We start from the raw sequence: 71,460 nt of genomic DNA, 5'->3' as shown, positions 1-71,460 counted from the left end.
TCCTGTGCCAAAGCTGTCATTACAAGAAAGAAGCAATGGAGGGGAAACGGCGACCAAGAGGTATGGCTATTTAGTTTGAGTATTTGGAATACATTCTTTTTTAAAATTAAAAAATAATCTGGACTACATTCTGTGAACTGCTATAGAGGCGGCTAGCCACCCTTCAGATTGCTAATTTGTTCTTTGGTGCCTGTTTGTATTTCCAGGTCCTTCAGCTACAACAAGTGTCTTTGGTCACATGCGCTAGGCCTAATTGTCGGAACCATTATTCCATACGACTAAATATTCTTTTATTCATTGCTGGAAACAGTAGTCAGTCCATCACGATTCTTTTGCTAGATTGACCATTTCAGTCAAGTAATACAAAGTATTCTTGACAAACAGCTTGGAGATTTATTCATCAGCTGGACTAGCATAGGAAAATGCGTCTTGTTCAAAAGAGATCGTATTCTAAATAGAGGTTGTCTTTAGCCTCCCAAAGCTTTCTGTACAACATTTCTATTCCCTGTGCATATGCATCTTCCACAAAAGAGTATCATAGCCATACATTCATTACATTGTTCATATCGAATCTTAGCTAGGGTCTTACATAAGTTTTACACCACATAGTTTAATACATAAATGGTTGACAGAGTGGAACACAAGATAACAACATAGCGAACGTTAGCTAGATAGGCCTAACACCTACAGACAACTTGGATGTGAACGTAACTCTAGTCTTTTTTATTCTTCATCTTCATTGTTGGGGAAGTTGTACTTAGGTTCCTCATCTAAAAATAAGCAAGAGTGGGTAATTAAGGTACTCAGTAAGTTCTAATATTATTTTAAAGGATTAATAGATGCATAAGTGGTATAACCAAAGATAAAACCATAGGACTTACTTTTAGCAAAAAGCCTTTTTTTATACAAGGGTTGGCTTTGCAAGTGAGTTTGACATTATTTGGTAAGACAATGTTTAAGTCAAATTTATGGTCGTTCGTCCTGAGGGAGATACATCAATCACATTAGTTCCTAACTTTTTACTATTAGCGGACATAGTTATATCCATCCCACGACACATAGCATGCACTTCCAAAAGTATAGACACACAACCCACTCACACACATTAAGGGGTACACACAACATTGGGCTAATCATTGTGTGGCCATAGCTTCATGCATCCGTGACCGCCAACAGTGTTATCTATATAGGTTTACGCTCTATAGAGGTTATACATTTTTACCCATAAGATATGTGCAACTTTCACCACCGTTGTGGCTAGAGTAGGCATAACGAGATCCTATACCCACCGAGTCACCATGATATCCACCTACGGAACACGTCACCAGGGGTTCATGATAAAATATGGCTCACCTAGTGTCCAACTAGATCACAGGACTTCACTTAGATTGCTCGGGTTTTCTCTTGGCTCCTGTTGCTACTACCAGCCTCCAAGTGAATATCAAGGTCAACTAGTGGGATGTGAAAGGCTACCCATACAACTATGTAGTCGTACGAGGGTTGCTTAGTATGACGGCGTATGAATCAGTCCTTATGCAACCAAGGCAAATATCTCCTAGCAGAAACACCCCAAAGGCGAACCTGCTCTAAGGTAATCTTGTCTCGATAGGTACCTTACTCACCCTCGCCAAAATAGGTTTTTGATTCCATTAACACACTCCACACATTTTCACACAATTCACAAAAGCATGATTAAAACATTATCTACTCATTATTCATCTCAATGGTAATAAGTCCTAAGCATGCTAATAAACAAAGCATCCATCCAAACAATCATTCTAGTTGATGTTGCGGATCTTCTAGGGTTTCAATGTGTGCAAGTAAGGCAATAGAAATATGTAGCATACTATTCAAGGATTTTAAATTAATTAAATTAAGTATGCAAAATTATAGCATTTTTAATACATGCTTAAATGGGTTGTGATTATAAAAGTTAGGTCAAATATGATAGGGAAGTTAGGACTTGCCTTCTTTGAAGTCTTCTTCTAGTCCTTCCTTGTAGTCTGGGTCCTCAATATCTTACTCATGCACTCCTTCGTCTAACATACGAAAATTAATGCCAAATAAGTAAACTACGACAAAAACAGCTCAACAAATTCAAACAAAACCAATTGAAAATTTAAATGAACTCCAAAAATTATGAAATTGGTATGGTTGGATAGAACTTGAATTTAGATGAGTTTAGGTGAAATAATCATGGAAATCGGAGTCAAAATGGGTCATTCGAAAGGTTAATTCTAGAAAAAAGGGAAGAATATTCCCTAGAATATTGGTCCTCAACGTGTACTGCACTGGCATGTGAGGCCCATGGTCAACGACTGTCTAGGTTGGACACTTTTTGTGAATTAGGTTTGTGGGCTTAAGGACCGAGAGGGTTTACAAAGGTGGCTCTACTATGGACCGAGACTATGCACCATGGTGTTGACTCAACAATGAGGCTATGGCTATCATGTGGACAAGGAGTGGTTTTTGGTACTGGAAAAGTTCTGCGGTGGCGTAGAGGGAGGAGCTCACCGGAATTCTCTCCGATAGTAGCTACAAGTGTTGGTCCTCAACGTGTACTGCACGCCGGGGATCTACTTGATGAGGTGAATGTGGTGGTGGGATTCTTCTCATCGAAAGATGGCCAGAGTGGCGGCGAGAGCTCGCTGGTGGTCGGGCAACGATCGGTGAGAAGTGGAAAATGTGCAGGGAGGCTTTTGTCTATGCTTCTTACTATTAGGGAGCTATTGCGCGTTTCATTGAAGGTGGCAGGAGGGTTGGCTCGGCAAATGCTGCACTACCGGTGGACAGTGGTAGAGAAGAAGGACGATAGAATGAGGCTAAAGTGCAGGGTGCCTGTGGTGCTATGTGGCCCTTGGGAGCATGCACAAAGGGGCAGGGGAGGTAGGAGATGGGCTCAGGGTGCTCACCAAGCAGCTGCAATGGCAGAAGGGTAACCAGAGCTAGAGAAGAAAGGAGGAGGAAGGCAGTGACGCTCCATTGTATTCGATCCCGAGTGGATTTCGATGGCTTCCAAGATGTGAGGATGACGCTGGAATTAGAAGGGATCAAGGTGATGTTAGTAGAATAGGGAGGAGGGGAGCCACTCACCATTGGTGACAAATTTGATGACGGTGGCCAAATTTGGGCTGAAAGGAGTGGAGAGTAGGAGGCAATAGTTGTAAGACCACAAACCAGGGATCTCCTATGTCTCCTATATTAGTCCCTAGATCAAGTAGTTGATACGCATAGTATAATAATCATGATATCATAGTCAAACTTCGTATATGAGGTATTAAGATTTAGAGTACAAAAGGTTTACAAACCATATGATATATCACAAACTTGGACTAACGGCCAATAAAAGCACATCGGAAATAACTACCCAAGACACAAGCAGCTAGGATGTGGATGTGACTTCTAACTCTACTCTTCATCCACGCCTCCATCCTCAATGTAGTCGACAGTGGCTTCCTTATTTGAATGATAGCAAGAGTGAATACGGAAGATACTTAGCAAGCCCTATACTACTTTAAATGGTTGATAGATGCATAAAGGTTATTTCAAGGATAAGACTTTACGGTTTAGTTTTAAGTGTAAAGTAATTTTATGCAGCCATTCAGTTGTATTCTCTACCGATAGCTTAAAAATAATTTGAAGTAGTTCAAAACCAAGTAACAAGTCATATCAGAGGGTTTTTGATCCTAGGAGGGGCTATATCTCACTTTGCAGTCCCTATCATCACATCTGGTGTACCTCTAATGCCACACAGATACTGGCTGATTGAACCAGCGATCTCATCACACTGACATCGAGTCCATACTCATCAAGACACACACATAGAGTCTAATCAAGTATGACCATGTCTTCGTATGTCTATGACCGTGGACATGACTATTCAAATAGGTTTACACTGTTCAAAGGTTGCACATTGTACTTATGCGATATGCTCAGCCTCCAACCGTTGAAAGCGGAGGAGCGAATCATACCGGGACACTTCAATCACCTTTCCTATCGAGCTTTTCTACGAGATTTACCCCTAAGTACTAAAGGTCTTGTACTGAATATCAGGTTCTATTTTTAAGCGCATGCCAGTCTCTGCACATTCAAGCAGAGGGCCAGATAATCACTTGACTGTTCGTGGCTCTTAGCCTCCTAGTATGATGCATAACCCAGTCCGGTGAAAGAAAAGTCAAGTCCTGCTCATACAGGACGCATGGTTGTATGGAGGTGACTCAACATGACGGCGCAAGATTTTGTACTTAAACAGCCATGGTAGGTATCTTCTAGCAATGAATACCACAAAAGTAACTCAACCCCCAAGAGCATCTTCTATCAGAGGACTACTCTACCTGCCTCGCCAAAACAGTTTTCACCCATTTTTACACATCACGCTCCATATCTCACACGACATCAAGGATTTCACAACCATCAAGGATTCATATTATATGAGTTAATTTGATAAATAGCAAAGCGATATATCCGAAGAGATGCATTTCAAGGCGACATCTCCGAGGAGACGTATTCAATACTAAGCATGCTAGATATCAAGGTGTCGTCCGACATTAATATAGATAACGACTTGTAATTTCTAGGGTTATATGTATCTGGATGATGATATTTTAGGTATGACAATTGTTTAATATGATTAACTACTACAAGCAGTTTGAAAGAAAATGCAATACATAGCATATGCGATAATAAGTCCAATTTTAGTTGATCATGTAGATTATTTAAAAACATATGTTCAATGTGACCAAGGAGATAGGACTTGCCTTCTTCGATGTTCTCTTCTAAACCTTGATCGAAATATGGATCTTTCTCGCTCCTGACGCTTCCCGCGCAACACTCACAAAACTCTGCTCGTTCTGCAGACGCGACTACGATCAATAATGAACTACACTAGAGGAGAACAAATAACACCAAATGGAAAGCCAAAAGAGTCCTAATGGATACCATAATGGGATAGATAGGTAGATCTTGAATTTAAATGAATTTCAGCAAAAGAATCTCATGAATCGAAGTAAGAATGAAGAAGTTATGACTACCGAAAGATTTAATATAAAATTAAATCGAGAAAATATGAAATTGATGGGTTTGACCGCCACGACGCAGTGGCTCAACTTAAGGAAATTGACCAACTCTCTCACACTTACTCTCTCATACACTCTCACTCTCACTCACAGCAAGAGAGAGGGAGAGATCACCTCGACCTCCACATGATCGGAGATCGATGGAGGGAACTTCCTCGAGCTCCCCGAAGGCTTTCTCGAGCTCATCCTCGTCGTCGGTGAAATTTCCATGCGAGTTCATCCAACTTAAGCCCCTACACGACCCTGGAGCCTGATCTCCAAATCAAAGGTTCCCCGGAGTGAATTCCTCCAATAGAATGCTTCCCTACACTAAGGTGAGACATTCCCTATTAATTCTCCATCATTCCTAAGCTCGATCCGATCCTCATGTCATTTAGATCCAAACTTAACCCTAGCCTAGGGCTTATCCATAGGGTATTTTGAGTTTAGCTCGGTGAATGTTGTCCAAATCACTTTAGAAGCTCTCCACCAGTCCCATAGAGCATTTTAGTATCTTTCATGGTCGAAGGTTTCACCGTAGCCTTCGCTGGTGGACTTACAAAGTGGCGCTGGCAGGGTCTCGCGATCTGACCGCCGACATACCGTCAGTTTGACCGCCAGGTGCCAAAACCTTCTGTAAGCCGATGGCCAGACTGCCACCTCCACGTCGGTCTGACCGCCAGCCCTTCAAGGCTATATGTACTTAGGTTACCTTGTCCGGGGTTTTAAACTTTGGAACTCTAATCATTTGGTGGTCTTTTGCAAATGTTTTTGAAACACGTCGCTCTATTAATTTTCAAGCATGTATCATATGCACACTTTTTTATCATTTGATTGTTTTTGCAATGAATTACTGATTTGTTTAGAGAGTGTTACGCTGACGATCCAAGCGAGTGAAGGCGCCGCCGAGCTACCTGAGTTATGTGAGTGTTGCATCGGGAGTATCAAGCAACCACCAGAGTAGTAAGGCAAGTATCTAATCATACTCAACCTACTACTTTGGATCTCATATTGTATAACTTGATAAATTACGTTTTATGTATGATTGCATGAGTAGCGAGTCCATTGTCAGGTTTTGGTGGGTAGAACCTATGTTAATGAATTGAATTACCTCTATATTGAGTTGTTGATTATCCATATCCTTGTAGCCTTGATAACATTATCGATATCTAACTTAAGAGTTATTCGAAATGTTTAGTAATGTATAGGTCCCCACTAGAAGTCGAGCGATGGTACCACCATTGTTTGCGAGCTTAGGGCCTACTTGTTGTTTACAAATACAATAACGATGATGTGGGTTGTATAAGATATGAGAATGTGGCGAGATATGGACGATGTTAGGGGTATCTTTCTCACCGAAGGAGTTCATTGATGTAGTTCGGGAGAGGAACCAGGATATCATAGACTACTTGTATCGTTTAAGCACCGTCCATTATTGCAGTTGACTTTAGTACTTTATGTACTAACTACATGTTGATCTAATGGTATGATAAGCTGAATATTTCTGTAGTTGTGATTATTTGGACTTGTACATCTACGGTGTGAGCGGACGGGCTTGTAGAGATATTTGTGGCTGCTCCAGGAGCTAACATAAGTGGGCTCCGCACTGAGCGATGCCTGATTCAAATGGTTGGGGCTAATTGAAAAAGGTTGGCACGAGTACCCCTTGGGTGGGTCTTGTGGTCACTCAAGTCGTATGATCCTTGAGTCATGTGGGTACAGTTGTACCCCTACAAGGTGTAAGAACAATTAAATTGTCATACTCTCGGTCATGAGTATGCTTCTGTCCATTTGCAGCAGTCGTAGAGTTACAAATGTGAGATGTATGGTATGGTTGGATAAGATATGTTTGAGATGGTTCGTTTTACAGTTGTGTTCATTAGATGGTTCCATTTATGTTTATATGCAAGTCAATGGTTGCATATTAGAAAGGTATATGTGGTAAGTTTAAGTGCTCACACATAGGTGTTAAGGTTGCTTACGCATGTGAATTTACTTAACCTTGTGATCTACGCTTTGCTAATGGCTCAATGCATAATCCTTGGAGTCAGGCTATTATATGTACTCATTATGAATTAAGTCTTGCGAGTACCTTCGTACTCACGCTGCTCTTTCAGGTTCTATCGGTGAGGAGGAGTTCGTGTTTGGCTACTTCACGCCTGCCGATGTAGGTGACGGGAATGAGTAGTGCATACTACTCATGGGAAGAGGCTTTTGGGTGGAGCCTAAGGGCAAATGGCTTCATCTAGCTTTTGTTAATTCATATATGTTAATCTTCCGCTGCGTAGTTTCTAGTTTTGGTTAGGAGGTGAAATATTCTTTATCATCCTAGCTTCGTTTTGTTGTAAATTGTGTAAATGGTTAAATACTTCATAACTTGTAATCTAATTTAATTACTCGCTCTTTCTTAAGCTTCGTTATGATGTTATATGTTGGAAAGGTATGTGTTCCAATCTTACGTATAAAACAACGTGTCGAGACTACCAGAATTGAATTCTGGTTAATCGTTGAGGACACGATTATGTTAATGATCATTCCTGATGATTAATTAGAATACAATTTGGATAGTTCCTCACATGGGCTTGAGCTTGGGCCAGGTCGCACTGTACTCGGCCCACTCTGTCAGGCCGACTGATTTTAACGTGCTATTAAAGCTGGGCTAGCCCACTAGGTTACAACCTTCTATGGTTAGGCTAGCCTTAATGGGCTAGCAGTCTGTGGTCCAAGCCACAACCGGTTTGGATGGCCGTGCAGGTGAGGCCGAGCCCAACCATGCTTTCGCTTGTGTGTGGGCTCACCAGTTGGGTAGAGCGGTGAAGGCAGGGAGCGGTAGCGAGCAAGGGCGATGGAACAGTGCCGAAAAACTCGCCATTGATGCAGATTAGCTGTGGCTTGGGTTGAGGTTTTGGGGCTGGTGATCTACGCGGGCGCATGGATCCATATTGGGTGTTGGTGAAGGCAAGCAACCACTGTAGTGGGTCCAGTTGTCAGTCAAAGGCACCCGTAAGGGCGGCGATTTGATCGACGGTGGAGGAGAAGAAGGAGAGAGGGATTCGGCCGGCTAAGGGTTCCTATAGGTGTGGCACATCACGGGGAGTCTATCTAGCGGGTTCAGGGGCTAATAGCTTGGCCACGGTGTGCGGCCGAGGCACGATGGTGCTTGGTCATCGCGGAGAGCCATGCCGGTTATAGGCCGAAGGGAAAGTAACACACGCATAACAAGGAGAAGGGTGAGGGGAAACTCACCATGTGTTTTCCTGGCCGGGAGGGGTGCTGCAACGACGGCTTGATGTCCACCTACTTCGGGTAGTGGTCGGAGATGGGGAAGAAAGTAGCACGAGCTCCAATCTGATGGGGAAGGCACGCCAATCTAGTCGGGGATGTCGTGCATGACTCCTCTCCTTGCTCCACGTAGCTCAAGCTCGGTCGATTCATGCTCGAGTTCGTCAGATTTTGGTGGTGGTTGTGGAAATTTGGGCAGCGGCGACAAGATAGGGGAAAACGGGAAAATGCTCTATTTATAGAAGGAGAGGGAGCAGTGAGGCGGTGCAACGCTCGCGTTGCGCTGCCCTCGGTGGTGATATTTCCCGTGGCGTGACAGCGCCCATCCTTTTTCTTGTGGCATGACATTTCTGCACCGGCCATGCGCGTGTGGGTGTGTAAGTCGCGACGTCAAAGGCTTGGATGACGGGATAGAGAGAGAGAGTTGAGAAAGGGGGGAGAGAGTGGGAGCACGGGGCAAGTTGCCAGCGCATTGAATGCGCCAATCATGGTGGCTTGGTGGGGACAGTGTAACGTCGTCGTGCTGGAGGAGGGATGCCAGTGCTTGTCCAGCTCACGTGGTGCGCGGAGAAGAACCGGGGCGGACCGTTGGATGGCTAATACATGGGCTAGCGGTGCTTGCACGCGTGTTCACGTGATGGCTTGCATGGGAGGTCTGCTGGGCTAGTTTGCTGGGCGCGCGCGGATTGGGCCAGAGAGATTGCAACCTAGGCGCGCGGTGAGATGCTGAGGGTGGGGAAGAAAATGGGAGCCAGACCGGTTTTGCGTTGGCCGAACAGAAGAGAAGGGACGGAGGTGGCCCGAGAGGAAAAAAGAAAAAAGAAAAGGAGAAAGAATTTCCAGTTAGATTCAAATGAAGTATTTGAATTTGGATTTGACTTTATTCTTGGCATAGATTCCAATAAGCATATTTGAATTATGAACAGAGAGGAAGGCTTTGAGATTTGGAAGGTGATTTGAATTCAAATTGGACTTAAGATTAATAGAATCTAAGAATAGATTTAAAATTGAGATACATTCAATTTCAAATCTCCACTCAGAGAATCATAAGAGCAATAAACCAAATGCATATAAAACAATTCAACGCATGGATTAATTTAGAATAAATATAGTGTACTTTGGAATACTTAACCAAAATAATATAATTGTGTTTGTATATATACACCTAGGTATATATATATATTCAATTGTATATCTCCTTAATTTTAGTTAGTTTAATTAATTATAAAATTTTAATTTGAAGTGAATTTTGCCATAAACTATATGCTTAAACTCTGGATGTTATAATGGTGGTGTTGTGTTGTGGAGTATGGAGCTCGCGGCTCCATTTATAGGGTGGCAAGGTCAGTTTTGGAGGAGAAGATATCTCCTCACCGGAGCCAATCCCATGGCAGGGACAAGACGAGATGGCGGAGGCATGTTGCAAAGGGGGCACTCGATGGCGGTGCAACAATGAAGCTCGACAACGCGTGACACGGTGATTATATAGGACAGACTAGCACGAGATGATGGAACAATGTAGATCTATGGCATCTATGGCACGGCGGCAATAGCGAAAGGACAGGGGCGATGTAATGCTAGGATGGTGCGCGCATGTGGTCACGACATTGTCATGATTTTGGAGCTCGGCGACGAGTTCGCTGATGTCAGTGTGACAAGACGAGCGTGTGAGAAGCGGTGGCACTGACTTCGCCAGTCAAGAAAAAGAGTACGAGGAGATGGCGATGAAGGGAAAAAGACCGAGGGAAGAGGATAACAGACAGCACACACCGCGGTGAAGTGGGCTGAAGCGATGTAGGGTCGGATCATGTTAAAGGGCTGCAGACCGATAGGAAAAAGGAAGAAAAAGGGGAAGGTTGAGCTGGGCCGAGGATAGGACACAGGTAGAAGATTTGGCCTGAGAGGATTTTGGGTTTATAGAATTGATTTGAGATTTTAAATATTTAAATTAGTTCAAATTTGAATGCATTTCAAATTTTAACTACCAAACAAAAACCAAATAAAATTCTAGAAAACCCAAAATACAATATGGTGAGCTTTCGTGCATGTTTTCAAATTTGAAAATTTTAAACTTGAAGTGATTTCAGGATAATTTGCCTAATTTAATGCATTTGCTTTAATTTGTTGTAAATTTGAAAATGTTCAACCCGCATATATATTGCGGATGAATTAATCTATCATCTATGCTGCAAATCATGTAACTATATATCATCTATCCTTACTCTGACCTTGATTCTCTACACCCTCTTGTCGCTTGCACCAAACAGCTAGCCGAAGCCAAAAATGTACTACCACAACGGTTTGCGAGTGAGGTGTTTTATTCACACCATCTAATTTTACATTAAGATCTTTACAGTGCATATTGGATAAAGAACATGTGCACTATACAAATCTCAGCGCAAAATAAGTTATGGAATAAGACACCTCACCCGCATTCCGTTTGGAGAAATTCATATTGGGCCAAAGTAACTATTGTACACCGTTTATCCGTTGCACTGTAGACCATCAGTGTTAACCTTGATACGTTTCTAAATCCGAGTGACAAAATCCGGGAAGGGAATCTTTGGCTGTTGGGGGGATCGCTCGCCACCTGCATTGTCATTTGGCACATCCGTCTTCGATTTGTCTCCTCCGGGGCAGAGGAACATGCCGATGAGATAGCCCGGATAGTGACGAGGCGAAGACTGTGAACCAGCTACATGCCACTGATCACAGCCAGATCAGCGCTCAAATACTCCACTGAAGTCCTGGATAGCTCCCGAGCGAAGGCGATCGGCGTTCGGCTGGCCCCCTCGTCGCGACGGCTTGCCGGCCTCGGTGGAGGACGGTGACTCGGTCCCTCTGGTGATTAGTACTACTATAGTTAGTAATTTGTTTGTTTTTCAATTTAGTTTTTAGTTAGTTTGTAGTTCCTTCTATAGATTTAGGGGTAGAACCACTAGTATTTTTGTCTCCTCTTATTTCTTCACGAGGAGGAATCTAGGAGGTTATTTTGTCTCTGATCTATTAGCTTGTTGTGTTGATTTTCGGTAATATTGTTGTCTCTATTTTTTTAAAAGAGAAATGTATATTCTATCTTATCTGACACGGTTGTTCGATTCGTTCAGCGTTTTAATAGTGCTTTGCACTACTGTTGGTGGCTAAAAAAAATTTATTAGTCTTTAATGATCCTATCTTGTCGGTGATGGACGTATCGATATCAACTTCTTTGATCCAATTTGACAGCGGCATTCAAAGAAGCTCCAAAATGTTGCTAATCAGGATCATTGTATATTTTACTATATAATTTTCAGATTTCTGATTGTACTACATTTATTACGGATCGAATAAAGTCACTCCGTTTCTTAAAGAAAAAGCTACATACCACTGTGGCACGGTTACTGCTCCCGCCGGACAGCAGCTCACCTACTGGGATTCGAGCGCGCAGCCAAACAGCGGCTGCAGCAGTGGACGACGAGTAGTATCACGCGTGGTTCCGCTGATTTAGAGTTTTAGACTGGCAGCTGAGACCTGTGCTGTGCGGATGTTTCGTAGCCGTAGCCGTGGCCGTAGCAGTGGCCTTGATCGCCTCTGAACTTGTGGATCGCTAGATCGTCTGCTTGTTTGGACGCCATGGAAGCTGAAGAGCTTGCCCTTGCCGTCGTCTGCGTCAGGTGTGCACTTTTTGCAACCATGGAGACGCGCCGGTTGACAGTGGCAGACTTAAGAATTTTAACTAGCAGGGGTGAGCTTTTAACATAGAAATTTGGAGGGCATGATGCACTCAACGTTTAATACAAGTAATAGTTCATATCACATTTAATTTCACACTACATAAAAAAGATAGAAAAATACATAATACAATATAGAGACAGTAAATTGTACTAACATGATCTTTCAATACTTAAACCGCTCATTAGATACCCAAAGTCCATAGAATCTAGTAGGTATCTTACAAGAATAAAAATGTATGCCCAAAAAGTCCAAAGAATATGCGGTTTGGTGCAAATGTGGCGGCGGTGCTATTGCCTATCTCAACCCTGCGACAAATCAAGCATACACATACACTACTTTAGTAATTAGTATGGCTAATCTTGATTCTTGTCCACCGTCCAACAGATTGTGATTTACAATTTTTGCATCATCTATTTGACTAGACCAGTTCCCACCGCGCTAGTCAGACTTAGAAATTAGAATAACAGCAACAGGTGCTAGCTATTTTCCTATATGAACGTTAATCAACTTCGATTGTTGATGTGCTGCTATACTTTGACGAGTGATTCTTTCGTCATTGTGTATTTGTGCTGCTCATCACTAGGAGGAAAGTTGAGAGGAGCTCAGACATCTTACATCTAGATCACTAGATCAGTACTGCACTATGGTCTGTAGCTCTGCGCACTCAATACAAAGATTGTGATTTAGATTTTGGGGAGCTTATTGAGTCCAGCGCTGACGCAGGAGGACAAGACATTGGGTGCAAGGTAATGTGCAGGGGATCGGCAGCGTAATGTTTGAGCTCCTCTCATTAGGGGCTTGGGAGTTGGGGGCATCGTTGTCGGGCATTTGGTGGCTTGACACCATGCCACCACCACATGCTCAGGGCTTAGGCAATCAAGCACTCCGTCAATCGGCGGACCACTGTGAAAGGACAATGATGTCGCCTAGAGGGTGGTGAATAGGCGTTTTTTACAAAAATTCGTCCCCTTTTACCGTTGGTCTAAACTTGCAGCGGAATATAAACTAACGGGTTTTCCACAAGCGAAAAACCTAAATATGCTAGGCTCAACTAGTGCACAATCACCCTAAATAAGTGTGAAAATTATAATCCTAAGGTGACTAAAATTATTCAATTCTAGCAAGAGATATGCAATAAAACTTAAATTGAAAAAGGCTGAAAATACTGTTCATATGCCTGAAAACACTGTTCATCCGGAGTACACCGGATACTCCGGTGTGTACAGGTCCGGAAACTCCGGTAAAGGCCGGATTCTCCGGGTTCTGTACAGAACTGAGCCCGAAACTGAATAAAATTAATGAGTAGAGAGTTCTAGCTCAAACTAAGTGATGTCGTGTATTCTCGAAGATGATTCCAAGTAGATTCACGAAGAACCTACACTCAAATACACACAAACAAGTATATCGAGCAATATGCACAAAGATTTGAGCAAGAACTTAAAAGTAAGGAAACAAGAGAGGAGACGCAAAAATTTATTTCCCGAAGTTCGGATTCACCACCGTGAATCCTACGTCTTCGTTGAGGAAGCTCCAACGAGCCGGGTCTCTTTCAACCGCTTTCCTCTCCAAGCTCGATCACACTTGAGCTCGATTTCCACTAACTTGATCTCTTTCCTTCCGGAGGCGAGATCGACCTTCACAAACTTTACGCGGCTCACCACAAGCACGGGAGCTCACCGGCGACACCTAGCCGGCTAGGAGGCTTCACCTCCAAGAGTAACAAATGCTTCGAGAACTTCTTGTCAAGAACTCAAGTGCTCAAGATTGGATTTTAGCTCACTTGCACTCAATCTTCTAATCTCTCAACCCAACTCACTTTTCTTCTCAAATCACACACTAGAATGGAGTGGGAGAGGTTCTTTTGGCTCTATAAATGTATTCTTTTCGTGCCCTTCCAGCAGCCCCAAAAGATGGGGTGAGTAGGGTATAAATAGCCCACTCCAAACAACTAGCCGTTACTGTTTTTGTCAGAACTGACCGGAGTATCCGGTGAACACCGGAGTATCCGGCCCTAAATCCAAATACGGCGTCAGAACGGTCACAGAATGTGTCAGAACTAGCTGTTATGCTCTTTTCTGGACTTCTACCGGAGTATCCGGCCTACACCGGAGTATCCGGTCGGCACTTAACACAGAAAACAGCCCCGGAGACTTCCCGGAGTCTCCGGCCACTTCAGGTACCGGAGTATCCGGACTTCACCGGAGTCTCCGGCCTTTCCAGGTACCGGAGTATCCGGCCTACACCGGAGTCTCCAGCCACAGCACAGCTGATCTCCGAAAAACGGCGATAACTTTTGATCCCAGAGTCCGATTTCAACGATTTTAGACTCTATGGAAAGCTTATTCAGAGGGCTAAACATCCCAACTGAATTCATGACCTAAAACACATAGGATCAAATTAGGAACACTCTAAAACCTATTTTGGACACTTCCGCACTTTCCGCTCCGAACTCTTAACAACAAACTCTCACTTTGGGTTTGGTTGGGAACTCTTGAGCATTGAGACACGACAATTAGCTCGCGTTGCATCCCTCTTAATAGTACGGCATACCTATACTCAAATTCAAAGATAAAACTCGTTTGAACCACTTTGAGCATTTGAAAATTTTCAAGTACCGCTTCTTTTTCTTTCAAACCTTGAGGGTTGCCAACTTCCATATATTTTTTACTCCATCTCTTCTTGATTCTTCATATGATTGATGTGAATCATCCATAGCTTCCCATGGCCTCGCACGGTCCATCGGCGCAAAGCCTTCACTCGCTCTTCACTACCGTCTTGGTCCTTCGGCGCCAAGCCATTTGCTTGCCCTTCACCACGGATAGTCCATTGCAGCCGAGTCCTGCTTGTCCTTCACCGTCTTACCATAGAAAACCATTTTGTATTCGACATCTTCAAAGAATTCACTTTTTCATATATGGAGTCCACTCTTGTTCTTCACTCTTGGCATATATGATTTCAATTCAACTTATGCCTTCTTATGAATCCTAACCCCAACTCACTCTCAGGCACAAAGCACATGGGTTAGTCCATAAAATCTAAATGACAACACTTATACCTTAAGTTACTTGATCTCCACAAATAACTTATTAGCCTTTATGCATATTATCAATCTTCATATAGAACCTAACCCCACTCATTCTTAAAAACATAGTACACGGGTTAGTCCATAAAACTCTATTGACAAGCATATCTTTTAGTTACTTGATCTCCATAAGTAACTTAGCCTTCAAACTTATTGCTAATCTTATTGAGCTTCTTCTTATTCTTATGAGCATCACTAAAATCTTAATGACTTTTGATGCAATTCTTTGAACTCATGAAATTTCTCAAAGAATCCATGCTTCATCATTTATGCATCTCCTATGGAATAACCTAATAGCAATTCTCAATATGATTGTTAGTTCATAGGCATTGTCATCACTTACCCGAGCATCACCTAGAGCTCATTCATCTTGATGCATTTTCAATCTCCCAATTTACCTAGAGCTCATGCATATCTCTCATCCATGCATCACCTATGGAACAACCTACTAACAAACTCAACATTATTGTTAGTCCAAAAGTATTGTCATTAATTACCAAAATCACACATAGGGGCTAAATGCACTTTCACACTGCTCTAGGCTCGGGGCTCGGGGGGATTGCTGATGGGCGTCGCACCACCACAACCTATTATCCTGCTCGCACTCTCTTGCTCCGCTGCTCAGGACTACTCTCGATGCTCAGCAATTTGGGCCCTCAGGAAAACGTGGACCACAGAAGGAAAGTTGAGAGGAGCTCAGACATCTTACATCTAGATCACTATATCAGTACCGCACTATGATCTGTGGCTCTGGGCACTCAATACAAAGATTGTGATTTAGATTTTGGGGAACTTATTGAGTCCAGCGCTGACGGGGGAGGACAAGACATTGGGTGGGTAATGTGCAGGGGATCGTCAGCGTAATGTTTGAGCTCCTCTCATTGGGGGCTTGGGAGTTGGGGGCATCGTTGTCGGGCATTTGGTGGCTTGACGCCATGCCGCCACCACATGCTCAGGGCTCAGGCAATCAAGCACTCCGCCAATCGGCGGACCACTGCTCTAGGCTCGAGGCTCGGGGGGATTGCGGATGGGCATCGCACCACCACGACCTATTATCCTGCTCGCACTCTCTTGCTCCGCTGCTCAGGACTACTCTCGATGCTCAGTAATTTGGGCCCTCAGGAAAACATGGACCACAGAAGGAAGATGAAGCAAGTGCACCTTACGCACTGGGCCACAACCTACAAGGCTACAGGTGACGAGCGGACTGGGCCTAAGTCTTGGGCTGCTACCGGCTAGGTATTGGACGTTTTGACTCATAGATATGGACTGAATAGCGGGTAGAGTACCTAGGTACCACCCAGGGACCCAGGGCGATCGCCTCTGCTTACCCCTAGGGTGGATCCGTCACTGCCGGCTAACATCTGGCAAGCCGCATAATTCGTTGGCAGATATTACCAACTAGGTTAAAAAAAAAAACAGATGAGTTCATGTGTCTATGATAAGTGGGCATGGTGAGAAAAAGTATACCAAGATGTGGGTGTGATATCAGATATTCTCTGTTAAGAAAGCTGCGATGGTGAACGAGACAGAGGCCTGAAAATGTCATGCTCGACCGGCTGTGTTTGACAAAGCGTGCATGTAGGAGAGAAGTGTGCTACGCTTACTCCAATGAATTCAAAGTGGCACGGTTTGGCCAATGATCCAACAAAAAAAAAAGGAAACTGCAACGAACAGGAACCAAAAGTACAGGTAAACTTTACAAATCGATACGGTTGCTACAGTAGTTGACCAAATGGTATAAAGAACGGATGAGAAACGCGTCGGCCTCCCTTCAACCTCGCCATCGATATGGACATCAGAAACGACAGTAGTACGGCACGTTACTTTTTTGGTGACGTTAGTTGTATGTCTTAGAGCCAGTGTCATAATTGGGATTGCTCGCAGGATTAGAGTGAAGAAAATGATGCGTAACTCGTCAAGGACAAGGACACAAAAGGGATAAGGGCCCAGCAATGACTTGATCGTATATATGACAGTTTGGTGCGTCCTGCGCTTGTAGCATGCAGCTGTGTCACTGTGTGCAAATGAAGACAGCGGCTCTGTTAATCAAGTACTCTACAGTGACTAATGGCGGACAAGCCTCTTCTTGCGTGTGTGATGGGTAGGGATTTTAATTTCGTTTTATAATTTTTTTCTTCATCGATGAAAAGATCTGAATTCACAAAAATTTGTTAATTTTTTATTTTCGTCATCTACTTTGTGTATCTCATATGTTAGCGAAAGAAAATTTTGAAATTAGATATTTTATTCCTGTCCAAATACGCATAATTTTACCAAAATTTTAGTGAAATTTTAATCCTTGATGATGGTTCACCAGCTGCCATCAGATTAACAGTAGAGCTGATTCCGCTGAAGCTATAGACGCCAGCGATTGACTAGCTGTAGGATTCGATCGGTTAATCACTGACTTTAGCTAGCTGGGGACACGATATTGTGGTTGAAAAATTAAGTTAAAATGTATATTATCTATGATGAGTGATTGTTAAAGTAGTTGTTTTAGTTTGATGATTTTTGGATTTGTATAAAAGTGTCTTATGTATTGTAATTATGGTTATATCTAATCAAAGTTGGAGAGAATTGTATTGAAAATTTTATCTCTGATTTCAGTAAAATTGTTCACACTGGAAGTTCCAGTTCTCACCAGAAGGTTTGGTGCTAGGGTTCTGTGCACGTCGAACTATTTCTTGCAGAGAAGAAATTTTTGAAAAAATGGAACTTTGAACACCAGAAGTTCCGGCCATGGTGATAGACTATTACTTACAGAGAAGAATTTTTTGAGGGTTCTGTGTTGTACTAAACATCGGGAGTTTCAGTATTGACATTGGAAGTTCCGGTGAGCACTCCGGAAGTTACACCGGATATTCCGGTGAAGAGCACAGGCAGTAGAGGAGGTTACACACACTAGATGTTCTGGTGTGCAGACCGAAACATCTAGTGTTCACAAATTATGCGGGTTGTGTTGACAACTGAAGATTCTTGAATTGAATTAATTGGAGATATATGTTTGCTTATTTCATAGTGTGCAGGTGATGGATGCAACTTGACAATCGATAGTGGGATTGAGGCTAAGTGAGATGCTTGGTGTCAGATGATCAAGAAGGCTGAGCGAAATCAAAGGTGATCCTAACGATACACGTGAAGGTCAAGCAAAGTATAGGAGATGGATGAAGTTGACGTGTTGACGAAGTCAAGTGAAAGGGATGCCAGTGCAAATGACAAGACGACCTGAGGGATCAGGATCAAGACTTACCGGCTGTCAAGATTGCAAGACGGGGTCCATATGGTATCATCATGAAGCTTGTATCGAGGTAAAGTTAAGTCATGAAGGCGTTGCAGCCGTTCGATGGACGGAGTGAAAAGTAGAATAAAATACCATGGTGGTAGGTAGGAGGCTACGTAAGCGATTGGTATTTCGGGAACAAGAAAATTTGACATCCAAGGAAGTTTTTAAGACCTATAAATAGATGGGTATGGCTGTTGAGAAAGAGTGGACCAGTCATTAGAGAGTTGTGTGATTGAGTTTTTGAAGAGGAAGAGAGAAGAGCTTTGCCTTTATAATAGGTGAGAGTTTTTTTGAGGAAAATACTTTATAATCTGTTTAAAATATGACTGATCTCTTGAAGAAATAAAGTACATATTTTCTCCGATACTCGTGTTTATCTTCCTCTAATTTCTTTCTATTGGATCTGTTGCTTTACTGCAAGTTTTTCTTTGTTAGATGAGATTTTCGTTTTAGTTTTTAGGCTGAAATTATTCCTCCGTGTGAAATTGTTTTTTTTTTGCTAGAGGCACAAAATTCATATACAAATATATACAGATGAGTCTTAAATTTTCTTGCCTCTAGATCATCAATTTGAAGAGTTTCTTCTTCCAGTGCTCCTCTCTTTGGATCAAGCGTTCCTTTTATCAAGTTATGATCCTTTATGACGATAACTCATGGATTGAGTTTTATTGAAACGTAGATTACATACAAACATGAGAGCCATAAATTCCTTTGCGTTATTGATTGCAACTTGCATATCTTCAACTTTTGCTGTTGCTTGAGTTTTAAGGTGTGTTAGATGAAAAGAAAAAAAAAGTCATCCGATTGAAAAGAATTTAGTAAAACTACTATTCATCTCCTTCTAATTGCTCTCGGTCCTACCCTGGCCCTGTAAGGAGCTGCGGATACACGAACATGCCAGCTGATGATCGAGCGATACCAATTAGCGTGTGGTCCATTTCAGGTTGTCGCGGAATAATTACATGTCATCCCAGGTCGAGGCACGATTCTGCAAGTGAGAACGATGGAGAGGTGCTTCGACATGTTACAAGATGATATTCAAATACACTAGCACAGCTAGCTGAGAGTTATCAGTCACACAGCTGTATAGTGTGAATGACATGCATTTACAGAAGTCCTTGTCGTCAACGTAATAGTCACATGTAAGTAGTGTTTGGTTGGATAAGTAATGTTTGGTTGGAGAATGTAAACGGTGATGTAAATGTTATCAGAAAATATTGCAATTAGTAACGGATTAAATTGATTACGCTTTTTATTTGGCTCTCTTCGTCGTCTTCAGTAATGAAATTGCAAAGATCATCTTTTACTCTTAGTAGCCGCTGCTATAAGCAAATTATATAAGATCTGATCTCACCTGTAAACTCTTGTTATATGTCAACACGTGTCCTCATTAAAAAAATGCAACCGCTGGATCGATGAACAGCATGATACAGTTTTTGCAAAGATCTTTTCCAACCCAATTTTATATAATTTGCTTCTGCTGCTGCCTACAGCGCCACATCTGCACCGGACTGCGACGCCGCATCCCACGCCAGCCTGGAGCACCACACCCACGGCAGCCTGGGGCGCCGCACCCGCGCCGTCTTGGGCCGTCGTTGCTCGCGTCGCGCTGCGTAGTCTTGAGGCTCCGCCGGTTCTGCCTGCGGTGCGCTGAGTGGATCCGCGCCGTCAGGGGGCCACCATCTCGTGTGCCGTGTTGGGGTGGCTGCCTCTGCCCGACCTTCACCAAGGAGACGGAGGGAGAAGGCTCATGGCGTAGTGGCCTTGCAGGAGATGAGATGGAAGCTTGAAGACGACGGGTAGTGAAATCCTATTACGTCGATGTATTAGCGGTATCAACTTTCTAAATTCTCGTATCCGTTTGCAGTGTAACTTGATTTCATTTGAGCTAAAACAAACAAATTAAACGGGATCGGTTGCCTCCCCCGGAATCAGATTACGTTACATCAACCGAAACCAAACACTACCAAAGTCAACAGGGTGATTTAACTTGCATCAGCCGTTTACTGTTTCTTGATCATGGCGATCGTAACGTGATGCAACGTGTCTCTTCGATGCCGTTTTCTTTTTGTTTAATATATTTCTCTCAACGCCATCAGTTTAGTTCTTTGCAGTGCTTATTTATATTCTCCTTCACCATCCCGATCGAATTCACGTATGTAGCAAAGCACAGGTTAAACCCTCTCCTTCGTAATCACCAGCGTCCTCTGCTTTCGCCATGCACGCTGCACCCGCGCCCCCACTACAGCTGTCCACCTAACCTTGTCACCCACACGTACGCGCGCGCGCAAGCGCTAACCCTACCGCGCGCGGCGCTCAAAGCTGGCCATGGACACGCCGCGGCCGCGGTCACCACGTCCACCCTCCCCACTGTCTAAGCCGACCGCACTTCTCCCTACCCCACCGCTGCCCCTCTCCGCCGCCGCCTCTCCTTCGCGCGACTTCTCCTTCGCCTTCTCTTCCTCCTCCTCTCCCTTCGGCGGCAACCTCCCTCCCCTCTCCATGTCCCGCAACCCCGTCGGCCGCGTCGGCAGCGACCTCGGCCACAACAACTACTCCCAAACAAGCCGCCATCGAACCACGAGCTACGGTACCGGCGGCGCCAGCAAGGACAGGGACAGGGACAAGAACAGGGCCTCTCCTTTCTTTTCCGGCCTCGGCGGCGCGTGGAGGAAGGAGAGCAGCAGCAGCGACGCGACCGGCAAGCAGCAGGCTGAGGAGAAGAGGAAGGATAAGGCTAAGAGAGCGCTGGACGTGGGCCAGTGGGTGAAGAGGTACATGACGTCCATGGTAGAGCAGCTGCGCGCCTCCTTCTCCCGGAAGACGGAGAGGGAGAGGCGGGAGCAGCGGCGCAGGCCGCACTCATTCTCGGGGCACGGTCCGAACGCTACGAGGGAGATGAGGGAGCGGGAACTGTGGAGGCGGCGGCGGGGGCAGCTGTCGTCAGCGCCGGCGTCGCTGCGAGTGTCACCGGCGAACAGCGGGCACCTGTCGGTGGGCGGGTCGGTGAAGGTGTCGACGTCGGAGGAGGAGAACACGATGGAGGAGCTGCAGAGCGCCATCGAGGCCGCCATCGCTCACTGCAAGAACTCCATCTCCGTGGCCAAGCCGACGACGGCCGGCGGGGAGACACGAAGCTTCAGTAAACCGTAGTAGGTAGGGGCGGTGCCGCGCGTGCGACGTACGTGCTGCACGTGTGGCCGCTGGGCGTGCGTGTCGCGCGCGGTTTGCAGTAGCTTTGTAAATCAGGAGTTGGGGGTGGTCGGGTTCCATCTCACGCACCTACATGTAAATTAAGATGTGAGAACAGACGAAAAGCGGTGTTCAGATTCAAGACTTGGTGATTTTTTTTTTATTGAAATAGACGCGACCACCGTGGAGAACGGACTTTCTTTTTTGGAGAACGTTGTGTGTTTTTTTTCCGAGAACGTAAAGCTTTTCTTGTGTTTGGGCTTTCTCAAACTGACTGAATAGAATGTTAGCCGCCAGGATCCTATATTCATTATTCAGATTACTCAATTTAACTGATTTAGCACCACCGTGTTCTCGGCTCCACCGCTAAGGTGGTAACGGGCCGGGCCGGGTTAGGTCAGGGCCTCACGGGTTTCAAACCCAATGGGTACAGGGTCGGGTGCTGAAATCATCCCACGGAGCCATCGGATCGAGACTCTGACCTGAGCTGGGTGAGTTAAATCTAGACCTGTGGGTGCTCCACGGGTCCCAATACAACCATGACCTAAAGGCCCGAGCCAATTCTTGCTGCTGCCGCATGTTGCTCTCTCTCTGCTCCGCTCCTCGCGACCTCTTTCCCCATCTCTCCTCATCTCCACAATAAAAATAGCAAGCCAAACTAGTGCTCTCGTTCACTCCCATCCGCCTACGTGTGCCCTCCCCTCCCCTCTCCCTCTCCGCTTACCCCGCGGTCCAGATCTACGGGGCGCCAATCGACACCGTATGTGTTGGTGGGGTGGTGCTCCCCTCCCTCGATTACTTTAACCTTTGCACGGCCCCATAGCATCTAATCGTAGCTAAATGGAGCTTTTCTGGTTCTCTTTCTGTGCTTGCAGTGAGGAGGATCCTATCGAGTTGTTGGTGATGAGAGCTTAGGTGGCTGACGCAAGAGTGCACACGCCCTGCTTCTAGACGCGGATGCTGTGAGATGAGGCCAAGGGCGTGACAGACACGGTTGTCGTGATCAAGCGGGATAGCAACATGCAGCTAGCAATATTGCCACCGCCAACACCGAATGGATGGTCGTGGGGAAGAGATACGGTCAAGATGGGGAGTGCAATGGGGAAGAGATAAGGTTGGGTTTCGGGTTGCCCAGTCGAGAATCGGGTCCCCGTTAGGGCCGAAGGCAAGGGTGGTTCTGCGCTCGGTATTGATTTCAGGTCAGATCGGGTTTAAAGATTCAGGTTTCAAGTCGAGTGCGTTCTTGCTCCACCCGATCTCGACCTAACATGATGCCACCCCTATCCACCGCGGTGAGCTCCACGAAACACGACATGCATGAAGCCATGAATGCATCCTATCTACATTGAACCGTCAACCCTACTGATGTAAGAGTGTTGGAATGACGACAGAGATAATTTTTTTTCAATGAACAGAATATAATAAAACAAACAACTAATGTTCCTCTAAAATCATATATTTGATGCCTAAGATATGTTTAACCTAACTGGTTTGTAAAAGTTACTAGAATTAGAACATTTATCTTCACCATAAATGGATCGACAAGACTTATCGATTTTCCCTCCCTCCCCTCCTCTCTCCTCTCACTCTTACTCAGTTTGCTGGAGGCAACAAATGAGCATTGTGGCGTGGGGAGGCTATGCGTTGCCTTTTATAGGGAAACATGTCATTTGTTGGAAGGGCGTCATGTGGATGATATCTGATGTGAATGCTATTGTAGCCTGGATGACCGTTGGAAGGCCGTTAATATCATTTGTCGCCCTTCCGACAGACGATAGGAGTCTAGAACTGTAATTTTTCTAAACAGACACATATATTTACAAATTTTATTAAAAAATAAAAAATCCATGTTTCCATTTCTCCACTTTCTTAAGCCAGTTTTGGATTCCACCTGCTGACCTGGGCCTTCTGTTCCATCTCGAATCACTAGCCGAAGGCCCGAAGTACAGGTACGTACCTGGCTCGGCCTGCTTCACTTATCGGCCCACTCAACAACAAGCCCGGGTGTCCTTTCTGGGCCAGCATGTTGGCCTGCGCCAGTGAGCGAAGGGTTAGAGATGATGATATCGGTCCGACGAAATCCAGGCCTGACACAAGGTACCTTCTGTGTGGCACCTGACACAAGGTTTTGTGGTACTATTATTTCAGAAAATCTCAACCTCAACCATGCAATATGCTTCAAATTCGACTATGTAGGTACCCATCGCAAGCTTATGTGGCACTCTAGTCCGTCCTATGTGGGCTGTTGACCTAGCCAACTCAGTACACGCTGGGCAGGGGTTCTAACCCGATCGAGCCTATTGCATCATCGCAGCATGCCAAGCACACTGTGATGTGAATATGGTGTGTGCCGATCGTGTACTCCTCATTTGTACCTTACCCAAAAAAACACATCATGGCGAGATGGCTGGTCCTCCCACTGCTCTCGCCCTTTCACTGCCTTAGCCACGTCATAATCCCACGCGGAAGGAGCGTGATCGGCAGCTAGGCTTGCTGTTCGGGCCCATGCGTCAGATTTTTAGTTGATTAGTTATGGGTGGGGTTTTGTGAAACAATGGTGCCACAAAACTTAGGGTTAAATGACACAGGCTTTTGTGATGCTAGGACTAGAAAACCAAAGGTTTTCTGAAGTTTACTCTGTTTCTTTGAGTCCTCACTTCTGGCTCCAACCCACTCAACCGAGGAGATAATATCAATCTTTATTATATAAAATATGAGTTGTTCTTGTGTCACTTCTTCCTCTACTCTCCTATTATCTAATAAAATTCGAATAATTCACACATTTTATATCTACCCTCATCTTCCAGTCTTACCGTCTCATTACCGACTACGGATATGTGATCGGTTTTACTAATAAAAATAAATAAAAAAATTAGTAGGAAGATTAGCGAATAATCTCCTACTATTTTTTCGGATCTCATATAAAATTAAACTACGACATCGCTTTTGAAGTATTTATTCAGCAGACTCATATCGCATCCACGTTCCTATACTTGAGTCTGTACTTGATGTTATCATATCTAAATTTTAAATTTTAGGTAGAACATACGGGACACTGAGCTAGTCTCCTTAAAAAAGAGTTAATTTGCTCAATTACGTTGCACAGGTGTTCAAGTTAGAAAATATCATCCCAAAATGGCTGTGAAAAGACATATTTCCCTCCCTCTGGATACTCTACTCCCTATGTCTCCCTCGGCTCTTCTCTAGGACCATCCTGCGACCTCCCTCCTCTTGTCCATTCCACGGCCCCAGTGCCCCTCTTTCACGCTTCTCTTTCGAGTTCTCCCCCTCACGATCGACCTTCATGCTCTACATGAGTCGACGCGCGAGCGAGCCTTGCGCCGCGTGGAGCCGTCGCCTCCCCGTGTCTATGCATCCCGGCACGTGGACGCAGGCGGGACGCGGAGCTTGACATCAGGCCACAGCCACGCGAGGACGGTGACACACATGCATGATATTTATGCCTATTATAATTAGTGACTGACTTGTTTTCATTCGCCTGAAATCTGAAAAGATTTCAGTCTACACATAGCAGCCGTTGGATTCAAATCCAACGTCTGTTGTGCTTTCTTCTACGTCAGCAACGTTTCCAACTCCTTGTTCCTCCATATCTTTTCTGAGCAATGTTTCCAACTCCTTGTTTCTCCATATCTTTTATGAGCAACGCTGGCCGGAAGGGAAATTTTCACATGGGACAGGTATGTATGGTTTATCATGACTGTTTATATGTGTTGAGATCGTGCTGAAGGATAGGTGAAATAAATCATAGGATATGTGAGAAAATCAATAGGTAGATTAATATTAGGTGAGAGGAATAGACGAATGAGATTAAGCATATGTGCATAAGTGGATGTGGAGTTGTATTTCCCAACAATGGCTAGCGAGCACTCCACCCTCTTCCTACGTTTCCAGCGTCGGTTGGCGCTGCTGTCGACTTTATCTCTCTCGTTGCTAGCACAACACATCCTCCTCCTACCACCTGTGGCTCTGGCACCCCTTCGTCTCACCACCTGCCACCTCCCACGGCCCTCCTCTAAGCCCGGCTCCTCCCGACTGCCAAACCCTAACCCTAGAACTCTTATCTCATTGGAAATGACCGTAGACTGAAATGCCTCATGAAATGGCCATGAGCAATGTCCCTAGAAGAGGCACCGGGTTTTGTGAGCAAGAATAAGACTATCTACAGGGGCAAGTTAGTCTTTTTTTTGAAAAAAAATATATCCCCTAAATGACTTTCCGTTTGGACTTCACAGAACTAACAATGACTTTGCATCGGTATTATTCAACTTTATTAGGTGGTTCGCGCAACGCGATTGGCTTCGTTACGTCATTTTTTTTATACTCCATTCGATTGCAAATTCACATTTATACGATTAATAATAAATCTATTGTCTGATTTCTGAATTTTCCAAACATCCCAATCAAACATAATTGTATATGGGCATCTTGATTATACAAAAACGCAAACCATGTTCTTTATCTGTTTGTCAAAACCGCAAGCTTCTTGGCTCAAGCTTAGCTCTTGCCAATCGCATCTTGCCTTGTTGATCCTCAGCTTCGTAGGTGTCTCTTATCGCTGTCATAGATCGTGGCTCCACCATATGAGGCCATGTGTTTGTTTCTTGTCCCACTGTTTATTGAAACCACTAACTCATGCTATGCAACAACAATTTCTTGTCTGATTTTCTAACATCTGATGAATTAAGTCAAATGTATCTCTTCACCACCATGTGGCCACAACCGCAAGATACATAGCCCAAGCTTAGCTCCAGTATCCTCAGTGTCCCTTGTTGCCACCATAGGTCACGACTCGACTATCTGTAGTCCATAAATTGTGGCTTTCCTCGTCGCCTATTTGATACCATGATCTTGTGCTTCGCGGTAACAAATCTATCGTGTGACTTTTAAATTTACCAACAAATTCCAAGACAGTATTTGATATTGATCTTCTTTTTTCTATTTTTAATCTTAATTTAGTTATTATGAATGGTATTTTATATGAAATCTTATATATCCATATATATATATAGCTTCTTACTCGTATAAAAATTGAACTACTATTTTTTTATTCTGAATTTTAGCTATTGATTAATTGTATATTACATGAACTCTTTATTAGGTATTTTGCTTTCCAATTTATATGAAAATTAAAGTAGTAGTTTTCCATGTTTGTAATTCCGAATTCATCTATTTATTAAGTGTATTTGATATGAGCTCTTTGATTTAATCTAGAGAATTAAATAATTATAATAATCAATAGTGTAGATTATTTTCTTTTTTTAGATTAATATGGTGAAAGGATCTAATAGCTCAAGAGGGGGTGGATTGGGCAATTAACTTATACCGTAATCTAGAATAAATAGCAATCTTAGCTTAGAAGAAAGAAAATACGACTACACGATCAAGCTAAGAGAAGATGACAAAACAAGGAAGCAAAGATATAAAAAAATACGGAATCGAAAGCTTGCAAGAATATAGATGCTCAAATTAAATTGCGAAATAGTAAAGATATGGATAAGAGAACACTAAATTTTTTCTCAATGTATTGAGGAGTTGGCACTCCCTCTTAGTGCTTGTTGGAGCATCCACCAAGGATATTGCTCCTCTTTGAGTCATCAAGATTCAAGTGCTCCCTCGTGATTGCTACTTCTCCATCTCCGAATTGGTGGACATCAAACCAAGTACATAGCTCGTTTTGAGACTCCCACAAGAACTCTAAGAGCTCACCGAGACATCTCCAATCACTAAAGACTGGCTAGGTGTTGCCAACTACTAAGAGTAAGAAGCTAATAACTTCACTTGATCAAGATCGACCCTAAACTACAACTAGATGCACACTTGCTACTCTCTAAGCACTAATGATGTCCTTAATATTTAATTAGCGACTTGAAAATCAACTTAAGTGCTTTCTCTTGCTTCTTGATGACACACATAGTGTATGAACTCTTCTGGGTCGCAAGAGAGGGAAATAAAACCAAATGAGGGGGTATTTATAGGCTAGAGATCCAAAATTAGCCATTTTCTAACCACCCACTTTTTCAGTTAGCACCGAATGACCCGGTGAGTACCATCTCACACACACTAGACAATCCGGTGCTTAGAAACTCCAGAGATACATGTGCTTGCTGTCATTAGTCATTGATCCTTCTGTGTATTTATTCGGTGACCACTGAAGTAACACAGGTCAATACGGTCAGAAGAATTAGGTTAAAACACTCGTAGCAAACATCTCTGCAAGAATTAGTCAGATGATGTCATCTTTGCTTACATCGGACCATCCGGTGAATGAAACCTCTTCTGAACCTCTCTACAACATTGCTCTGGTGCATTTGTCCGGTGAGCACAACATAAACACCAGACTATCCGGTGAAGTATATTTGTTACTGAGCTCGTCCAATTCAACCCTCTTTGAACTATAACTTCTTGACGACTCAACCAAACGCTTCTATGAGCTACTTAGTGCTAGAAATTCACATATGTGCATCGAACAAGTCTAGACTCACTAGATCAAGTTACTACTTTTAGTCCCTCTTTATAGTACGGTAAAAAAGATTAAGAAATAAGACCTATACTACTCTAAGTGTTCTTTATCTTCTTTGTGACACTTAGAACTAAAAGATCCTTAATCTTGATGCACAAGTCCTTTGATCATCCATATAATCAACTTAGTAACCAAGAATACCCAATCATCATTGTGAACTAAATTTTTTGATACCTTTCAAAACATACTTGTTAGTTATAAGAATACGGTTATCATTAATCACTGAAATATTTACCATTTATCTAAAGATCTAGATGCTACATGTGGTAATTTTCAGCTCTTGAGAGTGAACGTAGTGATTCCTTTTAACTCTGTTTTACTAAGATAACTAACAAAGTAGCTCGTGCAAATAGCACGGATAGATTTGCTGCAAAATCTATAATCTATTGGATAGGAGGTATAAGTCTTTTTAGACTTTGCGTTTATATAGATAACTTTGTTTATTATTTTTCTCAGTATGGCACTTATTGCTTCTTATTTTATTTTGCTTAGCTAAGGTAGAAACCGACTCAATATAGTTGTTTGTACATAATATGATAGTCCTTTTTTCTAATATTTTCTTCATCTTTTTATTTTTATTGAAAGAATCATGTTTCAGGATGCATCCTTCGCGTGCCTCTTGTCATGCTGACTGCTACACTATTTGTAACCTTCAGGTTATGCTTTGTCTCACGCATGTGTGTGATAACATGGTCTTGAGCTTCATAGAAATAATCTATTATTTGATTTTTTTTTCAATTTTACTAACAAATTCAATCAAACATAGCTGCTCACATACAAACCATCACAATTGCGAGGTACACACCCCAAGTCTAGCTCCACATCATCACAGTTGTGATTTACTTCTAATGTCAGATTTTTTAATTTTCTAAATGCAATTCAATCAAACATAGCTCCTCGCCTGGCTACTATTGCGATCACAAGGTTTTGACTTCGACCATGGTTGCATCCTGCTTTGCTTGTCCATAGTTTCGTTGGTGTCTTTTGTCACCACTGTAAGTTGCGGCTACACCATTTGTAGCATGCAAGTTGTACCTTGTCCTACGTCTATCTAATGCCGTGACCTTGAGGTGCACAGAAGTAAATCTATTGTCTATTTTTTTTTTCAATTTCCCAACAAATTTAGTCAAGCATGCCTCATCATTTGGCTATTTGTCGCGATTGCGAGGTTTCAACAACGCCTTGGTTGCATCATGTTGCTAGCGGCATCCTGCTTTTCCCATCCATGGTTTAATCGATGCCTATTGTTTCAATGGTAAGTCGTGGCTCCACCATTTATATCATGTAGGTTGTGTCTTATCTTGAGCTTCTTTCTAATGTTGTTGCCTCGAGCTGCGAAGAAGTAAATCTATTATCTAATTTTTTTAAATTTTCCTAACAAATTCTGTCAAACATAACTCCTCGTGTAACGATTGCGAGGTTTCAACTTCACCTTGTCTTCATCATGTTGCAGGTTGCGTCCTACTTTGCTCATCCATAGTATCATTGGTGCCTATTGTCATTATTGTAAGCCGTGGCTTCACCATTTGTAGCCTGTAGGTTGTGTCTCATGTCATCATTGTAAATTGTGGCTCTACCATTTGTAGCCTGCAGGTTGTGCCTATCCACAGTTTCATCAGTGCCTCTTGTCACCGTTGTAAGTTGCGGCTCCAACATTTGTAGCCTACAAGTTATGCCTTGTCTCATGTGTCTGTCTAATCCTGTAGCCTTAAGTTACATATAAATAAATCTATTATCTATTTTTTCAACTCATCTAACCAATCCACACCTGCCTATTGTCGTGATTGCGAGGTTTCGACTTCCCCTTGGTTGCATCATGTTGCATGTTGCATATTTTCCCCCATTCATGGTTTCGTCAGTGCCTCTTATCGCTACTGTAAGTCCCAGCTCTACTATTTGTTCCGAAGCTATGGCCTTAATCTATTGTGTAATTTTCAATTATTTTGCCTACGGATGTTGCTTGATATTTTTTCTTTTTACGCATTTTTTATATGGATTTCAACTATTTATTAATTTTATTTAACATAGACTCTTTATTTAGATATTTTGCTTACCAAATAGTATGGTAATAGAAATCCTAATTTATTTATTTATTTTAAATTTTAGCTATTTATTAATTATATTTCATATGGACTACCCGATTTAATCTAAACCGTCAAAAGATCATAATAATCAACTGTTTGAATCTTTCTTTTTTTTCGATTAACATGGTAATTTTAGGTTTTGAGAGTGAATATGGAGACTTTTTTTTAACATTTTCTTATTAATATAATAGGTAGATAGGCGATGACATTTTTACAACTTTGACACCTTTGTGATGGTATTGCTCAAATTAATTAACTAAGAAAAGAGATTATGCCAACCTCGCCGTTGTTGTGGCACCGATGATGGGATGTGATTAGTTCAGCTGTGGTCCATCATGGCCATACCGACTCGACGTCCCTTAGAAAAGAAAATAATAATCAACTCTATACCCCTTGCGTATTAGTTAATGTAAAGTCTTATCCGCGTGGAATGGAACAGCGATAACGGCCAAGGTGTCAGACGATCACCTCAGGTTAGGTGCACAGTTGACCCAAGCACGTCCAACACGAAAGAATCAAACGGCAATCAAGTGAAACTATACACTGCAGAAGAATTTTTTTACAGAGATTCAGCTGGATTGGCACAAGCAAGGAACAAAACATCTACGGAATCCACGGAGAGCGCGAGACGCAACGAATCATGGCAGCCAGCTTGCCTGAGCGCCTGCACGGCCTGGTCCGTGCCCAAATGCTTTACATCCAAGCAATACCCATAACCAACGTCACCAGTGATTTCAATTTCATTTTACAATTTTTCGTTCACCGGTGAAAATACCAAAATTCATGAAATTTCGGTATTGTTCTCTGCTACGTGAGTCCCACACGTCAGTGAAAAAAAAAATTAGATATTGCCTTTCCTTTCAAAATTCGCGAAATTTCACTAAAGTTTCGGTGAAATTTAAAGCTCGGAACCAAAGCATAGTTTAGTCCCTCAATCTTTACAAACGGCGGACACATAGTTAATCATGTCCTACTGTAATGCAGCTCCGGGACTTGGAATGGGTCCTGCACATCTAAACATGCGGGGGCACCAACCCCTGCAGAATTTCAAACACAAAGAAACCGAAAAAAAAAAGGCTTATGAAGAAGCTGCCGCCCGCGCAAAACAAAACAGAAGTCGCAAGCCGGCAACTACAATTGTCAAGTCGTTCCACCTCATTGCAGTTGCAGTTGCACTGCACCCTCTCCTCCTTCCTTCCTTCCTCTCGGTCCAAATCCGCGTCTTTGTCCCGGCGTGGAGCATTGGAGGAGAAGGATTATCCACGATGATCCCCTTCTCCTTCCTCGCCTTCGTCCTCGTCTTCCGCGTCGCCGATGCCCTGTCAGGTGAAGTTCTCCTCCCCTGTTCTTTCTTGCCACCGCACGACGTGCTAGCTATGCAAATCACGTGCCTGATTGATGTGCTCGTTCGTTCGCGAGCAGGGTACCAGATAAGTTGCGGCGCCAAGTCCGAGAAGGTCGTCGGGGACGTGACATGGGTTCCCGACGGCCGGTTCATCGACGTCGGCAACGTCACCGAACTCCGGTCCCCGGACATGATGCCGATGCTCTCGTCGCTCCGGTACTTCCCGGACATGTCGGCCAGGAAGTACTGCTACGTGATCCCGGCGGAGAAGCATGCCAAGTATCTGGTCCGGACAACGTATTACTACGGCGGGTTCGACGGCGGCAAGGCCCCGCCTGTATTCGACCAGATCATCGAGGGCACGCGGTGGAGCGAGGTGGACACGGCGGGGAACTACGTCAGGGGCCTCGCGACGTACTACGAGGTCGCGGTGGTCACCACGGGCAGGGAGGTCAGCGTGTGCCTCGCCAGGAACGCCGCCACCACGTCCAGCCCCTTCATCTCGGCGCTCGAGGTGGTGCCATTGGAGGACTCCGTGTACAGCGGCACCAACTTCACCTCCTACGCCCTGAGCACCATCGCGCGCCACAGCTTCGGCCACAACGGCTCAATCGTCGGGTAAGCAAGAACCAGACGCCATCCATTCATGTCTCTGCAAAGATGCATTTGATGATCATGCCGTGTGAAATGTGCGATCTAGCTATCCAGATGATCGTTTCAACCGGTACTGGGAGCCGTACAACGACGGGAGGATCCCGGTGGTGGAGGGCCAGGCGAGCGTGGCGACGGAAGCGTTCTGGAACAAGCCTCCTGAGGTCGTGTTCCGGCGAGGCCTGACGGCCAGCCGAGGCAAGAGCCTCGACATCCAGTGGCCGCCGACGTCGCTCCCCGCCGCGAGCTACTACCTGGCGCTCTACTTCCAGGACAACAGAGCGGCTAGCGCCCTCAGCTGGAGAGTCTTCGACGTCGCGGTCAACGGCGAGCTGTTCTTCGCTGGCCTGAACGTCTCTACGGCGGGCTCGATGGTGTACGGCGCCGAGTGGCCGCTCTCGGGGCAGACAAGGATCACGCTGACGCCTGCGCCGGGTTCCCCGGTCGGACCGGTGATCAACGCGGCTGAGCTCATGATGGTTGTTCCGCTCGGAGGGAGGACACATCCAAGAGATGGTACCCTGATCAGTGCACTTGCCATCGTCATGGCTGATTCACTGTTTGTTCGTTCACAAGAACTGAGCAATCATCCATCTCGCTGCTGCAGTGATCGGCATGGAGGCCCTTGCCGGAGGGTTCACGAACCCGCCGGCAGACTGGAGAGGTGATCCTTGCTCGCCCCGGGGGAACTCATGGACTGGTGTCACCTGCAACGAAGACCCGCTTGCAAGAATAATCGCGCTGTAAGTTACCCGTACTAGCTAGATGAATCAGAAAATCATACTGTGCAAGCAAGTATATCAAATGTTCTCTTGTTGATTTCTGAACAATGGATATTGGTCAATGCACTGCAGCAACCTCACAAATTTCAGAGTTGGAGGATCAGTATCCGACCACATTGCCAACCTGACTGCAGTCTCGAGCATGTAAGCTTCTTGAAACAAACTGATGTAGATGTGCATGGCAAGTGAAAAAATTAGTGCTTAACTGAAGAAACATTTGTTGTAGCTGGCTTGCGGGGAACAATCTGACCGGACTAATTCCGGATATGAGCCTCCTACATCATCTGGTCTTTTTGTAAGTACAACAATGAGCAATTACCCCACTGCCCAATACTAATTGCTCGATAAGCTGAAGATGCTGGCTGTTTTATTTTACTAATCTGACTGCATTTGTGAACTGAACTCTGAAGGCACCTGGAGGACAATGGACTGGCAGGCCCGCTTCCTGAATCGCTTGGAAACCTTCCAAAACTTCAGGAACTGTAAGTGGTTTCAATAAGAAGTCCGCAGTTGGACAAGTAGTTGCTGCACTATCCACCTATATAGTCTTGTATTTGTTTTGTGTGTGCAGAAGTTGCAATTTTAACCTATTTCAGTGTTACTGCATCCACTATCTTTGACTACTTGAATTTCTTGTTTCCCAGGTCTGTGCAGAATAATAACTTACAAGGCGTTATCCCAAGCAGCATCAGGAACAGAACGGACGTTAGGTTCCAGTAAGTGGCTGTATCTTACGCTTGTGATTCTGTAGCATCTTCAGTGAATGACTGACGAATATTGTCGTGCTTTGACAGGCACACACCTGGGAATAACCTAAGCTAACATCAACATTAGCGAGACAAAATTGTTCAGATCATCGGATGATTATTACGAGATAACGAAAATTCTATTCTGACTGGTTTCTTTTCTTCCCCCTTTTCCGATGCTTCAGATATTTTGTTCTTCCTTTTTTTTTTTGGAAACAGAAGTCTCTTGTATATTACACTATGATCTTCGTTGTACTTGACTTGATTCAATTTTTCACCTTTCTGTAAATTTGTTACATAGACAAAGGAAAATACATTTTCTTTTTGAGATGAGAAAAAAACAAGATGACTAGTTGGATAAATTTAGAAATGTTTTAGATGCCACACCCCTAAAATTTAGGAGGTGTGATTAGGCAACGGGGTTAGCTTCAGCAGGCAGGCTTAGAGAAAGATTGACGACGGTAGGCTGATCTGATGGAGAAAGCAGGGGTGGAGCAGCAAGATGATGGGGATGTCGAGACAGCTCGACAGAGATAAGTTAGTGTGACAGCGGATGCGGTGGCGGATCTAGCGGCAAGAGCGTCGCTAGAGACGGGCGAAGTCAGGTGGGGAAGCAGAGCCGGCATCATGAGACAGGGGTGTCGGGAGGTTAAAGACAGCTATAAGCCCATCCAACAGCTCACAAATGTCGTCTGAAAAAAAAAAATTCAAGCAGTTGAAATATCGCAACAGCCTTTAGATGCAGGCCGTGCAATCCAGCCTAGAACACTTTAACGGCCCACAATTCGTCAGCCCAGCCCGCGTCCTCGTACTCTCGCAAAGATATCTCCTCCCTCGCGCTCATCGCCACATCGCCCACTTCGCCGTCGCTTCTTGCTACCACTCTCATCTCGTCGCTGGCGATAACCGCCGTTTCCAAGACGCAAACCCCGCCGCCGTCTCCATGACTCCTGCAAACCCCGCCCCGCTTCTCTCGTCCCGCCCCAACCCCTTCCACCTGCCAACCCGCCGCCACCGGTGCCCCCACCCGCCCCCGGCCGCCAACACCACCGGCGCCGCCTCGTCGCCGGACTGGTTCCGCCCCCGCGGGACGCCCGATACAGACCCCTCCACCTCCGGCGGCCGCGTCGCAGCGCGTGACCCTGGCGTGCGCGTCGAAGCCAAGGAGGGCGCCGATGGAAAGAAAGAGGGAAGAAGGAGGAGGTGGTGGGAGCGGTGGTCCGGGGACAAGGAGAGCTACCTGGTCGACGACGTGGAGCCATTACCGCTCCCCATGACCATTCCGGGGACCAAGCCGATGTCGCGGGAGGAGCTCGACAGCCGCCTCAACTGCGACGTGGAGATCGAGGTGGGTGCGGCCGCAATTGGAGCGTGATTTTTTGGCGAGTTGTGGTTGGATTTGGCGATGATTTTGGTATGTGTGTTTGCGCGTGACTTTGGATTGAAGGATTGCAAGACTGTTTCGTACGAGTGGACGGGCAAGTGCCGGAGCTGCCAGGGGACGGGACTGGTGAGCTACTTCAGGAAGAAGGGGAAGGAAACCATCTGCAAGTGCGTGCCATGCGCGGGCATTGGTGAGATCTCCCGGTCTTGCTTTCCTTACCTAGTAGTATTGTTCTTATTGTTACGAGCAAAAAAATCTAGATATACCCACATGACCACATCTTGTTAGCCTGTAGATCTACCATCGTTTTCCAAGGAGGTTAGAACTTGAAATTAGGACTTTGGGCTTTGCAACTAGATGGGATGCAGTTGTGAATTGTGACGAACTTTTAGTTTGGACAATCAATACCCCGTGACCTTGACATGAGCTAGAGCTTCTACTGGCGGAGGCGTGATGCTGTTACAATGTCCCACACTAGCATGGTTTGAACTTTGAACCCCAATTGTTCCCAAAGAAAAAAACTTTGAACCCTATGGCTAAGTTATTTGCCGCAGCTTGAGTTGCTAACAATGGACATTACTTCTGTGAGAAGAATCCTAACTTGTCATAAATTAGACTGTATGTTTAGGAATTTACAACCTCGTGGCCTGAGCCTCAACATTTCCTATTGTGGCCATACTGCGCATGCGATGCTGTTTGCTTTGTGGATTGACTACTAATTTGGGAAGCATATGTTAGATATATATGTATATTTGTATTTTCCCCATTGTATAAGGGGTTTCCTGCATATTTGCCCCCACCTGTACATGTATATATTTGGGCCCAGAGCCCCTATGATGAATACAAGTGCTATTCATAACATGGTATTAGAGCCAGAAACTAGGGTTAGGGTTCGTTCTCTCTCTCCCTAGCCGATTTTTTTTCCACCGCACGTTGCACTTGCGTGCCTACTGTTCTGCTACTGTTCCGCCGGCTCGGATCGCCGTCGTTCCAGCCGTTTGCCATCAGCGTCCGTCCCGCCGCCGCTGCAATTGCGCCACCGCCGGACTCCGCAGTCCCGCCGCCGCCCGATTTGCGTCGTTGCTGGACGTCGACGGAGTCCCTTGCCGCCGACCTCGCTTAGCTCCGTCCCGCCGCCACCGAAAGCGCGCCGACGCCCTCTCCAGTCCCGCCGCCGCCTTCTTCGCACCGCCCGATTTGCGCCGCTGCAGGACCTCAGCCCCGCCGACGGTGGCTCGCCCTCCGCCGCCAGTCTCTCGCCACTGTGTCGGGGTCCGTCGGGCTTCGGGTTCCGCCGTCGGGAACTCGCCCTCCGCCGCCAGTCGCCGGAATCCGCCGCCGTCGGGGACTCACCCTCCGCCGCCAGTCGCCGGAATCCACCGCCCTCCCCTGCTGGCGCTGTGCCTCTGCTCCTCTCTCTTGCGGTGCCGATGTTTAGCGCTGTTCAACAGAGCCGAGAGCACCAGAAGAAGGAAGAGTTAGAGTAAAAAAAAAAGTGCTGCCGCCGCCGCTTCTGTTCTGCCCACTTGCCGTCCACCGCCGCTTTACACTTGCGCTCTTGCCGTCGGCAGGTCTTTTGCTTCAGGATGTCCTCAACTCCTTCATCAGGTGGTCTCCAGGTTCCGCGATGTCTGGTGCTTTTTAATGGCACTAATTATCGCGACTGGGTGCCACGGATGACGTGGCACATGAAGGGTCTTTGTCTTTGGGATTTTCTTACTGGTGATCTGCCATGTCCAGCCAAGCCTGTATGCCCTATTTCGCCAGTGATTCCTGAGAATGTTTCAGAGGATGACAAGGCGAAGCTGCTTGCCTCTTATGATGATAATCTGTCAGCTTATGATACAGATTTTGTTGCATACCGGACTTGGTTGGATGAGGATGCTCGTGCTGCCTCTATTCTTGTTGCCAGTATGGAAGAGCGTCTTGCTGCAGACATTGTTTACTTTGACTTTTCACATCAGATGTGGACTTCTCTTCGTGATCTTTATGAGCCATCTGGTCAGTCATTGTATATTGATGCCTTACGCTAGGAGCAGCTGTTACAGCAGGGTGATGCCACAGTTGAGAAGTTCTATGCACAGATGTCCGCTGTATGGCGTCAGCTTGATTCTCTTAGTCCTCAGTTGTCAGTTGCCACTTGTGAGTCCTGCAGGGGTCAGAAGAACGCTTTGTTGGTACGGCGTACATATGACTTCTTGACCCGTCTTCGTGTTGAGTTTGAGCCGCTTCGTGCTCAGCTGCTTGCTCGTCAGCCTTGTGTGTCTCTGATGGATGCTCTTGCTGCTATTCGTAATGAAGAGACACGTCTTCGTACTGCAGGCCTGCTACAGTCTCCTTCTGCCTTGGCTGTTCATTCGCCTCCTCCGCCCGCGACGCCTTCTTCAGTGGCGCCCTCTTCCAGGGTTGGAGGGAGTGGCGGTCTTTATTGCAAGTATTGTGATAAGGATGGACATGTGGAAGATTATTGTTACAGGAAGAAGAAGGCTCAGGGTCTTCGTGGTGGTCGTACTTCACAGGGTGGGAGTAGTGCTCGTAGTCCTGGTACTGGAGGTTCTCAGAGGGGTTCTGCTAGTTCTAAGACACAGGAGATTCTCATGTTGCTTCGTTGCCTTGCTACCTCTGCACCTCCTGGAGCTGTTGGTTCTGTTACTCCGGCCTCTGCACCGTCACATCCTGCTGCTGCTGCTTCTTAGCCTTCCACTGAGGGACTACTTTCCACTTCCGCCCCAGGTACTTTTCCATGGATTCTTGATTCTGGTGCATCTTTTCATATGACTCATGATCGTACCAATCTTTTTTCCATTAGTACTCCATCTATTCCTACCACTGTTCATACCGCAGATGGATCACCCCTTTCTGTTGTAGGACGAGGCACTCTTTTGTCGGACTCTTTTCATATTCCTGCTGTTTCTTATGTTCCCAAGCTAACCATGCAGCTTATCTCAGCTGGCCAACTCACTGATCATGGTTGTCGTGTCATTCTCGACTCTGACTCTTGTTGTGTTCAGGAACGCATCACGGGTCTCCTGGTTGGTACTGGCCCTCGTCGACGTGATTCTCAGCGCCTTTGGGAGCTTGACTGGCTTCGTCTTCCTTCCGCTGCCTCTGCCAGTCTCGTTGGCTCTGCTTCTGCTGTTTCGTCTTCATCGTCCTTTGCTCAGTGGCATCATCGTTTGGGCCATCTTTGTCGTTCGCGCCTGTCTACATTAGTTCGTCGTGGTCTTTTGGGATCCGTCTCTGGTGATGTATCGTTGGATCAGTGTCAGGAATGTAGGCTAGGTAAGCAGATTCAGCTTCCCTATCATTCTAGTGAGTCAGTGTCAAAGCGTCCTTTTGATCTTGTTCATTCTGATGTATGGGGTTCGGCTCCCTTCGTTTCGAAAGGGGGCCATCGATATTATATACTTTTTATAGATGATTTTTCTCGTCACACATGGGTTTATTTCATGACACATCATAGTGAGGCTTTATCTATCTATAAGGCTTTTGCCACCATGATTCGTACTCAGTTTGACACTGCTATTAGGATTTTTCGTGCTGACTCTGCCGGGGAATACCTTTCTGGAGCCCTTCACCAGTTTCTTTCGGAGCAGGGCACTCTTACCCAATTCTCTTGTCCTGGTGCTCATGCTCAGAACGGTGTTGCTGAGCGTAAGTATCGTCATCTTCTTGAGACTGCTCGTGCTCTTATGATTGCCTCTTCTGTTCCACCTCATTTTTGGGCTGATGCTGTCTCTACTGCCACTTATTTGACTAACATCCAGCCTTCATCAGCTCTACATGGTGGGATTCCATATGAGCGTCTTTGTGGGAAGACGCCTGACTACTCCAGCCTTTGTCTTTTTTGGTTGTGTGTGCTATGTGCTCCTTACACCCCGAGAGCGCACCAAGCTGACCGCTCAGTCTGTTGAGTGTGTCTTTCTGGGATGTAGTGCTGAACATAAGGGGTATCGTTGTTGGGATCCTATTGGACGTCGGATTAGGATCTCTCGGGATGTTACCTTTGATGAGTCTCGTCCTTTCTATCCTCGTCCTTCTTCAGATGCTTCTCATGCATCTGTAGTTGAGCCACTTTCTTTCCTGACTTTTCCTGATACTCCTATTGTCACTGCTCAGTCCTCACGCTTGGTGCCCTCTTCTTCTGATCCTTCTGTGGTGTCGTCTTTGGAGCCTTCTTCTCAGGCTCCAGTTGGTACTATCTATGATCATAAGCTGCCTGTGACACAGTTCTACACACGTGACCGATGTGTTGCACATCCATCTTTTGCCATGCCTTCCTCTACTGTGTCACCTTCTTCCAATGCATCTTTGTCTGATGTGTCTTCTTCTGGCAAGTCATCTTCTGTAGAGGATTTTCCTCCTGAGTCTCCCCACTATGCCCTTTGTGATCGTCGGTTGATTCGACCTCCAGACCGGTTTGTTGCTGGCACTGTTCTTTCCGAGCCGACCTCTTACCGCGATGCTCTTCATCATCAGGAATGGCAGCATGCGATGGCAGAGGAGATTGCTGCTCTTGAGCGCACTGGCACGTGGGATCTTGTTTCCTTTCCTGCACATGTTCGTCCTATCACGTGCAAGTGGGTTTACAAGGTTAAGACCTGATCTGATGGTTCTCTTGAGCGTTACAAGGCTCGCCTTGTGGCGCGTGGTTTTCAGCAGGAGCATGGTCGTGACTATGATGAGACCTTTGCTCCTGTGGCTCACATGACCACTGTTCGCACTCTTCTTGCTGTGGCCTCTGTTCGTGTGTGGTCCATCTCTCAGCTTGATGTTAAGAATGCCTTTCTTAATGGCGAGCTGCGTGAGGAGGTGTACATGCAGCCTCCGCCTGGGTATTCCGTCCCTGAGGGTATGGTTTGTCGCCTTCGTCGCTCTCTTTATGGGCTTAAGAAAGCTCCTCGTGCTTGGTTTCAGCGCTTTGCTTCTGTCGTTAGTGCTGCTGGTTTTTCTGCCAGTGCTCATGATCTGGCGCTTTTTGTCCACACTTCGTCTCGTGGTCGGACACTTCTCCTTCTTTATGTTGATGATATGATCATTACTGGAGATGATTCTCAGTACATTGCATTTGTGAAGGCACGCCTCAGTGAGCAGTTTCTCATGTCTGATCTAGGTCCTCTTCATTACTTCCTTGGAATTGAGGTTTCTTCCACGCCTGAGGGTTTCTATCTGTCCCAAGAAAAGTACATTCAGGAACTTCTTGATCGTGCTTCTCTCACTGACCAACGTACTGTTGAGACTCCCATGGAGCTTAATGTTCATCTTCGTGCCACCGATGGTAAGCCTCTTTCTGATCCCACACGCTATCGTCACATTGTAGGGAGTCTTGTATATCTTGGTGTTACTCGTCCTGACATTTCGTACTCTGTACATATCCTCAGTCAGTTTGTTTCAGCTCCCACTCAGCTCCACTATAGTCATCTTCTTCGGGTTCTGCGTTATCTTCGTGGGACTATCTCTCGTCGTCTGTTCTTTCCGCGCTCCAGCTCTTTACACCTTCAGGCCTATTCAGATGCCACTTGGGCTAGTGATTTCTCTGATCGTCGTTCTCTTTCTGCCTATTGTGTTTTTCTTGGTGGTTCCCTCATTGCTTGGAAGACTAAGAAGTAGACAACAGTTTCTCGTTCGAGTGCAGAGGCTGAGTTGTGAGCTATGGCTCTTGTGACAGCAGAGATTACTTGGCTACGGTGGTTGCTTGAGGATTTTGGTGTTTCTGTTACTATACCGACTCCTCTTTTGTCTGACAGTACAGGTGCTATCAGTATTGCTCGTGATCCGGTGAAGCATGAGCTCACTAAGCATATTGGTGTTGATGCTTCTTATACACGAGCACAGGTACAAGATGATGTGATTGCTCTTCGGTATGTGCCTTCGGAGCTTTAGTTGGCAGATTTCTTCACGAAGGCACAGACGAGAGCTCAGCACAGGTTTTATCTCTCCAAACTCAGTGTTCTTGATCCACCCTGAGTTTGGGGGGGGGGGGTGTTAGATATATATGTATATTTGTATTTTCCCCATTGTATAAGGGGTTTCCTGTATATTTGCCCCCACCTGTACATGTATATATTTGGGCCCAGAGTCCCTATGATGAATACAAGTGCTATTCATAACAGCATAGACCGAAAGAGTATATATGGGAAAATTAGCCCAGCAATAAATTTGACAGTATTCAATGCATTGTCTCATGTAATGTTAGTTATATGTGATAATCTGGTATAAAAGCATCACTCTAGAGTTTCTTGCCAAATATGAAATCCTTATAATCCTAACTGTTGGAGTTGTGTAAGCATATAATTCTGGCGGTATTGTCTGAAATAATGTCATTATGGTTAATATGTATATACAAGCACAGAGCGATAGGGCTATTTATATTGACAGTTCTCTGTGTTTTTCTAACCTCCTATCTTTGTTGTACATAATTATACCACGGAACATGGATGCTGATGAAACAACAACAAATCCTTTTAGTCTTAAGCAAGTTGGGGTAGGCTAGAGATGAAACCCAACATGAGCCACCAACAAAGAGAATATAAAAAGTAAAAAAGGTATTACTAATATTGATAATATTGGGTAACTGAGCTTAGCTCAGTTGGTGGGTGGTCTACACAGCTATCACCCAAGTTCGAGTCCACTTAAGCTCGAATTTAGGTGTCTATTTCTTCTTATTTACAATACCACCTAGTTCCTCCTAGATTGGTTGAGTTTTTTTTTAATTGATAATATTGAAAAGATGTCGATAGCCTAGGTCATGGTTTGGGCATGCGGATTGCTGTTGTAGAAATGGATGCTAATGAAAAGAAAAAAAGAATTGACATGGCAAAAAAATTTGTAGGAATTAGGACAAACTATCAATGTCATAGGAGTAAATCACAACAAACTTTATAGATTTTTCGGTGCTCCAAACAATTTGATCATGAAAAACATATGATTCTTAATTTAATAATTTATACATAACAGATAGGCTAGTCCCTCAGCTCTTGTACGAAAAAGACATGTGAAACTGAATTAAGCATGATAAATGCCAGCAGGATGATAGCATACGTTAATGATCTGAATACAGTAAATGGGCAGCAGATTTTGGGGTGAGATGAGATACTAGTGCATTGCATAAACTACAAGTTGTGTTGCTCTAGTCTGTAGACATTCTGCAGATTAACAATGGTAGAACTCAGACTCCTGTTAACCTAGAATAGTTATATTTCTAGACTATCTGATTTCATTATGTCGTGTATACCTTTGACTGTTTCAAATAGTCCGGTTTGTTTTACTGGCAATACTAATTGAAAAGGTTGGTATCCTAAGCAAACAAATTTTTAGGTGTAACCTAGTGGAAAGTCAACCATAACCCTTCGACTCTAAGAGCAAATGATAACATGGATCAATGGCTTCCCTAGATTTCAGAGCAATTGATAACATTGATCAATTACTGCCCTATTCATGGCAAATTTGCCTTTGCCTTCCCAAGGGGACTGTTCCCAAATGTTCGTATCATGTTTCCCATCCCCAAGTCCTGTCATCACCATGAATTCACGTGTAAGCATACACGGAAGAGGTGCTTGTCTATTTGAACCACCCCAACGGCGCACTTCGTTCGTCCTTGATTCCCACCACTGAACCGCAAGCATGGTCCATGTACTTCATGGTGTTGGTGGCCTGCAGGCACATGCACTGTAGAGCCGAAGCCTAGCTGACCCTTTGGTCATGTCCTATGCGCCTCAGTAGACTAGCCACTGCTCACTTCATTATCCATCATGTGTAAACCTTGAAATAAAATTTTGAATTACTAGATTGAAATATCAGTAGTTGATCCATATGCTTGCATCAGTCGACTCTCTAATAGCAGGACCAGTTGAGTGGGTTTCTTTTAACTTCCAAATTAGACATGTGGTTGCAAGGTAGAGGTAGCATCTTACAGTGGACAGCACAAATTAGAGTTGCCTCTAAGGAAATGATATATTGAATACTAAAATGCAAAGTTGTTAGCACTACAACCTTACCTGATGGATAAAACCCCTGATGAAACTGGTATTAGACTGGCAGGTAAGTCCGTGGTTGACACATAACTGTGATCCCTTTGGCTTGTGAACAGATTGACACCAAGATATTCTGCTGATGCTACCTCATTTTGTATGTTTTCATGCCATGGAAAAGTAAAGTGGAGACAAATAAATCTCCCTGTAGAGCTTGAGGGCTTAGGTCATGTCTAAGTGTTGCGCTTTTTAGCTACCAGCTTACTCCTATTACTATTCTTTTTTTCCCAGGAGAAATTTTGTATGCTGACTTCTTCCCATGCCTGTCGGGTGGGAATTTTATTTGTTATGCAGGTTATGTAAGGAAAATTACATTTCGCGAAGACATTCAAAAGATGGACGAACTAGACAATGGCAAACCACCATAATTTGAAGGGATTGCAGTCGTTTGGCGGCTGTAATTTTATAACTGCTGCAGAATAGCTTGTGCTTGCAACCTTCGACAAATTAACCTACGATTCTTTCCACTGCCCAATTTATGGTTCAGGCACGATACATGGAGGGGTTGCCATTCTTTAAGCATTGTAAACTTATCAATTGTGCCTAATAACTTTATCCTTTTGTTTTTCACACTGATATGATATAATCTATATAGAAAGGAAAAAAAATAAATTTCAAGGGTGCTCTTGGCTCAGCTTTAAAGAAATTTCGGCTATTGTACTTGTCGAATATTTAACTATGAGGTATATATGTATAAAGTGTATACTATATACGGATAAGATATTCCCTGTGCATGTTTGACAACTTCGGACATTACAAAATCGAATCTGCGGTATCTGATACTCTCGGAGATTTAGTAGGTATATACTAGAAATGTCTTGATTGTTTACTCAACTCGGAAACAACATCCCAGTTGGATTTATTTGATCTTTTTTTTTGGACAAGATGAAGGATTCTTATTGACTACGGTGAGATAGGAGGTGGTATAAGATCTCTTTATATAAGGCAGGGACTCAGACCCCTGAGGAAGACTTTCTTTTCCAAGAGGAGGACAACTCATATGTAACTTAGGCAAGTATTAGGGTCACAGGAGATACTCGGCGACTTCCTTAGTAGTCTAGTTTAAATTATATCTACTCCGTGTAATAGATCTAGACAGATTGCTTGTATTCGAGTGAATATAGATACATCATCGATCACATAGGACATAGGGTATTACTTTAATTGGAGGGCCGAACCTATATATATCGCGTGTGCCTCATCTCATGTTTGATTCCTGAATCACAAAGACAACCCCGTTATTCTTACAGATATATTGTCAAGAAAATCCCTCGACAGTTAGTGCGCCAGGTAGGGGTCTTCTGCTTTTCAGGATTGACTATGTCTTGAGTGCACATTAGCATCAGATTCTCTGACGTCGGCTTCTACGATCGCTTTGAGTCACTAACAATCGCTTTCAAATCGCCCCCGGTCGGATTGGAGATCACGTTCGGAACTATGGTTTTTCGTTGGAACGATCAGGGTGGACTGATCAACATCGGTATTCTCGAGTTTAACCCATTGAACGCGTACCACGAGGTGGAACACCTTGAATGGGATCCCAAGGAGCCAAATATTCTACAGTTCATGGACATCAATAGTGACGCGAGTGGTGACGACGGCTCTGTTGACAACTATAGCAGTCGAACAGATCGATTCGTGTTTATGGCTAGAGGAATCGGGGTCCCACCTGTCGATCCGATGGTGGTAGATCCAAATGTCGTGGTGCATAACGACACGAAAATCCTCAAGGATCCAGCGGCCGCCAACGTCGGCAATGCTGGAGATATACCATCGGGGACATCTGCAGCCGGAGCTCTATACACTCCTAATACCATCGATCATCTACGAATCACAGGAGGACCAACGCCTCCTGGTCTTCAACGACGACTTCTAGTGGGCACGCCTCCACTAGCACTAGTCCCGAGATCGAGGGACGAACTCCCTCAAGGCAGCCATCACGAGGTCCCGAGATCGAGGGACGAACTCCATCAGGGCAACCATCACGAGGCTTCACCGGCTCGACCGCAGCCGAACCTCGATAATGACATTTTTAGCACTCTAGATGATAAGAGCTTATCTGATCCTTAGATCCCTTCTGACGTTGGATCCGACAAATCCTTTAACCCATATGGTTAATCAGGTTAGGACCCTACTCGATGCCGCTTAGATCCAAGTTGCTCGAGCAAACAATCATAGCGTCTCTAGCCGCCCCAACCGGCAAGGTGCTGGTTCGAGGATCCATGGACACGGACGCTCTCGAGTAGAAGGGTCGCAAGTAGGCAGCTCGGGAGGTCAACCCCGAGTATAGCCCTGCAGGTTGAACTGCAATTGCCCTGTCCATGAGTGCAGGAATCAGGGAGACCTAAAGAACCTCATCCCTCACAACAGATGTGACTTGCGGGAGGTTATTAACAGCAACCATGAGGATGATCGACGCTACACGATTGCAGATCTCCAGGACGAAACGGTTGACATGACTCCCCTGTTCGAAGGGATAAGCGTGACGGTCCTTCTCCTTCGTCTCCTGAGGAATTCAACAGAGGTTATGAAGCCTTCGTCCCAGAGCTTCGCTCGATACGGTGGCCCGAGAAGTTCAAGACTGGCTCGTTTTGGAAGTACGGCGGGAAGATCAACCCCAACCAGTTACAACCACAGTTATCCGCCCAGCGAGTTGAAATAACAAGGTAATGACCAATTACCTGCTAACCGCGCTTGATGGATCGATGAGGTCTTGGTTGTTGAACCTGCCTCCCAACTCGATTTGATCATGGGCTGAGTTGAAGGCTCAGTTTATAGCCAACTTCTAGGGTACATTTGAGCACCCAGGAACAGAGAGCGATCTCCATCAATTGAACCGAGGAAAGGACAAGTCCCTTTGAGACTTCATCCAACAATTCAATGACAGGTGAAACACGACCACAGATATTTTCGTTGAGTCGGTTATCATCGCCTTCAAGAGGGGCATCAAGAACACAGATCTAGTCGGGAAGCTTACTACCTAGAAGATCCAGACGGTCAATGAGCTCTTTGAGTTGCCCGATAAATCTGAAAATAAAGCCGAAGCTCAGGCACATGCTAAAAATCCTCAGCCTGGTAAGGACAATCCTGAGTCCTCGAAGAACAAGGGGAAGAAGGGCAAGCATGGTGACAGGCGCAAGGGTCCGGATACGACCGTAGCCGCGGTCGATAGGAGCAAGTTGCGCAACACTGGGGACAGTAAAGGCCTGAGTCGAGGTGGGAAGAAGTGGTGCCTCGTTCATCGGACCAATCAGCATGACTTTGATGAATGCTACGTCCTAAAAAAGAAGGTAGAAGAAAAGCTCAAAGCCGCCGCTGTCGAGCACCACGGTAAACACAGGAAGCCAGATGCTAAAGGTGATGAACCTGAATTCCACGAGCCTGACCAAAGTTTAGCACACATCTTCGGAGGATCCGTCGTGTATGAGTCAAAAAGATAATACATGGTAGTCGAACGGGAGGTCACCTGGCTCTCATCGGGCCTACTTGGTACCTCAAGTGGTTGGAAGTTCCGATTACCTTCAACCAAGTCGACCATCCTTCTGTGGTCCCACATCCTGGTCGATATCTAGTTGTGGTACAACTGACTATCCTCAACATCAAAGTTTCTCGAGCACTGGTTGATGGGGTAGTTTGCTTAATCTTATCTTCACCAAGACTTTAGATAAGATGGGGATTGAGAGGTCAGAGCTCAAGAAGGGAGTCGAGCCTTTCCATGACATAACTCCCAATTCATCGACGATGCCTCTTGGCTAGATCGAGTTGTCAGTCACGTTTGGCATGCCTGACAACTTCCGCACATATAAGCTTACCTTTGATGTCATGGATTTCAAGACGTCGTACAATGTTATCTTAGGCCGCCCAATGTCGTGCACTATGCGTACCAGACACTGAAGATCCCGGACCCTAAAGGGGTCATAACTGTCAAAGGAGATCAACGAGCAACAATCAAGTGCGACAAGCAGAGCTTTGGTCGAATACTTTAGTCAATCATCAATTACTTCAAAAGGTGCGGAGTCCAAGTGCCAGAAGCATCAAACCGCTAGTGACTCCAAGCTCATAAGCTGTGCTGGCACATCCTAGTCCCACGATGCCATAAATAAAGAGACCAACGACAACGCCAAGGACAAAAGAATTGATGGTGGTGTCAAGGCAGTGCCCCTTGACCCGTTTGAACCAGCCAAGACGGTTAAGGTTGGGGCTGGTCTCGTTTCCAAATAGGAACTCGAGCTCGTTGCTTTCCTTCGAGCGAACCAAGATGTGTTTGCATGGCAACTGTCTGATATGTCTGGGGTCTCTAGGGAAGTAATCGAGCATCGACTAGCTGTTAAATCTGACGCCAAACCTATGATGCAGAAGCAGTGAAGATATGTTGAGGATATGAAGCTAGCTATCTAGGAGGAGGTTGACAAACTCCTAAAGGCGAGCCTTATTCAAGAAGTTTGTCATCCTACGTGGCTCGCAAATCCTGTCCTCATCAAGAAGGCTAATGACAGGTGGAGAATGTGTGTCGACTTCACCGACCTCAACAAAGCCTGCCTTAAGGATTATTTTCCTCTCCCGCGTATCGACCATATAGTCAACTCCACGATAGGTTATGCGTTGCTTTGTTTTCTAGATGCCTATTCGGGTATCACCAAATTAGCATGGGAATTGAGGATGAGGAGAAAACTGCTTTTACTACTCTTTTTGGTGTATTTTGTTATGTAAAGATGCCTTTTGGTTTGAAGAATGCCGATGCTACGTATCAAAGATATATTTAGAATTGTCTATAACACCAGATTAGGTGCAATGTAAAAGCTTATATTGATGATACTGTAGTTAAGTTTAGGACCAAAGATGCATTGATTATTGATCTCAAGGAAACATTCGACAACCTTAGAAAGTATCGCATGATGCTTAACCCTAAAAAGTGCATGTTCGGCATGCCGTTAGGCAAGCTTCTCGGCTTTTTGGTGTCAAGTCGAGGCATTCAGGCTAATCCACGTAAATCGAGGCTCTCGATCAAATGCGGTCACCTCGAACGTCGAAGGAGGTTTAGAAACTGATATGATGCATAGTAGTCCTTAGTTGATTCATTTCTAGGATGGGCTAACGAGGGATGCTATTCTTCAAGCTACTAAAGAAACATGACCCGTTTGAGTGGACAGAAGAAGCGGAGAACGCCTTCAAAAACTTTAAAATGTATTTATCATATCCGTTAATTCTTACCCCGCCTAATGAAAAAGAGGAGCTCTTTTGTACATTGTAGCTGCCCCACAAGCTGTAAGCACGATTCTTGTGGTTGAACGGGAATGCCTCGAGAAAAAGGCCAAGGTCTAGAAACCTATTTACTACGTGAGCAAAGTCCTACACGATGCAAAACTACGGCACCAGCAAGTGCAGAAATTGCTTTATACAGTCTTGATGTCTTACCAGAAGCTACGATACTATTTGCAAGCGCATAAGGTCACTGTCGTGACGACGTATCTATTGAAGGATGTCATACGCAATAGAGAGGCTACTAGACGAATCACCCAATGGACGCTTAAACTCAATGAGTTCGACATATACTATGCACTACACACAAGCGTGAAGTCGGGAGTACTAGCAGAATTCATCGTCGAATGGACAAGTGTTGACGAAACTAAACCAAATGTGGTCGAGGACCACTGGACGATCTTCTTTAATGGATCACTCACACTTTAAGGCCCAGGGGCTGGCATCATACTCAAATCTTCAATAGGCGACGAACTTAGGTACGTTGTTGAATTATATTTTAAAGCTTTCAATATGTTATAGAATATAAGGGACTGATAAATAGCCTCTATATAGTTACGTCACTTGGAATCAGGTGACTTCTCATGAAACGGAACTCGTAGCTAGTCATAAACCAAGTGCAAAAGAATTACCAGTGCTCGGACGACAACATGGCGGCTTACTCGTACGAGGTGCGCAAGCTTGAGGAAAAGTTTGAAGGCCTAGAAGTAATGCACATTAGAAGGAGTGATAACTCTGGTGCGGATAAACTTGCTAGACTTGCTTCTTCTCGAGCACCGACGCCAATAGAAGTCTTCATTGAGAAACTCCTCAGATCATATGTCCCGACAGTTGAGCGAACGGATGTTGCCCAACCTAACTAGCAGTCTAGCTAGGTCAGCGATGCAGAAACCGCTGACACGGTAGTTGCAGTACTTGAACGCCAGCCTACTTGGATGACTCCGTACCAAGCCTATCTCGAAGGTCAAGACATCCCTGACGATGACGCGTCTATAGAGAAATTTGCTCGTAAGTCCAAGCTATACGCTTTGGTAGATGACAGGCTCTATCGTAAGGGGAGTAATGGAATGTTGATGAAGTGCATCACTTAGGAAGGGGGCAATAAATTATTGTTCGATATCCATGGAGGCATGTGTGGTAATCATGCGTTTTATCGTATCTTGGTTGGAGAAGCTTTTCGCCAGGGATTCTATTTGCTGACTACCCTTCAGGATGCTTTCGATCTGGTGAAAAAGTGTGATGGCTGCCAATTTTTTGGAAGGCAGACCACTCGACCAACTCAAGCTCTGCAAACAATTCCTCTTTCTTGGCTTTTTTCGTCTGGGGTTTGGATATCCTGGGACCGCTCCTAAGGGCCAAAGGTGGTTACTAGTTTCTATTCGTGGCTATCGACACATTCACTAACTGGATTGAGGCTCAACCTGTTGGGAAGATAACCACAGAAGCGGTTAATAAATTCATGAGGAGTATAATTACCCGATTCAGAATTTCGCATCGGATAATTATAGATAACGGTAGCTAGTTCAAAAGCAGGGTCTTTATTGCGTTCTGTGAAGAATTCAGCATTAAAACTTGTTTTGCCTATCTAGCTCCCCCCCCCCCCCCCAAGAGCAATGGTCAGGTTGAGGGTGCCAATGGTATAGTCTTGTAGGCCTCAAAACTCGGGTTTTCAATAGTTTGGAGGCCTACTCGAAACGATAGGTGAAAGAGCTTCCCTCGATACTACGTGTCGTTCGTACCTTGACTAACAGAGCCACCAGTGAAACTCTGTTCTTTTTAGTCTATGGAGCAAAAACAATGCTCTTGAGTGAATTACAGTTCGGATCACCTAGAGTGGAAAACTACTCGGTGGAGGGGCAAGAGCAGTTACGAGTAGACAATATTAATTTACTCGAGGAGTTTCGTGATCGAGCATTCATTCGAGCGGCTAAGTATCAACAAGTGTTGCGTAGATATTATAGTCGAAAAACCCAGCCCAGGAGACTCACTACTAGAGATCTTGTCCTACGAAAGGTGCAGAAACATGCCTGACGCCATAAGTTATCACCTAAGTGGGAAGAACCCTATATATTAGTTGAAGTTACTCGACCTGGATCAATATGATTATCTCGACAGTTTCATTCATGGATAAGGTAAGTTACAGGTAAGTCGATTACATTCGATCAGATTAACTAACCTATTACATACTTTTCCTCTCGACCTATGTGGCAAATAGTGAAGATCCACCACCTCCAAGAGTTCAAAAGCGTGTGGACCTCTATTCGCCCTTGGATGAATCGAGAATCCTTCTGTATTCTTTTCTATGGTGACAACTGATAACTCCGGAAATCGGACTCCAGCTAGCATAAGGCCTAGGAAAAATGGCCGACGTGAAGACCCTGCTAGAGCGATTGACCGTAGCCGCGAGCCTGATGGACCCTCTATGGGCTGCGGTGGCGATCCGGCAGTTGTCGACAGAAGAGGCGACCGCACTTTCTCTACCGCTAGGAGCTCGTGAGCTTCATCGCCGAAAAATTCGTTAGTAGCTTGGTCAATGATCTTGTCAGGATCACCATCGGTTTCATCCCTCTCCCGTGTCTTTCACATCACTTGCCGCGTTGCATAAGCGACAATGAAGCGCTACATCCGCTGGGAGAGCGATCGGCTATCCCCAGGTGATTCTTTGTGCTCTCTTCCTCTGGCCCCTCACTCGATTCCTCCTCGTCGGAAGAAATGATGATGACGCCAGGTGGAACCATGGCGAGAGGCTTTGGGAGAGAATTCCCTCTCCTCTAGTTTATGAGCTATTCTCGGGAGACGGCGATGGAGCGAAGGCCATGGCTTCAAGCTCTACAAGTTCTACTAGGCAAGGCAAAGGAAGAAAGGGAGGAGATGGAGTGAAGATAAACGGACACAAGTTTCCTCTATTTATAGATATGGAAATGGGTCAGACTATGTAAACGGAGCCATCAAGATCCGAAATGATAGCGTGTTCGAGAACGCCTCGGTCGCGCTGCATGGCCGGTGGAATTTGAGGTGTTGTGTGAGTGTTATGACCTGTCTAATCTCTGTAAAGAGGGATGGATGGTTATTATGACGTGTCAAATCAAAGGTTGCGGTGGAAACGAGCACGAATGAGAGTAGGTATTTAATGCTCGCCTACACGTCCGCTCAAGTTTACTTGGTGACCACATCATAGTTGTAACCAAAAGCTTGGAGGCTAAGGTCATTCAGTTTACGGTTGAGAACTGTATTGATGCTTATGCTCTAATCTCCACTCAATTTCCACATCGAGCAAAGAGTCGGGGGCTAAAACACATATTTTTATGCTTACGCTCTACTCTCCACTAGATTATCGCATCGAACGCAGAGTTGGGGGCTACATCATACTTTTTCGATGCTTTTGCTTCATTTTTGTCTCTGGTTATCACGCCATTAAGAAGGATAGGAGTTATATCGTATAATATTAGCGTTTATGCTCCACTATCTACTCGAATCTAGTCATTAAGTAAGAGACAGGGTCAAGTCAAGTATGGCACATATGCTTTACTCTCTATTTCGATTATCACATCAAACAAAGAGTTTGGGGCTATATCACATACTTTTGATGCTAAAGCTTTACTCTTCATTCTATTCGGTCATCGAGTAGTAAGTCGAGGGCTAAGCTATATTCCTTCAACGGTACATGTATGTTCTTTCGTACTCTCTACTCGAGAATTTTTCTTCTCGATCAGAAAGTTAGGGGCTACATAATAATAACATATTCATCTGTAAGTATTTTTGTAAAAGTTTATCTGGCTTTGAGTTAACCTCATTGGATAAAACCAACAGAGGCATGTGTTGGGTCGATGACTGTCGGAGGGTGAACTCCTATCGCAGGGATCCGGAGGGACCCCTTTTTGAGATTTAGCCGGGGGGGATGATTCTGAATATGTTTGCGGGAGAAATAAATGGATTTAAATGCAATGGCAGGTGGGATGGAATGATCTAATGCAGAATGCAGTAAATGCACTGGAGGGATTTTTAGACAGGTTCGGGCCGCACTGAGCGTAATACTCTACACCTGTGTGGATGCTATAAATACCCTGAGAACGTCTCTCAGGAATGTTGCTGGTTACAAGAATGTTTGTCTATCCTAGAGCTTCGGGCTCCTTGTTCTTCGGTGGTCTCAGCTTCTGTGCTTGTACTAAGGTGTTCTTCTATCTGGGCGTCTGTGTTCCAGAGTTCCTCAATCTCTCAGAGTGCCGTACTGAGCGCTGGAGAGCTGGATCTGACCTCCGAGAGTCCTCTAAAATCCCCCTCTTGTCCGTGCCGCTGGCTCTCGTAAATACCCGCTGGCGGTAGCGTGCCCTAAAAGGGAGTTCCAAGGCGCCATAAATGGAAAAACGGTCATTATGGGCTGCTGCGCAAAGTGACGGGGGTTGGAAACGCGCCCCCGCCCTGTCTTCGCCGTCATGATGGCGTTGGCAACGGGCGCTGTGGAGAGGGCCCACCGGGTAGCCGCAGAGCAACCCAGCGTGTCAGCCCGGTCTTGTTCGTCTGACACAACAGGGTGGCAGGCGGGGCACCTCGGGCCTTGCGATGCTATCCCGAGGCACGCCGGATGACGCGGGATGGGACCCGTGCATTAAATGTCCCCACGCCCTTCTGCCAGAATGTGGTATGGACTGACACCGAGCGTGGCAGGAGCAGTTGGAGGTGACATGCCACGCGCCCTCTTAAATGCGGCATCGGACCTTTCACTAGCTGACACCTCACTGCTGGACCCCCTATGGGGGCCACCGACGAAGGACTTCTTGGGCTGTCGGGGAACCGAGTGTTTGGGGGTCACTTTTCATATCCCCGAGCACTCTCTCCCGGAAACGCCCTCTCTTGGCCCTCGGGGAACCGAGTGCTCGGGGGCCACTGTTCACGGCCCCGAGCACTCTCTCCCGGGATTGACTGTTCGGATCCCCGGGGAACCGAGCGCTCGGGGGCCACTGTTCGCAGCCCCGAGCACTCTCTCCCGGAACTACCTTCCTTGGGTCCTCGGGTGCTCGGGGGCCACTGTTCATGACCCCGAGCACTCTCTTTCCGGCACTTGGTCTTCGCAGATCATCGGGGAACTCGGGTACTCGGGGACCACTATTCATGGTCCCGAGCACCCCCTCCTGGGACTTAGTCTTCTCGTACCTCGCGGAGATGAACCCCGCGGGAAAGGGCCACGTGGCAGATTGCTGGCCCGGCCTCGGGATTCGGGGACCCCTGGTTCCTGATTCACTGACAATGACCGATAATTACACCTCATAAGGCATAACAATATCGAGAATCAGATATCTCACACCTAATGGCCAACAAAGGTTCTGAAAGTCCTAGTTGGTCCCATGTGTACTCTCTGACGAGTTCTTATTTGTATGATTGATCAAATGCGTAAATCAGTAAAAGTTTGCAAAAGTCCATCATGTGTTCTATTTCTTGTTGTATAGTAATCTTTTCCTTATTCATTTTTGGCCGTCTCGAGTAATTACTAGAGGGTCATTCATCTAATGGCTTGTTTAGTTGAGATTTTAGGAACTTAGCAGATATTCGATAAGTGATCTTCAAAGATAATAATAACTCTTGCTAATTAGTTTTGCATCTACTTATGCTAATTCTATTTTATCGATATGGAAATAGCATGTGATAGCATATTAGACAAGTAAAATAATAGTAGTGTTTACAGACATCCTCAAAGTACGGATCAAACCTAAATGTTTCAAGTCCCACATCATGGACCATCAACTAGAAGACTACCTTCGCTTTCGCCATCGGAGAGGTTAAGCCCCAAAGACTCAACAAAATCAGGGATAAGAGGTTCGACGCTTTTCATAATTTTTGCTACCTCCTCTATAGGGCATCCGAAACCTGCTGTCATCATCAAGGTGTCGAGATTGGGATCATAGCTCTTGAGGAGACCAAGCATTGTTTTGGTGCTGAGAGGGTCTTTGAAGGAGAACTGGAATCCATGATTTCTCGACAGCGGTGAATGTATGGGCGGAGAAAGATGGAGGCTTGTGCGAAAAGGTTGGCGATGAGGGCAAAAAATGACCGTTACAGTTTCGGCTAGTACGGGTAAATAGCCCAAAACTTATAGTCTTTCAGCAACCACTCTTGTCTCTGTGATGCCTCGATTGGCGTGAAAGGTGGAGTGGCGATATCGTGCGAATCTCTACACACTCGTTCAACTTCTACAAGGCATTAAATGCGCTTATACCCATCGGTTTAAATTTTGAAAGGTTTTTTTTAACTCTACTTAGAATCAGGTGTCTACTAATTGAGCTTTTAGTCCTTTCTTGAGCTTCGAGTGCGGTTAATAGCAAGTCGCTCGACCTAATTGTGTTTCCACTCGATACTCGGAATAGGATCCATTCTTACTTGATTCTCTTGATTGCAAGCATGAACCATCTTACTCGATTAGGCTTAGACTTGACGGTACTCGAGTGGGAAATTGTAGAAACCCTTTCTCCTGAGCAGAGTTAGGGGCTACTGTCGAATATCTAACTATAGGTATATACGCATAAAGGGTATACCATATATAGATAAGGTATACTGTGTGCATGTTTAATAACTCTAAATATTACGAAACCGGATCTGCGGTACCTAATACTCTCGGAGATCTAGTAGGCGTATATTAGGAAGGTCTTAATTGGTTACCCAACTTGAGAATAACTAGTATCCCAGCTGGATTTATCTGATCTTTCTTGGTGGATAAAATAAAGGATTTCTTATCGACTACGACTGTAGGAGCGAGATTGACAACTAGAGGATGCTGAATAGTTGCCTCAACAAATTTCTTGCGAAATCGATGGCATTCTCCTATTTGGATCACGCAACGCACTCAAAACTCAAGCGGATGAAAAAAATAGAGAGAAATTTTAACAAGAGAAAATTGAGGCAACACGACTCTACGCATGGTATATGAACCATAGGTTCTATTTAAGATCAATCCATGTGTCTTAACACTCAAAAGATCATAACTTGTAAAGAAACAAAAAAAGATGAACACTGAGCAACAAAACTCTCCAAGTTGATTGTCTAGAGGCAAGAGAATTGAAGACCATATCACACAAACGTGTGTATGTGAATTTTATATCTATAGCAACAAGAAGAATGACCTCACAAGGTACTGAAATTTCGGTCCAAAAAGCAAAACTAAAATCAAAACTGGAAACCGAAAAACTTGCAAACTTGCGAGGGAACCAATAGAGGGAAACTAGAAGTAGGGGAATTCAAGCATATGCAAAAATATAAACTTTATTACTCAAAGAGATCAGCCATATTTTAGACGAATTATAAAGATTTATCTCTCAAAACTCTCACCTATTACATAAGCTAAGCACTCATCTTTCTCTCATCTAAAACCTTAATTATAAGCTCTCAAATAGATGGTATAAGGGGGCTTAAGTGGCTGGTTCAAACTCTCTCATAGTCCTACTCTTTTATTTATAGGCCTAAGAAACTTGACCACTAAGTTTTCTAGCTTTTTACCAAAATACCCATCTCTTGTAGTAAACTCTTACCTATCACCGAGGATATTTTGGTCCATTTTATTCTCCATTCATCGAATGGCTCCAGCGCCTTCACGACTTAGCTTTGCCTCGACGAAAGCTTTACGATGGTGCCACATATTCCTCCAGTCCCCCCACAATTTTAAGGCCACATCGCGAAACCGCATGCACGCTTCTCAAAGTGTTACTCGTCGTCTTGCTTACACCTTAAACAAGCGCTTTGATGTCAACGCGTATACTCCGTCATGCGATCCTGACTATCAGCAAGTCTCTCCCACTCCTGATCCCTCGGACCGCCTTGGCACTTGCACCGGCATCTCTTTCGCCTGACTTTGTTAACACGTCATCTCCATTCGCCTTTCATGCTCTACTTGACCTCCACGTGTTTAGTTAGAATCGATTGTTTGGCACCAAGCGCTCTACTTGGCCCTGATCATTTCGCCGTTGAACGTCAAATTGCATCCATCACCTGCACACCATGAGACAAACAAACACATATCTCTAACTCTAATTCCAGTTAGTCCATAATCAATATACTTAAATAAAATCACAAATCAATTTAAATCACATCAACGCTCATGCAAAACCGAAGATCATCAAACCAAATAAATATCAATGTCAATCACTCATCACAAGTAAATTAAGACACATTTTAACTTAATTTCTCAATGACGACATAGGAGTGGTATAAGACCTCTATATATAAGGCGAGACACAGACCCTCGAGAGAGACTCTCTTTTCTAGAGGAAGATAACTCATTTGCAACTCAACACAAGCACTAGGGCCACAAGAGATACTCGACGACTTTCTCATTAGTCTAGTTTAGATCTGGTCTACTCTTTATAATAGATCTAGGCATCTTGTTTATACTCGAGTAAATACAGATACATCATCGACCATACAATACATAGGTTATTACTCTAATTGGTAGCCCAAACCTGTATACAATGTATGTGTCTCGTCTCCTGTTCGATTCCTGAATTATAAAGACAACTTGTTATTCTTATAAATATATTGTCAGAAAAACCCTCGACAGTACTATCCCCAAGCTGCTGCATATTAGATTCTTACTTTGCACGTTGGCGTGGTCCATCTTTTGCCCTCCTTTTTGGTCTGAGATTGCATACACTGCAAGTTCTAGAGGAATCCCAAATTGTGAATCTTTCTGCAGCTGTCAGGCATATGTATTCTGGCCACCTTTGTTCATGACACAGAACATAGTAAGTCTATAAACTTTGATGAAGGGCATTCATCATCTCTAGCTAGCTGCAGCAGTTCAAGTACAAAATGTCTCATCTGGACATCCTGTCCTTCAAGTACAATCTAGACAAGCTGCGGTTCAAGGCCGGCCGGACAACGGGACGGCTACTGTCCGCCAGGGACCGGCAGTTCTCCGACCTGAGCACCTACAAGCCTGACGACGAGGAGATGAAGAAGGTATTCGGCATGATCGCAAGCCAGCCCGGCCGGATCTCCAGGAAGGATCTCCAGGTGCTCCTAGAGCGGCTTGGGAAGGCTGACGCCTCCAGCCAGGCGCGGCGGATGATCTGCGTGACCGACAACAACAAGGACGGCTACATAGACCTGGAGGAGTTCATGGAGGTGCACAGGAACGGCGTGCAGCTGGGGGACATCCGGAGGGCGTTCTTCGTGTTCGACAGGGATGAGGACGGCAGGATCAGCGCCGAGGAGGTCATGGCGGTGCTGCTCAAGCTGGGGTATAGCTGCAGCCTGGAGGATTGCCGGAGGATGGTGAGGAAGATAGACAGGAACGGCGATGGCTTCGTGGACATGGATGATTTCATGTCCATGATGACTCGCCCACGGAGGAAGCCGTGAGTCCGTGAGCTTTGAGCTTCCGAGCACATCCTGATGTAAACATGCAGTTTAATCCTATCTACAATGTATGCTACTCAGGGAAAAAATGATCAGCTTCGAACCGATGTTCATTTATGGGGAACATGGGTTTTACCGTGTCTTATGTTGCATGATTTCTGTAACAAAAGTAGATCATGTAAAGTGTAAATTAGGTTCATAAAATCCGTATCGAAGAAAAAATCATAATAGCGTTTTCACCAGAAATGTGATACTAGGAGATGATTGGAGAATTTTCGACACCACTCCACAATAGTGCAAGCCTAGTTTTGGAATCATATTCCATCTTTTGCATACTTATCTGCTCAGATTTTTTAAGTGCCCACTTAAAGTTCTCCTTGCATACAAGCCATACACGCCCGTCATGTGCCGGTCATTGTTCAGCTTTGTACGGTTCTACTCGATCCGTATCTCCTTCCCACGCCAAACGCATCTGTGACTTCCTTGCCTTCTCTTTTCAGTCCACGTGCAATGAACCATCGCAAAAAAAGAGGAAAAAAAACACTGGTCTAAATTTTTGTAGGGCTAACGAAGTTACGAAGCTCTAGATCAGCTCTTGCATGTTTCAGTGCGCTCTATGGGTTTTTATGGAATGTAATTTGATGCTTGTTTGATATTCACAGTTCTCCTCAAATGTCTCTCAGCTGTTTGAATGATGGTTGGAGCAGTTTAAGAGGAAACAAAAGAAGCTGATTGCAGCTCGAATTGTTGCTGTTCTTTGGACTCTCTCTGAAAGCACACAATTCTGCTTGCTTAAAAAATGTTTTGCCTACTCAATGATCCTACCTCTTTTGTGTCTATCATCTGCCACTGGCTGAGATACTGGGCATAGCTGCAGAAGTTAGAGGCTGACAGAGAAGCGTTCCCCAAGTTACCCGAGCAAGTGACAGGTAATGTCTTCAGTGTCAAACGAGAATGGTGGTTGGCAGTCAGAAGATTACAGAATTGATGGTGCTCATCTTCAGTCATGCATGTTTGATTTAGCTATTTTTTGTTTCAATTTCTTGAACCCAGATGATTGCCTCGTATGATGCTATCTTATGATGACGTGAAGATTTACAAAAGCTACAGAAAAAACTATTGACGTACGTAATCCCTGCACATGAACGGCCATCGACCATGAGAATAGGGTGAAACCGACCAGCTTCGATAAAGCTGAACCTAGAAGTCGATGCATGTTTCTAGTGCTTGCTTTTTTTTTGCCCTTTTAGTATAACTAGGCGATTGGCGCGTCTAGCGGTGGCTGTTTTTTTAACAGAGCATGATAAAAAAAAGACTAAAAAAATTAGGTCCACCAATTCAATTTTAGATATCTTAATATTTATTTATGAATTTATCAATATTTAACATATTCATTTAATTATGGAAAAAATAGTGGTACTTTCATGCATGCACATAATTTTAATATATAGATGATATTAATACGAACCTAACTAAATTTGTTTCATATTTTTTGAGTTTTAGATATTTTCCTATGTATTTTAGATTATTTCAGTCGATTTATCAACATAACTATTATTTCTTTCGCTATTTTCTAGAATATCGCAAAAAAATTATGCATCCATACACATACGTACATGTATATGTATTTGTATACATACATATAAGTATATATCCGTATATATATCCGTATACATATGTGAGACCCGTATGAACAATAGCTACAGTACTTGGCTTAAAATTGCTCTAAATCTTGGCCCTTTAATATATGTGATAGACTAGATGGATTGGCACGTCTACATCATGCTTGTTTTTTTGTTGTACAAAGCATGATAAAAGAAGACTAAAAAAATTGGATTCATTAATTTTGAGCATCTCAATATTTATTTATGAATTTATCAATATTTAACACATTCATTTAATTATAGAAAAAACAGTGATACTTTCATACATGCACATAATTTTAACATGTAGATGACAGTAATATGAACCTAACTAAATTTGTCTCATATTTTTTGAGTTTTAGATACTTTCCTGTGCATTTTAGATTATTTCAACCGATTTATCAATATAACTATTATTCATTTCGCTATTTTTCTAGAATTTTGCAAAAAACTAAACCCTACTGTAGATAATATACGTGTATATGTATACATATATGCATACATATACTATCCATATACACACACATACGTGGAACCCACATGTATACATATACATATTCGTATATATATATACATGCATATATGTGAGACTTATATGAACAATAGATACAATAACTTGGTCCTCTATAATCTCTCTAAACTTTGATCCTTTAATATATGTAATAGACAAGTTGAGCTTTAACTTAGTCTTTCATCACCGAAGACAGCACAATGAGAAAAACGATGCATGGTTGGAGAGATCCAGACGCGAGAGCAAATAATGCAGGCCTAATCGTAATAGGCATCCTGTTCCACGCATCTGAAAAACACATATAGATTACGTCCAGATATTATTTTTCCCGCTTTGCAGATTCCCACGTTGTGTGGCTGGTGGATGGCCGTCCTTTCCTCCATCGTGCATATCACCTTTAGCGCCTGTTTGTTTAGGATTTTTTTTTTGGTTTTTTAAAAAACTATATTTTTAGTTGGTTTGAAAAGCTATTTTTAAAATAGATTGTTAGTTTTTATAATAAATTTTTAGTTTCTTAATATATAGCATCTTAAAAAGTGTCTCACAACGAACTTCTTAACTTTAATTCATTTTCTTTATAAATAGATATCTAGCTTCTTAAAAATCACTTTTTTATAATTCTATTTGTTCTGATTTTTACTTTTTAACTTTTTGACGGTAACAGAAATATAACCTAAAGCAGTACACAAACAGCCCTCTATTCCGCACATATCAACTGCATGAATGCCCAATCGCATCTGCAACTTTTCATTCTTTTGCGCCACTTGGCGCAGATTCTTGCTCGATTCAACGGTCATCGAGGTTCTTGGACATGGAGGTGAAGTGTTTGTCGACAACCAGATCTAGCTATCTTGCCGAGAAGCTACAGGTAACACCACGTGTACCAAATAAGCTAAGACATGTGTTTGACAAGTCGTTGGACTTGTAGTTTAGAATCACCTTTCATCAAATACAGGACCGAGAACGATGACTACATAGGATAAATAGATATCTCAATAATTATTTTCAAAATAAATAATCTTCTATTATTTTATCGCCTAACATACATCAAAAATAGATCACAACAAAATGTAATACAAGACACCAAAATCACAGCGAAAACAGAAGAACTCGAAAGTTTCGAGTTGGATCCGGAAGTTCCGAGTTTAACAGAACACCGATTCAAAAATTTAAAATCTAAACTTAAAATCCATCAATGGTGGGTCTTATGATTTGAATCAAACACTTGGTTTCATAGTATACAAATTTATGACTCATCCTCACACAAAACTTGAATCTTGAGAAACACCCAAATATTAAAAAGATGAACACCAGATGAAGATAGTCTCTAAGTTGATAGATAAGAGGCAAGAGAATTTAATACCCAATTATATACGTTTGTACGTGAATTTTATACCTCTATCAACGAGAAGAACTACTCCAACAAGGTGAGAAATTTCAGCTTAACCATGAAAACGAAAATCACAATTGAAACATGAAAAACTTGCAAACTCGCAAGATAATCAATAGGTGAGAGTTTTGTGAGAAAAAATCTTTATAATCTTTCTAAAATATGGCTGACCTCTGCAAGCAATGAAATTCATGTTTTTCATTAACCAATACAAAGATTTTTCTCACAAAACTCTCATCTAATACATAGGCTAAGCACTCCTCATTATCTCCTCTAAAACCCTAGCACAAAGCTCTCATAGGAATATCTTAAGGGGCTCAAGTGGCTATTTCAATGAGCTCAACTAGCCCTCCCCTCTATTTATAGGCTAGTTTTTTTAACCCTAAGTTTCTTAGTTTGTTAATAAAATATTTATCTCTTATAGTACACTTATAGTTACAACTGAGTGTATTTTGGTCTATTTTTTTCTCCATCAATCGAATGACTGTGACACATTCACGACTTAGCTTCGCCTTGACGCAAACTTCACGATAATACCATGTGCAATTTCATCATTCCCACGGTTTTGAAGCCAAATCGCGAAATCCCTTGCACGCTTCTTAAAGCGTTGCACATTGTCACTTGCTTGACCTCAAGCAAGCATCCCGATATCAACACGTATACTCCGTCCCGTCTTGCGATCTTGACTGCCGGTAAGTCTCTCCCACTCTCGATCCCTCAGGTTGTCTTTTCACTTGTATTGACATCTCTTTCGTTTGACTTTATCAACACGCCGTCTTCATCCATCTTCCATGCTTTGCTTGGTCTCCACGTATACAGCTAAAATCACCTAGCCTCCTCGATCATTCAGCACCCAGCATCCCGCTTTGCCTCGATCATCCCGTCGTCGATCGCAAAGTTACATCCATTACATACATATCATGAGACAAGTAAACATATTTTTTCAACTCTAATTTTAGTTAGGTAAAAATCAAAATTCTCAGTTGAAATTATATTTCCAAAAAGAATCATGAACACAGGACAAACATACTTTATCCAGGGTACCTGGAAGTTCCGGTCCCAACACGGAAGTTCAAGATACCAGAAAGTTCCAGGTTTACCTTCGGACGGAGGCTCTCGATTTTGGTTTTCTTGCTAATCCGGAAGTTCAGGGTCCTGACCGAAAGTTCCGAGTTAATGCAACCGAAATTGAACACCGGAAGCCCTGGTGATTAAAAAACTCTGAATGCCGGATAAGCACTCGGAAGTTCTAGTTCAGGCTGGAAGTTCTGGGTTCACTAGAATCAGAATATGAAAGCTTAAGCAAAATTGAAGATTATCAAACCAAACCAATACCAATATCAATCACTCATCACAAACAAATCAAAACATATTTTAACTTAGTTTATCATCAAATTTACTATCGCGATTTGTACTCTCAAATAAAGCTTAGCTGCAAATGGCAATAGCTAGGCAAGGTCTAGGCACCGTCGTGATAGACGCAAGCTGATGACGGTTTCAGCTGTGCATTATTGTCTCAGGCCGGCTGGTGGCTGGTCCGAGCTTTGCTTATATAAGAACAATAAGGCTCAACAAGTTGCTGCACACAGGCACGCCTACACCTGCTCGATCAAAGGGTATATAGCTCGTTGCAGAGGTACCAGTTTGTGCTGCTGCGATATATGGCGATCAGGAACATGACGGTGGCCACGACGACGCGGTCGCTGGACGCGGACATGACGGTCGGCGAGTTCAAGGAGTGGCTGCGGCGGTTCGATGTGGACCATGACGGGCGCATCAGCCGCGACGAGCTGCGGCGCGCGATGCGCGCCATCCGGGCGCGGTTCACGGGGTGGAGGAGCAAGCGCGGCATCAGCTACGCCGACGCGGACGGGGACGGCTTTATCGACGACAGCGAGGTCGACGGCCTCATCGAATACGCGCAGAGGAGCCTCGGCCTCAAGATCGTCGCCTACTAAGCTGGCCGGGGGCGCTCCCGGCGGAAGGAATGCCCGCGCGAGACGACTCTTTCCCCGCTAAAATAAGCTCTTGAATCTAGCTTGATCGAAAAACTTGCTTTCTTGTACTTAATTCATTCATGCACCCTGTACCATTGTGTGTGTGTGTGTATGTGATCTATGTATGCTGTTTATGGTACACATGCACGGCAGCCTCGGCTCGCCTAGCTCGTGCCATTAGTGACGTAGATGTTAAATTTCTCTTAGTGAAACGTGACAGTGTATCCTCGATCATCTAGTGTCTTTTACTTTTTTCGAAAAAAAATTCCTATTCATATTGAGGAAACCGTCGAGTTTCTCGTTTTTCAATTCCACTGAAGATTTGTGTTCCGGCCGGTGCTTCTTCTCCTCCTCCGGTAGGATCTATCCCCTATGCCCTCTCGTCCCCGGCAAACTGTGTTCCACCACACGGGCTGTACGTTGCCGAGGATGTACGCGGTCGCTCGCCCTGCAACCTAGTGCACTTTCCCCTTCAACGCCGATCACCTTGCCACCGGAATCGGGTCCGAAATCTAGATTTGCCACGTTCTGATCGACGGCGCATCATAAGCATCTATCAACCAGAGGCTGTCCTTTACCTTGTGCTCCGCGAGGCTACGTAGAGTTGAGCCCAATAAAGCCCACACGCTCTGGCATGAGACAAAAATAGTCCATTCGGGAAAGCACAGACCACAATGAACAAGGAACCTAACCTAAAGATCTGGACCGCCATCAGGACCTCTTCACAGGCTGAAAACAAACGCTTGGGCCTCCAGTGAAACAGTTCTGACGGATGCCACCAAAATCCGTTTTCCCCCAGAACAAGTTGCCATGCAAAAATCTTTTACTTTTTGGAGCGGGAATGCAAAATCTGTCACTTGAGGGCAAAGCTGGACTGAGAGGTTTCTAACTTTCAATCCACCTGAAATATAATTCCTCACAAGAAAAATCCATGTGGCTTTTCAAACAGGCCTTGGCAGTTGTTTTCATGAAAAAAATCTACTTACCCAGCTGCTAAGATGGTCTGACCAGTTGCTGACGGGTCAAAGGTTAAAGGGCTGCAAATGCTCTAGCTAGTGGCACATCTAATATTCAAATGATCAGCCACCAATTACCAAGCAAGTGTCACTAAGTAGAATAACGAGACAGAACTTTTTGTCGCGTTGCCTTTGGCCCGGCTTCCATGCAAAACAAATCCAGCCAGCTTTTCAAGTAATCAACCTCGTGTTGCATTTGCACAATTGACTATTGCAGTATTGACCACAACATCTTGTGGCCCGTGCATGCGCGGCCCTACATACTACTGGAGTACTGTACTGTTCTCTCTCTCTCTCTCTCTCTCTCTCTCTCTCTCTCTCTCTCTCTCCCCTTTACTACCCAACAAGACATGGTTATTTTTGCATGTGATCCTGCACAGCTCTAGCCTCATTACCCCTCTCAGAACAGAATAAAACTAAGGCAACCCAGTGACCCTTTTGAGCTTTTCGTGGATAACATCACACTCAAGCCTCCACCTAAAGCTCCAAAATCATCACCAGTAAACTAACCTAGGTCGGCCTAAAGCGAGAGGCGATGCGTTGCTTATTGCATGCACAGTCCTTTCCGCTTTGCCACCGAGATCGGAGACCGGACAGTCTCAGCGTTGGCGAGAAAGGAGAGGCATAGCGTCATGGGGCGATGATGGCTTGTGACCATGCATATTTTACTTGGGGCAAGCAACTAGTAGTATGTGGAGTACTATAGCTACAATTTGTGTGCTAGCTTTGACCATTGGTTGGAGCTTCCGGAGCTTACTTGGCGTGTGTCTTTACAGGACAGCTGCCGCATGTGCCTTGAACCAATGATTGGGTGTAAAGATAGTATACTCCTTTCCATGTGATTCTTGGTGCATGTCTCAACATCCAAGCTCACCATTTTTTTGGAAGAAGCCCACCAGATTTTCTCATGAAAATGACAATTTTTATCCTTTAAATTTCTCATGCAAACACTTGCTTCGCGCCATGGCTGGCTGCGTGGCTGACTCTGCCGCAAATCCAGACCCATACGTCCTGTAATCCTGCGACGTGCAGCTAGCCATATACTGTAGGGTTTGCCACTGGACCCGGCCTTATCTCTTCTTGCAACCGCAGCAATGGCTTTCCATTGGACGGTCAAACTGCACGCCGACTGGCCGGTGCAGCTCCAGCAATTCAAGGGAGAAGCCTTGCCTACGCATTCTGCAGCAACTTTTGGCTGGAGTAGAAAGCCGGGAGAGCAGGCACGAGCTGAGCTCCAGTCCACTACAACCAGTACATCCTTTCAAGGAGTAGTAGTCAAATCCTACTTCCAGCCTAGCCTGCAGCTGCCATGCACTGTTGTCCATGCACATGTACTACATACACAAACAAAAAGCTTGGCAGTTGCAGCACCTTAAAGGCACAGAAAAGGGAGCGCGCACTGTGAATTGATCTACGATACTCGGTACTACCATCAGTCCATGTCCGTCTGAAATCGAGCCAGAGCCAGCACGTAGCTGCTGCATGCTGCATGCTGCATGCGGTGCAGCATAGAGCCAGAGCCAGTACGCAGCAGCTGCATGCGGTGCAGCTCGCTCGCTCGCTCACTCCCTCACACTGGCCGCAGCTGCTGAGCTGAGTGCTATCCCTGCCGTTCAGTGCATCGGCATCAGTACGTACGCAGCATCTCATCGATCGGCGGGTTAATTCAATTCAACCATCTGCAACAGCTAGCGAGGGAGTAGGGGTGGAAATGGATGGCAGGAAATCCGAATTATCCGATTCCGTATCCGTTAAAATGCGAATATGGATATCCGTATTCGTATTCGTTTCTGAAATGGATACTAAAATGGATATATCTGAATTCGTTTTCGAGATTCGGATTCAAATGTGGATATCCGAATTCGAGATATATCCGATTCGTATCCGTATCCGCCAACCAGTGAACTAAATTTTGCTAAAGTTTTAAAAATTTCAGATATGAACGAAATTCCAACCCAATCAAATTGGAACAATTTCAGTCAAATTTCATCAAATTTCAGTTAAATTTGATCAAAAATTTAAATTTTCAACATGAATTTTGAACAAAATTTGTAAAATTCCGGCCCAATCAAAGTAGAACAAATTTCATTCGAATTTTATCAAATTTCAGTCAAACGAGGGAGCGTTCTGGAAAGCGCCGTTCCCGATGCGGGCACGCAGGTTTCCACTGCTCTGCGGCCCATGCATATGCATAAATACCAGGCGCCCGAGCAAGCGCGAGGACCCATAAAACGACCGGGCTTTGAACACAAGTTTACCGTTATTTACGTGGAAAGACGCACCGGCCGGTGCAGAAAAGCGTCGTCGTTGCATTGCATGCCTGCCAGAACGTTGATTCCAAGTTTCCAACGAGTATATCCAGCAGTTAATCGTGTCTTCTTTCCCCAGGTCGCTGGTGCTGCAGACGTACTACACACCTGCAGCTTCCAGTCAAGGGGTGGCACAGTACTGAGTTACTGATACGAGTAGTGAGTCCTACCCGGACGGTGCACTGGTATTTACTGGCGACGTACTACCACCATGGTGCAGAAAATCAGCTGCCGGTTCAGGTTACCCTGGCGACCATTAGTCTGAACCCTTCACGTGGTGAAATTGTACTGGCAACACTGTGCATGCCAGTAAATTCAGGCCCAGATAGACGGCCCCGGCCCTGTGACACCCTTCTTTTCAGTGAGGCACTGACCAGTGCGTGTACGGTGTACCCCAGCTAGATGCTACCGGATCTATAAGCTGCGTACTGCTAGATCAGGATGGCGCGGTGGCCCGGGCACACGCACAGTGCCCATGCATGGGTCCGATGCGCGCCTCCGTCGGCGTCGGGTCAGCCGCATGCGTGCGTGCGTGCGTGCTTGCATGTATCGATGCTTTGCACGCTGGCCGATCACAACTTTGACACGGCCGAGGAAAAAGAAAGAGAGGGAGAGGCAAAGATTCAAAATGTAGAGTACGCGCTGTGTGAACTGCTCAGTGCTCACAGCTAGTACGCTACTGTTCATAGCACAGTGATCTTGTCTTCACCTTGTGCCACGGTACACTCCTAGCACTTATTTCTTCCCATTTCTTTTTTTTAAAGGGTCTTTTTGACCTAGTCTTCTTTGGAGGTTTTTTTGGGTGTCAGGGTTCGAGTCTCGGCTGATCGGCTCCTCCTATAGAGTCTTTACCAATTGAACTACGGTCAGTTCCCAGTAATTAAAGCATTTCGACGAGATATCAAGTAATTAAAGCATTATACATGTATTGCACTATACTGTACTATGCAGAAGCGCTAAGTACTGCCAGAATCAGAGCCATGGACTATAGGCCGATCGAGTCTCGATATCCGATAATGACCAGGATGATACTTCAGACTTCAGTATGGACTGCATAAACAAAGTTATATATATATCATGACTCCTAAACTTCAGGCGACTGAAATCGTTAAAGATTTCGATCAATGTCACCTTCCAGCCACTGTTATTAGGGAGAAGGGGTTTCAAGGGTTGAGAAGGTGTTCCATGGTTGTCGGACTTAGAGGAGATCCTCGAGAGGTAGGCATGCCAAACAGAGGAGGTGGACGCGGGGACAGAGTGGTGAGGCGGAGGGAACGACTTCACAAGGGTGAAGTCAGCGGGGAACATTATTTTGTGGGAGGTGCGACAGTGATTTACAGACAACCACTGTAGCTCACGAGATACTGTATCACATACGATGTTCACAAAAAATATTGTATCACTAAATTTTATACATCCATATGAGATTTAACGGCTCACGAAGATTTGAAGTCATTGTGACTTCACCTCATGCGAAGTTAGAGCATCCCATTTTAGAGCGAACACCATCGATTGCGGGAGGAAAAGGACCGCCTGTGGGCTAGGTCATGGTGGGGGTGTCACGGCACATCGGGGGCTGTGGGAGTGGATACGGCGGCAGGGACACCGTCGGAGACGGGAGGAGGCTGGTGGGGTGAGAGAGCATGGTGAGGTGACATGAAGAGGAACAAGAGATTTGGAGGTATGAGATAAAGTTGCGGCATTGGATCTAGATCAGATAGATCCTGTGCATCAACTGAAAGGTTGGCTGTTTTTAGCCGATTGAAAAATAGCATTGCCCTACGTATATAGGATGTTGTTGGTCTCTTGTTAATGGTACATAATCGGCAAAGGGAATGGAGTTACACATGTAACATGCACAATCATCTTTGATGGCAATATTTTATGATATCCGCAAGGGAATTCTTCCCCTACATAGCCTCAACTTTGGGATTATCACGTTATTACCAAAAAATAACACTACAATAGAAATGGTCATCCGCGCCCCCTCTTCACTACCGGTTCAAAATATAACCGGCAAAGTGATAACATATCACTGCTAGTTCAGAAGCTCTAGGCGAGCATAAAAAACCGAGCCAATGAGAACCGACAGTAATGGTGATTAACACTGTTGGTTAGTAACACAAATCGGCAATGATACTGTTTCAAAGTTAACAATAGAGAATATATCTGGATATCTTCATGAAACTGTTTTACGCTTAAAACTAAACTATAAAGCCTTGTTCTTGAGTTATCTTTTATGCATCTATCAACCCCTTGCATAGTATAGGACTTAGCGAATACCTTCTATACTTACTCTTGCTATCATTCAGACGAGGAGATGGATACTAACTTTGAGAAAGACAAAGGCGCGAATGAGGAGTAGATTTAGCGGTCACATTTGCACCTTAGCTGCATGTGGCTTTGGGTGGTTCTTCCGCTGTGCTTTTTGTTGGCTGGTTGTTTAGGTTTGTAACGTACCCTATAGTTTATTGTACTCTTTTAACCTTAATCTTGTATATATGATGTATGACCGTGATGCCACAAATATTCTACTATGCGTATCACCTACTTGATACAGAGACCGATACATGAGGCATAGGAGATCCCGGAAAAGGGGTCATAGAAGGATTATCACTGCTAGTTCATATGCTCCCTGACAGAGCAAAAATTGAGTGGATACGAACCGACAATCCTAATTATTATCTTTGCTGGATTCCAAACCAATAGTGATAAGACTTCTATAAATCATGCGCTCGCTCCCCATCTCACTTCGCTCCCAATCTCTAGAAGCTGTTCCCGAGAGGTAGTGGCAGTCGAAGTGGTGTGATGGTCACTGTTGCCATTCATTTATATGTACTATTGTCACTTGGATAGTGCAAGATGTAAAACAGATGGCGTAAAGCGACTGTAACAAGAGCTCTTCGACATATGGTGCAATATTACAAGTCTAGACCCCAAGCCGAAGAGCTCTAGCTACATCAGCCTTGCAACATCCGTTTTGATTTGTCATTGCGGTTTCAACAAGATTGTAGATTCAAATTAGGGTCAAGCTTGAGCATGGAGATAAGTCTGTCTGGGAATACTCTACTACAAATATTTCGGCATGGGTTCTCTGTCTCAAGTTTAAGATTAAATTTAGGCAGATCTCCATGCTGAAGAGTTTCTGATATAGTATTTTTACACATATGGATAGATTATTATTGCTGGTTAAATGTTAGAATCGATAGTGATAGTTAAATTATCAGTGTTATTTTTATGATTATCACTACCGCTAATATCCTGTCGATTTTAAAATCAACACTATCCTTTCTGTAGTAGGGAACTCACAACTCCTAAATGTCATTGCGATATAGTAGCATACCAAATACACAAGCCAAAAAAGGGCTCAAATACACAAGCTAGCCCTGCGTGCAGTGCAAGGACGACAGCCCTGATCCAAATTTCAAGCTCGGTAATATAGCTGTCGTACGGGAGAAGTGTAGTACACTGAATCGATCAACCTGCTATGATGGATAACCCAAAAAACCACGGGACAAAAGCTAAGCGGCCGTACGTCGACGCCAATGGCGTGAGATCAGCTTATATGATTGATGGAACGGTATCGGCATCTTTCTATACGATCCATGCGACGGCACGAGCTGGCCCTGGCTGCCTATCAAAGTTATGCATGGCAGCATGCAGCGGCAGAAGTGTAGCAGAGCGCAGCCGGCACAAGTTGACAAGTGGCTGTCTTTGTAGAGAGCGATGGACCTATGAATGGGAAGGCCCGCGCAGACAGCGAGTACTGCACGTACCTGAGCGGAGGATCTCGCGCCGGATCACGTGGTGTTTTCGACCTGTCGATGTCCCCATCCTATCACATACCCCAGTCATCCTAGTCTCTCACCTCCTCTAGCTGCTATTAGCTGCCCCCTTCTATCATAAGTAGATATTATTTTAAATAATGCACTGTCTGTCTGTCTCCGATATATAGTTGTGATTAATATTTTTTTATTAAAATATATTTATAATATATAAATAATTTGTGATATTATAAAAGTATTTTTCAAAATAAATCTACACATATAGTTTTAAGTATCCAAACTAAAGATTTTGAAAGTTTTTGTTAGTTAATATTTTAAAAGTTTGACCCAACTTTTTTTACAAATAACATATATTTATGACGAGAGGGTAGTGACAGACATACCTTGAGGCATGTGTGTACATATGTATACTTATTTTTTTTTGCAAAAAGTTGACTATATACTATATGTAATAGCTTTAGATATCAGTAGTTGTTAAAATTTCATAATTATGTGTTGTATTCTGACTCAACGGACCATTTAAACTTTTCTAGCATTTTCCCACTACCGTACTCCGCCATCTCAAAGTCCAATTAACTCCTGTTAGGATGAAAATGGATCAGATTTGGACGGATAATGCTCCTACTATATCCGCATCCATTTCTTTTTATCGAATTCAGAGTTAGAGTGGATATTGCACGGATACGGATTCGAATACAGATTGTTTCGAAGTCAAACAGAGCGGAATCGAACCGAAAACGAATTAAAATAGTCAGATATTACGCGCACGTATGACCATACAAGCAATAGGTAGCGTGATAATAATCATGTCTGTTAGTGTTAAGACTGTGTGGGTTTTGTCTCCATTCTTAAGCCATCCATCATCTTCACTAGGATAAGCTTTCGCGGGTATGCAGATTCACATGCATAGCCAAAATCTTACTCAAAGTATTGTTACCAGTCAGCAACATTTTTTCATAAAGCGATGAAGGCCTAAGGAGTCCAAGCAGATCTAGGACAATAGATATAAAACAAGATATGCATATCACACGGTTC

The 71,460-nt window shown here is 44.5% G+C and overlaps 6 protein-coding genes across 6 annotated transcripts in view; all 6 read left to right on the top strand.

Moving 5' to 3' along the window:
• LOC133896665 (probable protein phosphatase 2C 69) overlaps positions 1-431 on the top strand; it is a 5,836-nt gene extending 5,405 nt beyond the window's left edge. The window contains exons 8-9 of the mRNA XM_062337264.1: positions 1-60; positions 207-431. The exon at positions 1-60 is cut by the window's left edge and continues 143 nt beyond it. Coding sequence (XP_062193248.1) covers positions 1-60; positions 207-247 — 101 coding nt within the window. The 3' untranslated portion in view covers positions 248-431. The remainder of the gene's footprint in view (positions 61-206) is intronic.
• A 20,121-nt stretch (positions 432-20,552) lies between these two features.
• On the top strand, positions 20,553-21,778 carry LOC133897529 (probable BRI1 kinase inhibitor 1). The gene has a single exon (XM_062338291.1). It carries the CDS (start codon positions 20,747-20,749, stop codon positions 21,569-21,571), a length of 825 nt encoding a protein of 274 aa, XP_062194275.1. The 5' UTR covers positions 20,553-20,746; the 3' UTR covers positions 21,572-21,778.
• Positions 21,779-31,345: 9,567 nt separating this feature from the next.
• LOC133896582 (probable LRR receptor-like serine/threonine-protein kinase At1g67720) lies at positions 31,346-34,036 on the top strand. Its single transcript, XM_062337179.1, has 9 exons — positions 31,346-31,561; positions 31,658-32,198; positions 32,281-32,747; positions 32,839-32,974; positions 33,086-33,157; positions 33,240-33,308; positions 33,424-33,495; positions 33,658-33,729; positions 33,808-34,036. The coding sequence occupies exons 1-9, from the start codon at positions 31,501-31,503 to the stop codon at positions 33,833-33,835; spliced, it is 1,518 nt and encodes a 505-aa protein (XP_062193163.1). The 5' UTR covers positions 31,346-31,500; the 3' UTR covers positions 33,836-34,036.
• Positions 34,037-34,468: 432 nt separating this feature from the next.
• On the top strand, positions 34,469-43,743 carry LOC133897746 (protein disulfide-isomerase SCO2-like). Its single transcript, XM_062338563.1, has 3 exons — positions 34,469-35,107; positions 35,207-35,333; positions 43,468-43,743. Exons 1-3 carry the CDS (start codon positions 34,499-34,501, stop codon positions 43,539-43,541), a joined length of 810 nt encoding a protein of 269 aa, XP_062194547.1. The 5' UTR covers positions 34,469-34,498; the 3' UTR covers positions 43,542-43,743.
• Positions 43,744-57,019: 13,276 nt separating this feature from the next.
• LOC133897449 (calmodulin-like protein 30) lies at positions 57,020-58,078 on the top strand. Its single transcript, XM_062338183.1, has one exon. The coding sequence runs from the start codon at positions 57,226-57,228 to the stop codon at positions 57,775-57,777; it is 552 nt and encodes a 183-aa protein (XP_062194167.1). The 5' UTR covers positions 57,020-57,225; the 3' UTR covers positions 57,778-58,078.
• Positions 58,079-62,884: 4,806 nt separating this feature from the next.
• LOC133897402 (probable calcium-binding protein CML18) lies at positions 62,885-63,567 on the top strand. Its single transcript, XM_062338131.1, has one exon. It carries the CDS (start codon positions 62,980-62,982, stop codon positions 63,274-63,276), a length of 297 nt encoding a protein of 98 aa, XP_062194115.1. The 5' UTR covers positions 62,885-62,979; the 3' UTR covers positions 63,277-63,567.
• The last annotated feature ends 7,893 nt before the right edge of the window (positions 63,568-71,460 follow it).

Source organism: Phragmites australis, chromosome 17, assembly GCF_958298935.1.
Source record: "Phragmites australis chromosome 17, lpPhrAust1.1, whole genome shotgun sequence".
NCBI classification, from domain to species: domain Eukaryota; kingdom Viridiplantae; phylum Streptophyta; class Magnoliopsida; order Poales; family Poaceae; genus Phragmites; species Phragmites australis.
Note: the sequence above shows the minus strand (reverse complement) of the source record. Positions and strands in the feature narration are given on the sequence as shown.

Excerpts from the sequence above, each read along its gene's own strand:
- LOC133897529 (XM_062338291.1), top strand. The coding sequence starts at position 20,747 with ATGGACACGCCGCGGCCGCGGTCACCACGTCCACCCTCCCCACTGTCT.
- LOC133896582 (XM_062337179.1), top strand. The coding sequence starts at position 31,501 with ATGATCCCCTTCTCCTTCCTCGCCTTCGTCCTCGTCTTCCGCGTCGCC. Across the intron at positions 33,309-33,423 it reads CTACATCATCTGGTCTTTTT|GCACCTGGAGGACAATGGAC; the intron begins GTAAGTACAACA and ends TGAACTCTGAAG. Across the intron at positions 33,496-33,657 it reads CTTCCAAAACTTCAGGAACT|GTCTGTGCAGAATAATAACT; the intron begins GTAAGTGGTTTC and ends CTTGTTTCCCAG.
- LOC133897746 (XM_062338563.1), top strand. The coding sequence starts at position 34,499 with ATGCAGGCCGTGCAATCCAGCCTAGAACACTTTAACGGCCCACAATTC. Across the intron at positions 35,108-35,206 it reads ACTGCGACGTGGAGATCGAG|GATTGCAAGACTGTTTCGTA; the intron begins GTGGGTGCGGCC and ends TTTGGATTGAAG. Across the intron at positions 35,334-43,467 it reads CGTGCCATGCGCGGGCATTG|GTTATGTAAGGAAAATTACA; the intron begins GTGAGATCTCCC and ends TTTGTTATGCAG.
- LOC133897449 (XM_062338183.1), top strand. The coding sequence starts at position 57,226 with ATGTCTCATCTGGACATCCTGTCCTTCAAGTACAATCTAGACAAGCTG.
- LOC133897402 (XM_062338131.1), top strand. The coding sequence starts at position 62,980 with ATGGCGATCAGGAACATGACGGTGGCCACGACGACGCGGTCGCTGGAC.